The sequence below is a fragment of the Rutidosis leptorrhynchoides genome, chromosome 6 (assembly GCF_046630445.1).
Source record: "Rutidosis leptorrhynchoides isolate AG116_Rl617_1_P2 chromosome 6, CSIRO_AGI_Rlap_v1, whole genome shotgun sequence".
Classification (NCBI taxonomy): domain Eukaryota; kingdom Viridiplantae; phylum Streptophyta; class Magnoliopsida; order Asterales; family Asteraceae; genus Rutidosis; species Rutidosis leptorrhynchoides.
This window is the reverse complement of record NC_092338.1, coordinates 205292728-205364816: the sequence shown is the minus strand read 5'-3', so window position 1 is coordinate 205364816 and position 72089 is coordinate 205292728.

The following is a 72089-nucleotide window of genomic DNA, read 5'->3' as shown; positions in this document are numbered from 1 at the left end:
TATATATATATCGATTTATTTCTGTACATCTAACTGTGGATAATTAGTTGTAGGTTACTAACGAGGACAACTGACTTAATACACTCAAATCATTAAAACATAATAAAAATGGTTGTAATTATATTTTGATCATACTTTGATATATATGTACATATTTGTATAGGTTCCTGAATCGATCCGTGGCCAAGTCTTATTTCCGAGGAAGGAAATAACTGTGAAAGTGAGTTCTAGTCCCACTTTTAAAATCTAATATTTTTGGGATGAGAATACATGCAGGTTTTATAAATGATTTACAAAATAGACACAAGTACGTGAAACTACATTCTATGGTTGAATTATCGAAATCGAATATGCCCCCTTTTATTAAGTCTGGTAATCTAAGAATTAGGGAACAGACACCCTAATTGACGCGAATCCTAAAGATAGATCTATTGGGCCTAACAAACCCCATCCAAAGTACCGAATGCTTTAGTACTTCGAAATTTATATCATATCCGAAGGGTGTCCCGGAATGATGGGGATATTCTTATATATGCATCTTGTTAATGTCGGTTACCAGGTGTTCACCATATGAATGGATTTTATCTCTATGTATGGGATGTGTATTGAAATATGAAATCTTGTGGTCTATTGTTACGATTTGATATATATATATATATAGGTTAAACCTATAACTCACCAACATTTTTGTTGACGTTTAAAGCATGTTTATTCTCAGGTGAATACTAAGAGCTTTCGCTGTTGCATACTAAAATAAGGACAAGATTTGGAGTCCATGTTTGTATGATATTGTGTAAAAACTGCATTCAAGAAACATATGTCGATGTAATATATTTCTATTGTAAACCATTATGTAATGGTCGTGTGTAAACAGTATATTTTAGATTATCATTATTTGATAATCTACGTAATGTTTTTAAAATCTTTATTGATAAAATAAAGGTTATGGTTGTTTTAAAAAGGAATGCAGTCTTTGAAAAACGTCTCATATAGAGGTCAAAACCTCGCAAAGAAATCAATTAATATGGAACGTTTATAATCAATATGAACGGGACATTTCAGTTGGTATCCGAGCGTTGGTCTTAGAGAACCAGAAAATTTGCATTAGTGTGTCTTATCGAGTTTGTTAGGATGCATTAGTGAGTCTGGACTTCGACCGTATTTTCTTTAAAAATGATTGCTTAACATTTTTGTTGGAAACTATATATTATTAACATGTAAATATTATGTGATATATTAATCTCTTAACATGTTTGATATTGTGTGATAGATGTCTACCTCTAGCACAAATCCCATTGACTCACCTAATAATAGCGAAGAGTCGAATATATATTGGCAAGATTCACAAGTTTCCGAAGAACCGAAAGAAGAGGAAACGGAACCAGAAGAAGAGGAACCGGAAGAAGAGGAGCCAGAAGAGGAGGAACCGGAAGAAGAAGAGGTTCCGGAGGGGGGAATAGTAGGAACCACAGAAAACCGGTCAAATAAAAGTAAATCCTCAACCAATGGACCAAAGTTAATAATGGTCAATGGTGTTTCCGCTAAGGAAGCAAAATATTGGGAAAATTACCAATTTTTCGATGAATCGGATCCTGATGAGGATTCTGATGATGTTATAGAAATTACCCCGACCCAATTTAATGAGGCAAAAGAAAATAATAAGGGAAAAAGCATTAAAATAGAGAAATCTGATTCCGACCCCGATGAACTTTATATGTACCGTCACACCCGTATTTTCCATATCGTGACAATAACCCGGGAACCTCTAAACCACCAGGTTTTTCTAAACCAATGTGGAAAACGACGACTCGTATTAGAGGAACATCATATATCCCTAGAAGATTAAGAAAAAGAACCAAGTCCGAAGAAGAAGAAACCAGTGATTCAGATTAGAGGGGTGTGAGCATGTTGTATAATAAATGTATTGTAGTGTGCTTGTACTTTTATGTTCTATGTAAAAATTGCTTGTATTGTTTGTTATTACGAATCTAATCCTTGTCTATTTTACAGTATAAAAACAAAATGGACGTTAAGGGTAGACAACCGAATATTTTAGAAGACCTACCAGAGGATATGATTGAGGAAATCTTGTCTAGAGTCGGTCAGAATTCATCAGCACATTTAGTTATGGCAAAATTAACTTGTCAAACTTTTGAAAGACTTTCCAGAAATGCCTTAGTTTATAAAAGGCTTTCCTTTGATAGGTGGGGTATATCACATTGGGGAGACTTTAAGTTACGCCGTGTTTTTATTAAAGCGTTAAATGCGGGGAAGCCAAATGCAATTTTAAGCTACGGGTTAAGAACCTATTTTGACTCAACATATCCCAACATAGGATTTCGTGAATTAGAAAGAGCTTCTAACATGCAACAAAAAGAAGCATGTTATGCTTACGGGTTAGTGATGTTCGCTTCTTATCAAAGTGAGAAAAAGAGCATCGGATTGCAGCTTTTAAATAAAACTTTCCCACAAGTGACGGATTCAGTAGTTGGGGTGAGAAACAAGGTTTTTAGATTATTACGGGGCTGTTGGACATTACGAAACCCTCGTCCTTTTGACGACATTACAACATGCTGCCTAGCTAATGGTCATAACGGTTATTTTCCACAAGACCAAGGATGGGAAGTCGTCTTAGTAAAACCAGAATGCATGACTTGTTTCTGGACTTATGAATTACGTGTCTTTATTTCCTTTGTCGAACAACTTGCGTATTAACTAGATTCATCTTCAAAACTGTCCTGTATCGTAGTGTACTATATTTCATGTTATATGTAATATAGCGAAGTTGTAAGTTTGAAGAATATTTGTATGTGATATATTATTATAATCAGTTTTTCATATGGAATTGTAGTAGTTGAATTGTATATTAGCTACTAAGTATGAACTTAACGGGTAGGTAGTACCCGAATTTAAACTTATAAAACGCTAATATGAAGAAAAAACTTTTATAAATGAGTTCATATTATGCTACGAGATACTATTGACTACTCTTAATATTCTGTATGATTAAATTGTTTCAATTGACTATTTTGAAGGAAATGGCACCGACTACTCGACACACCTTGAATATGAGCGAAGAGGAATTTCGTGCCTTTCTTGCTTCAAACATAGCCGCAGTACAGGCCGTGCTACATACCAACAATAACTCTGAATCTAGCAATACAGCTAACGGCGCAAGAAATCGTGTAGGATGCTCCTACAAGGAATTCACTGCCTGCAAACCTTCAGAATTTGATGGGACCGAAGGACCAATCGGATTGAAACGGTGGACCGAGAAAGTTGAATCGGTGTTTGCCATAAGTAAGTGTGCTGAAGGAGACAAAGTGAAGTACGCTACGCATACCTTCACAGGTATTGCGTTAACATGGTGGAATACCTATCTAGAGCAAGTGGGACAAGATGCTGTTTACGCGTTACCGTGGTCAGCATTCAAGCACTTGATGAACGAGAAGTACCGTCCCAGAACTGTGGTCAATAAGCTCAAGTCAGAACTTAGAGGGTTATGAATACAGGGATTCGATATTACTTTGTACGAAAGACGATTCACAGAATTGTGCCTATTGTGTCCGAGAGCGTTCGAAGATGAAGAAGAGAAGATCAACGCGTTTGTGAAAGGGTTACCGGAGAGAATCCAAGAAGATATAAGTTCACACGAGCCTGCCTCCATACAAAAGGCATGTAGAATGGCTCACAAACTAGTGAACCAGATTGAGGGAAGAATTAAAGAACAGGCGGCCGAAGAGGCCAACTTGATGTTAGTCAAAAGAAAGTGGGAGGAAAACGGTGATAAGAGTCACCAAAACAACAACAACTATTGAAACAATCGCAACATTAATCGCAACTACAACGAACGGCACAACAACAACAACAACAACTACAACAATCATCCCAACAATAATAACAACCGCAACAACAACAACAATCAGAAGCAGCTATGCCAAAGGTGTGAAAAGTATCACTCGGGGTTCTGCACCAAATTTTGAAACAAGTGTAAAAGAAATGGTCATAGCACGGCGAAGTGTGAGGTCTACGGACCAGGGGTTAATAGAATGAAAGGAACAAATGGTGTCAGAACGAGTAATGGCGAAGCAAGTAGTGTCGGAGCAAGTTATGCCAATGTAGTTTGTTATAAATGTGGAAAACCGGGCCACATTATTAGAAATTGCCCGAACCAGGAGAATACGAATGGATTAGGCCGCGGAAGAGTTTTCAATATTAATGCGGTAGAGGCACAGGAAGACCCGGAGCTTGTTACGGGTACGTTTCTTATTGACAATAAATCTGCTTACGTTTTATTTGATTCGGGTGCGGATAGAAGCTATATGAGTAGAGATTTTTGTGCTAAATTAAGTTGTCCATTGACGCCGTTGGATAGTAAATTTTTACTCGAATTAGCAAACGGTAAATTAATTTCAGCAGATTATATATGCCGGAATCGAGAAATTAAACTGGGTAGCGAAATATTTAAGATTGATTTGATACAAGTACGTGAAACTACATTCTATGGTTGAATTATCGAAATCGAATATGCCCCCTTTTATTAAGTCTGGTAATCTAAGAATTAGGGAACAGACACCCTAATTAACGCGAATCCTAAAGATAGATCTATTGGGCCTAACAAACCCCATCCAAAGTACCGGATGCTTTAGTACTTCGAAATTTATATCATATCCGAAGGGTGTCCCGGAATGATGGGGATATTCTTATATATGCGTCTTGTTAATGTCGGTTACCAGGTGTTCACCATATGAATGATTTTTATCTCTATGTATGGGATGTGTATTGAAATATGAAATCTTGTGGTCTATTGTTACGATTTGATATATATAGTTTAAACCTATAACTCACCAACATTTTTGTTGACGTTTAAAGCATGTTTATTCTCAGGTGAATACTAAGAGCTTTCGCTGTTGCATAATAAAATAAGAACAGGATTTGGAGTCCATGTTTGTATGATATTGTGTAAAAACTGCATTCAAGAAACATATGTCGATGTAATATATTTCTATTGTAAACCATTATGTAATGGTCGTGTGTAAACAGTATATTTTAGATTATCATTATTTGATAATCTACGTAATGTTTTTAAAACCTTTATTGATAAAATAAAGGTTATGGTTGTTTTAAAAATGAATGCAGTCTTTGAAGAACGTCTCATATAGAGGTCAAAACCTCGGAACGAAATCAATTAATATGGAATGTTTATAATCAATATGAACGGGACATTTCATATATATATATACTTAACATGATATTATGATAAGTAAGTATCTCATTAGGTATTTTAACAATGAGTTATATACATAAAATTGAGTTTATTGAATTAAGAAACTCGAAACGATATATATAACGATTATCGTTATAACAACGTCTTACTAAATACATATGAATCATATTAAGATACTGATACACTATGTTTAATCATGATAAATGATAAGTAAACATGTCATTAAGTGTATTAACAATGAACTACATATATAAAAACAAGACTACTAACTTAATGATTTCGAAACGAGACATATATGTAACGATTATCGTTGTAACAACATTTAACTGTATATATATCATACTAAGATATATTAATATATCATAATATCTTGATAATGTAATAATTTAACATCTCTTTAGATATAATAAACAATGGGTTAACAACATTTAACAAGATCGTTAACCTAAAGGTTTCAAAACAACATTTACATGTAACGACTAACGATGACTTAACGACTCAGTTAGAATGTATAAACATGTAGTGTTTTAATATGTATTCATACACTTTTGAAAGACTTCAAGACACTTACCAAAATACTTCTACTTAACAAAAATGCTTACAATTACATCCTCGTTCAGTTTCATCAACAATTCTACTCGTATGCACCCGTATTCGTACTCGTACAATTGGTATATACACTCCAATGATCAGCTCTTAGCAGCCCATGTGAGTCATCTAACACATGTGGGAACTATCATTTGGCAACTAGCATGAAATATCTCTTAAAATTACAAAAATATTAGTAATCATTCATGACTTATTTACATGTAAACAAAATTACACATCCTTTATATTTAATCCATATACCAACAACCAAAAACACCTACAAACACTTTCATTCTTCAATTTTCTTCATCTAACTGATCTCTCTCAAGTTCTATCTTCAAGTTCTAAGTGTTCTTCATAAATTCTATAAGTTCTAGTTTCATAAAATCAAGAATACTTCCAAGTTTGCTAGCTTACTTCCAATCTTGTAAAGTGATCATCCAACCTCAAGAAATCTTTCTTATTTATAGTAAGATATCTTTCTAATACAAGGTAATACTCATATTCAAACTTTGGTTCAATTTCTATAACTATAACAATCTTATTTCGAGTGATGATCTTACTTGAACTTGTTTTCGTGTCATGATTCTACTTCAAGAACTTTCAAGCCATCCAAGGATCCTTTGAAGCTAGATCCATTTGTCTATTTTCTAGTAGGTTTATCTGTAGAAACCCGTCCAAATCCATCCGGACAAAGTCCATATCGATTATAAATGATTCACAACAGTTGATTACATCGCGAGGTACTTGACTTCTATATGATACATTTTACAAACATTGCATTCGTTTTTGAAAAGACAATCTTTCATTACATCAAAAGTTGACGGCGTGCATACCATTTTATATTATATCTAATTATAAATGACTTAATAATAATCTTGATGAACTCAACGACTCGAATGCAACGTCTTTTGAAATATGTCATGAATGACTCCAAGTAATATCTTTAAAATGAGCAATTGCACAGCGGAAGACTTCTTTCATACCTGAGAATAAACATGCTTTCAAGTGTCAACCAAAAGGTTGGTGAGTTCATTAGTTTAACATAAATAATCATTTTAAAATTTTAATAGACCACAAGATTTCATATTTCCATTTCTCGTAACATACGTCCCATGCATAGAGACAAAAATATCATTCATATGGATTGAACACCTGGTAATCGACATTCACAATATGCATATAAGAATATCCCCATCATTCCGGGATCCTCCTTCGAACATGATATAATTTCGAAGTACTAAAGCATCCGGTACTTTGGATGGGGCTTGTTGGGCCCGATAGATCTATCTTTAGAGTTCGCGTCAATTAGGGTTTCTGTTCCCTAATTCTTAGATTACCAGACTATATAAAAAGGGCATATTCGATTAGATAATCCAACCATAGAATGTAGTTTCGATCACTTGTGTCCATTTCGTAAAACATTTATAAAAGCAGCGCATGCATTCTCAGTCCCAAAAATATATATTGCGAAAGCATTTAAAAAGGGATTAATGAAACTCACCATAATGTATTTTGTAGTAAAAATACATATAACGACATTGAACAAAAGTAGGGTTGACCTCGGATTCATGAACCTATATCATTTGTATATTTATTAATACACATAATTGTAATCGAATAAATTTATATATATATAATAATTTGTTAGTTGTATCATTTTTCTATTAATGATATATATATATATATATTTATATATATATATATATGTCTAATATATTATTTTGTATATGAAAGTATTGATTTTGTTATGTTATATGTACTATATATATATATATATATATATATATATATATATATATATATATATATATATATATATATATATATATATATATATATATATATATATATATATATATATATATATATATATATATATATATATATATATATATATATCAGTTGTTTGGAAAGATAGTTATTATAATAATACTAAATATGATAATCATTATAATACTGATAATATTAATAATAATACTTATATTAATAATACAATGATTTCAATAATTATAATTATAAATATGATAATAATACTAATATTAGTGATCAACATATTAGATTGTATTATGATAGGAATAATGAAACTAATAATACTTAATGTTAATATTTAGTGATAACAATAATAATAATAATACTAATTATTCTAATAATCATATTTTAATGTTATTTATAATAACGGTGATTTTTACTAGTCATTTTGATACTAACTCTAATAATAATAAAAATTATAATTTTAATATATATAAAAAAAAATTATTATTATTATTATTTTTTTTAAATAATAGCAATAAGGGTAATAATAATAATAATAATAATAATAATAATAATAATAATAATAATAATAATAATAATAATAATAATAATAATAATAATAATAACAATCAATTTAAAAACATGAAAACTACCTCAAAAATTCAGGATAAAAAGAAGTGTCTCAGCAGGGTATTGAACCCGAGACCTCTCGAATAACTCAAACACCCTAAACCACTGAACTGTCTTCTGCTTTTTTGATGTATCATGGGTTTAATTTGTTTTATCCTTTATTTCAGTCCATCCGAAACAGATCACTAGATTTACGGCCCAACAGAAACACGGGAGCCCAACAACAGAATTTTGTGATACGGTCCAATCAAAAATCCAGACAGCCCAACCGTAAAATAAAAAATATGTACAGGCTGCCTATGCCTAGTTTCGAACAAGGGACCTCTCGATCAAACACAAGTACTCCAACCACCTGCTCTACTACACTCTTCTTTTATAGTAATCATTTTAATTACTTTTCTATATATATATATATATATATATATATATATATATATATATATATATATATATATATATATATATATATATATATATATATATATATATATATATATATATATATATATATATATATATATATATATATATATATATATCAGTTTCTTCATCTTCTCCATAAAATAATCTAACCCATAACTTATTCATCATAATCAAAACATAATATCATAACCATTTTATCATCACCCGATTCCATTAACACGGTTCATCATTCCCGATCATCTTCGCGATACATTATCATTATTATTCTCATCGGTTCATCCCTATTATCACGTCACATATTCATCATTGTTTTATACCGTTACCAACATCATTTAATTGTTATCAATTGTGGATGTTAGGTTGTTGTTACTAACACCATTTAGAAACTGAAGTATAGTAGTCCAATAACAGTAATCTCGCAGCCCAAAGTGTTCACTAATTGCATTATTATTACGGACACGTTATTATCATTATCACGTTACTCATATCCATCTAACCTTCTCTACATAAACGTGATATTATCAATATCAACCTAAACACATATCATTATCGTATCACTATGCATCGTCTTCTTAATCATCACTATCCATCTTTGCGTTTTTTTTTTTTAACATGTTACTGTATTATCTTAATTGTTATCATCAGTATTGTTCTAAAATAATAACAACACAGCAGCAGCTATTATATTCGAAAGGAAAGAAAGGAAAAAGAAAGAGAAGAAAGAAAAAAATAAATAAATAAATAACGATTTGCAAACTTACAGGCTATTTTAAATGGTTCTTAGTGATGATTTTGGTTTGGGATCGGTTGAAGTCGAACAACAAAACGATTAAAAACAGGTAGAGATTAATGGTAATGATTGAATGTTGGTGTTGTGTTGAACTTGAAAACAATTAAAGTGGAATGGGGGTGATGGTTTAATGGTGGTATTTTGGCTCGTTTGGTGATGACCGACGGTGGTGTTAGATGGCCGGAGACAGTGGTGGCCGGTGGTTCAAGGTGTCGGGAGTGGAAGAGTGTTGGTTCTCGTTTGAAGGTTGCTTACAACATATGTGTACCCATACAAACATACAAATGCAGTTAATATGATATATGATATAAATATTATAATATGTAAAGTAAAATCAATTGTATCACGAGGATACAGTAGTACAGCCTAGTACAGCCTGTCTTTTAAACCTATTCTACCGACACTTCTCACGGGGTGTGTCTATTGCTAAACAGTTACGGATAAAAGTGCTCCTAAAAATCCCAAATTTTTAGATTAAATATATTTAATTATTTCACTCATTATCTTATTGAAACCTGATTAAAAATGTTCGATAAATATTTATTTTCTGTTCCAATTAATATATACGGAGTACAAATATTTAAACTTAAAAGGGTAAAAATATTTTTATCAAACCTAAAATCTTCGTAATCAATTTACAGTTCAATTTATATTTTTAATCATTTTAAACACGTATTAGAACTATATGAACGCTGGCGAAATGTCAACCGAGTTGTACTGACGTTTACTATTTAAGCTCGAAATCCTTCATATTCCCTTTCTATATATAGACAGTTTTCAAATAGCAAAGTTAAGTACAAAAACAATTATATTATATATTTTTAAACAAATAGAATTTATATAACTTTATATATATACAAGTAATATTTATTTACATATTTATACATATATCTATATATTTATAGTTTCCATTAATCGCATTTTACTTTATTTATTTTACAATATAAATCCTAATAATCATACTATATAATATGTTAAATTATGTTTCAAATTTTAAATACCTATTTAAATATAAATATATGTTATCTATTTACAATTAATTGTTCGTGAATCGTCGAGAATAGTCTAAAGTCAAACGAATATATAAAACAGTTCGAAATGTTTGTGACTCAATATTACAGACTTTGCTTATCGTGTCGGAAACATATAAAGATTAAGTTTAAATTTGGTCAGAAATTCCCGGGTTATCACATTATCCACAAAACTTGAGGTAGTAATGATGTTCATAACATCATTCAATTCATACATATAAAGCTATCTTATTCGAAGGTTTAAACTTGAAATCACTAGAACATAGTTTAGTTAATTCTAAACTTGTTCGCAAATAAAAGTTAATCCTTATAACTTGACTTTTAAAATCAACTAAACACATTTCCTATATCTATATGATATGCTAACTTAATGATTTAAAACCTGGAAACACGAAAAACACCGTAAAACCGGACATACGCCGTCATAGTAACACCGCAGGCTGTTTTGGGTTTGATAATTAAAAACTATGATAAACTTTGATTTAAAAGTTGTTCTTCTGGGAAATTTATTTTTTTATGAACATGAAACTATATCCAAAAGTCATGGTTAAACTCAAAGTGGAAGTATGTTTTTCAAAATGGTCATCAAGACGTCGTTCTTTCGACTAAAATGACTACCTCTTACAAAAATGACTTGTAACTTATATTTCCGAATATAAACCTATACATTTTCTGTTTAGATTCATAAAATAGAGTTCAATATGAAACCATAGCAATTTGATTCACTCAAAACGGATTTAAAACGAAGAAGTTATGGGTAAAACAAGATTGGATATTTTTTGATTGTTGTAGCTACGGGAAATATTGTAACAATTCTATACAAATCATATCCTAGCTAACTTATATTGTATTATACATGTATTCTAATATATTATGTAATATTGGAATACCATAGACACGTATACAAATGTTTTGACATATCATATCGACCCATGTATATATATTATTTGGAACAACCATAGACACTCTATATGCAGTAATGTTGGAGTTAGCTATACAGGGTTGAGGTTGATTCCAAAAATGTATATACTTTGAGTTGTGATCTAGCCTGATATGTGTATACACTGGGTCATGGATTGATTAAAGATAATATATATCGATTTATTTCTGTACATCAAATTGTGGACAACTAGTTGTAGGTTACTAACGAGGACAACTGACTTAATAAACTTAAAACATTAAAACGTATTAAAAATGTTGTAAATATATTTTGAACATACTTTGATATATATGTACATATTTGTTATAGGTTCGTGAATCGACCAGTGGCCAAGTCTTACTGCCCGACGAAGTAAAAATCTGTGAAAGTGAGTTATAGTCCCACTTTTAAAAACTAATATTTTGGGATGAGAATACATGCATTTTATAAATATTTTACGAAATAGACACAAGTAAATGAAACTACATTATATGGGTGAATGATCGAAGCTGAATATGCCCCTTTTGCTTGGTAACCTAAGAATTAGTAAACCGATCTACTAATTGACGCGAATCCTAAAGATAGATCTATTGGGCCTAACGAACCTCATCCAAAGTACATGATGCTTTAGTACTTCGATGTTGTTTTTATCATGTCCGAAGGATTTCTCGAAATGATAGGGGATATTCTTATCTGCATCTTATTAATGTCGGTTACCAGGTGTTCACCATATGAATGATTTTTATCTCTATGTATGGGATGTATATTGAAATATGAAATTTTGTGGTCTATTATTATGATTTGATAATATATAGGTTAAACTTATAACTCACCAATATTTTTGTTGACGTTTTAAGCATGTTTATTCTCAGGTGATTATTAAGAGCTTCCGCTGTTGCATACTAAAATAAGGACAAGATTTGGAGTCCATACTTGTATGATATTATGTAAAAACTGCATTCAAGAAACTTATTTTTGATGTAATATATTCTTATTGTAAACCATTATGTAATGGTCGTGTGTAAATGGTATATTTTAGATTATCATTATTTGATAATCTACGTAATTCTTTTAAACCTTTATAGATAAAATAAAGGTTATGGTTGTTTTAAAAATGAATGCAGTCTTTGAAAAACGTCTCATATAGAGGTCAAAACCTCGCGACGAAATCAATTAATATGGAATGTTTATAATCAATATGAACAGGACATTTCAGTTGGTATCCGAGCGTTGGTCTTAGAGAACCAGAAAATTGCATTAGTGTGTCTTACCGAGTTTGTTAGGATGTATTAGTGAGTCTGGACTTCGACCGTGTTTTTCTTCAAAAACGATTGCTTAACTTTTTTTTGTTGGAAACTATATATTATTAACATGTAAATATTATGTGATATATTAATCTCTTAACGTGTTTGATATTGTGTGATAGATGTCTACCTCTAGTACAAATCTCATTGATTCACCTAATAATAATGAAGAGTCGAATATATTTTGGGAAGATTCACATATTCCCGAAGAGGAACTAGAAGAGGAGGAATTGGAAGAGGAGGAACCGGAAGAAGAGCAACCAGAAGAGGAGGAATCGGAAGAGGAGGAACCAGAAGAAGAGGTTCCGGAGGAAGAAATATTGATACCTATAGTAAATCGATTAAATAAAAGAAAATCCTCAACCAACGGACCAAAGTTAATGATGGTCAATGGTGTTTCCGCCGAAGAAGTAAAATATTGGGAAGATTATTAATTTTCCGATGAATCGGATCCCGATGAGGATTCCGACGATGTTATAGAAATTACCTCGACCCAATTTAATAAAGCGAAAGAAAATAATAAGGGAAAAGGTATAAAAATAGAAAAACCCGATTCCAACCCCGATGAACTTTATATGTATCGACAACATCCGTATTTCCTAAAATGTAACAATGACTCGGGAACCTCTAAACCACCAGGTTTCTCTAAACCATTGTGGAAAACGACGGCTCGTATTAGAGGAACACCATATATTCCTAGAAAATTAGGAAAATGAACCAAGTCCAAAGAAGAAGAAACCAGTGATTCAGATTAGAGGGTTGTAATCATGTTGTATATTATATGTATTGTAGTGTGCTTGTACTTTTATGTTCTATGAAAAAAATTGCTTGTATTGTTTGTTAATTATCTTTTACGAATCTAATCATTGTCTATTTTACAGTATAAAAAACAAAATGGACGTTATGGGTAGACAACCGAATATTTTAGAAGACCTACCAGAGGATATGATTGAGGAAATCTTGTCTAGAGTCGGTCAGAATTCATCAGCACATTTAGTTATGGAGAAATTAACTTGTCAAACATTTGAAAGACTTTCCAGAAATGCCTTAGTTTATAAAAGGCTTTCCTTTGATAGGTGGGGTATATCACATTGGGGAGACCGTAAGTTATGCCGTGTTTTCTTTAAAGCATTAAATGCGGGGAACCCAAATGCAATTTTACGCTACGGGTTAAGAACCTATTTTGACTCAACATATCCCAACATGGGATTTCGTGAATTAGAAAGAGCTTCTAACATGCAACATAAAGAAGCATGTTATGCTTACGGGTTAGTGATGTTCGCTTCTTAACAAAGTGAGAAAAAGAACATCGGACATCAGCTTTTAAATAAGACCTTCCCACAAGTGACGGATTCAGTAGTTGGGGTGAGAAACAAGGTTTTTAGATTGTTACGGGGCTGTTGGGCATTATGAAACCCTCATCCTTTTGACGACATTACAACATGCTGCCTAGCCAATGGTCATAACGGTTACCTTCCACAAAACCAAGGATGGGAAGTCGTCTTAGTAAAACCAGAATGCATGACTTGTTTCTGGACTTATGAATTACGTGTCTTTATTTCCTTTGCTGAACAACTTGCGTATTAACTAGGTTTATCTTCAAAACTGTCCTTTATCAAAGTGTACTATATTTCATATTATATGTAATATAGCGAAGTTGTAAGTTTGAAGAATATTTGTATGTGATATATTTTTATAATCAGTTTTTCATATGGAATTGTAGTAGTTGAATTGTATATTAGCTACTAAATATGAACTTAACGGGTAGGTAGTACCCGAATTTAAACTTATAAAATGCTAATATGAAGAAAAAGCTTTTATAAATGAGTTCATATTATGCTACGAAATACTATTGACTACTCTTAATATTCTGTATGATTAACTCGATTCAATTGGCTATTTTGAAGGAAATGGCACCAACTACTCGACACACTATGAATATGAGCGAAGAGGAATTTCGTACCTTTCTTGCTGCAAACATAGCCGCAGTACAGGCTGCGCTACATACCAACAATAACTCTGAATCTAGCAATGCAGCTAACGGCGCAAGAAATTGTGTAGGATGCTCCTACAAAGAATTCACTGCCTGCAAACCTTTGGAATTTGATGGAACCGAAGGACCAATTGGATTGAAACGGTGAACCGAGAAAGTCGAATCGGTGTTTGCCATAAGTATGTGTACTGAAGAGGACAAAGTTAAGTACGCTACGCATACCTTCACAGGTACTGCGTTAACGTGGTGGAACACCTATCTTGAACATGTAGGACAAAATGCTGCTTACGCACTACCGTGGTCGGGATTCAAGCAATTGATGAACGAGCAGTACCGTCCTAGAAATGAAGTCAATAAACTCAAGGCAGAACTTAGAGAGTTACGAACACAAGGGTTCGACGTTACCACATATGAACGACGATTCACAGAGTTGTGCCTATTGTGTCCGGGAGCATTCGAAGATGAAGAAGAGAAGATCGACGCGTTTGTAAAAGGGTTACTAGTAAGGATTCAAGAAGATGTGAGTTCACATGAGCCCGCTTCTATACATAAGGCAAGTGGAATGGCTCATAAACTCATAAATCAGATTGAGGGAAGAATTAAAGAGCAGGCGGCCGAAGAAGCCAACACGAAACAACTCAAGAGGAAGTGGGAGGAAAACGGTGACAAGAGTCACCAGTACAACAACAACAACAACAATTACAACCACGATCACAACAACTATCCCAACAACCGCAACAATAATCGCAACAATAACCGCAATCCTAACAATAACTACAACAAACATCCCAACAACAACAACAACTACAACAACTATAACAACCATTTCAACAACAATAACAATCACAACAACAACCTCAATAACAACAACGGCAACAAAAACCAAAAACAGCCATGTCATAGGTGTGAAGAAAATCATCAGGGGTTTTGCACGACATTTTGCAACAGGTGTAAAAGAAATGGTCATAGCGCGACAAAGTGTGAGATCTACGGACCAAAGTTTAACAGAACTAAAGGAACAAATAATGTCGGAACAAGTAATGCCGAAACGAATAGTGTTGGAGCAAGTAATACCAACCATGTTTGTTATAAATGTGGAAAACTGGGCCACATTATTAGAAATTGCCCGAATCAGGGGAATACTAATGGGCAGGGCCATGGAAGAGTTTTCAATATTAATGCAGCAGAAGCACAGGAAGACCCAGAGCTTGTTACGGGTACATTTCTTATTGACGATAAATCTGCTTATGTTTTATTTGATTCGGGTGCGGATAGAAGCTATATGAGTAGAGAATTTTGTGCGAAATTAAGTTGCCCATTGACGCCTTTGGATAATAAATTTTTACTCGAATTAGCAAATGGTAAATTAATTTCAGCAGATAATATATGTCGGGATAGAGAAATTAAACTGGGTGATGAAACGTTTAAGATTGATTTAATACCAGTCAAGTTAGGGAGTTTTGATGTAATAATTGGCATGGACTGGTTGAAGAAGGTGAGAGCAGAGGTCGTTTGTTACAAAAACGCGATTCGCATTATGCGTGAAAAAGGAAAACCTTTAATGGTGTACGGAGAAAAGAACAACGTGAAATTAAATCTTATTAGTAGTTTGAAGGCGCAAAAACTAATAAGAAAAGGTTGTTACATCATTCTAGCACACATTGAGGAAGTTAAACCTGAAGAAAAGAACATCAGTGATGTTCCCGTCGCAAAAGAATTTTCCGATGTATTTCCGAAAGAATTACCGGGATTACCCCCACATCGATCCGTTGAATTTCAAATAGACCTTGTACCAGGAGCTGCACCAATAGCTCGTGCTCCATACAGACTCGCACCCAGCGAAATGAAAGAATTACAAAGTCAGTTACAGGAACTTTTAGAGCGTGGTTTCATTCGACCAAGCACATCACCATGGAGAGCTCCTGTTTTGTTTGTCAATAAGAAAGATGGTACATTCAGGTTGTGTATCTACTATCGAGAGTTGAATAAACTTACCATCAAGAACCGCTACCCACTACCGAGAATCAATGACTTATTTGATCAACTACAAGGCTCGTCTATTTATTCGAAGATCGATTTACGTTCTGGATATCATCAAATGCGGGTGAAGGAGGATGATATTCCAAAGACTGCTTTTAGGACACGTTACGGTCATTACGAGTTTATGGTTATGCCGTTTGGATTGACTAACGCACCAGCTGTGTTCATGGACCTCATGAACAGAGTGTGTGGGCCATATCTAAGTTTGTCATTGTTTTCATCGATGACATACTTATTTACTCGAAGAATGATCAAGAGCACGAAGAACATTTGAGAAAAGTGCTAGAGTTGCTGAGAAAAGAAAAACTGTACGCTATGTTTTCAAAGTGTGCATTTTGGTTGGAAGAAGTTCAATTCCTCGGTCATATAGTGAACAAAGAAGGTATTCAGGTGGATCCAGCAAAGATTGAAACCGTTGAAAAGTGGGAAACCCCAAAAACTCCATAACACATACGCCAATTTTTAGGGCTAGCTGGTTATTACAGAAGATTCATCCAAGATTTTTCTAAAATAGCAAAACCTTTGACTGCGTTAACGTATAAAGGGAAGAAATTTGAATGGAAGGATGAACAAGAGAAAGCGTTTCAGTTATTGAAGAAAAAGTTAACTACGGCACCTATATTGTCATTACCTGAAGGGAATGATGATTTTGTGATATATTGTGACGCCTCAAAGTAAGGTCTCGGTTGTATATTAATGCAACGAACGAAAGTAATTGCTTATGCATCTAGACAATTGAAGATTCACAAAAAGAATTATACGACGCATGATTTGGAATTAGGCGCAGTTGTTTTTGCATTAAAGACTTGGAGGCACTACTTATATGGGGTCAAAAGTATTATATATACCGACCACAAAAGTCTTCAACACATATTTAATCAGAAACAACTGAATATGAGGCAGCGTAGGTGGATTGAATTGTTGAATGATTACAACTTTGAGATTCGTTACCACCCAGGGAAGGCAAATATGGTAGCCGACTCCTTGAGCAGAAAGGACAGAGAACCCATTCGTGTAAAATCTATGAATATAATGATTTACACTAACCTTACTACTCAAATAAAGGAGGCGCAACAAGGAGTTTTAAAAGAGAAAAACTTAAAGGATGAAATACCCAAAGGATCGGAGAAACATCTTAATATTCGGGAAGACGGAACCCGGTATAGGGCTGAAAGAATTTGGGTACCAAAAATTTGGAGATATGAGAGAAATGGTACTTAGAGAAGCTCATAAAACCAGATACTCAATACATCCTGGAACGGGGAAGATGTACAAGGATCTCAAGAAACATTTTTGGTGGCCAGGTATGAAAGCCGATGTTGCTAAATAAGTAGGAGAATGTTTGCGTGTTCTAAGGTCAAAGCTGAGCATCAGAAACCATCAGGTCTACTTCAACAACCCGAAATCTCGGAATGGAAATGGGAAAATATTACCATGGATTTAATCACTAAATTGCCAAGGACTGCAAGTGGTTTTGATACTATTTGGTTAATAGTTGATCGTCTCACCAAATCAGCACAAGATGACAAGATGGAGAAGTTAGCACGACTGTATTTGAAGGAAGTCGTCTCCAGACATGGAATACCAATCTCTATTATCTCTGATAGGGATGGCAGATTTATTTCAAGATTCTGGCAGACATTATAGCAAGCATTAGGAACTCGTCTAGACATGAGTACTGCCTATCATCCACAAACTGATGGGTAGAGCGAAAGGATGATACAAACGCTTGAAGACATGCTACGAGCATGTGTTATTGATTTCGGAAACAGTTGGGATCGACATCTACCGTTAGCAGAATTTTCCTACAACAACAGCTACCATTCAAGCATTGAGATGGCGCCATTTGAAGCACTTTATGGTAGAAAGTGCAGGTCTCTGATTTGTTGGAGTGAAGTGGGGGATAGACAGATTACGGGTCCGGAGATAATACAAGAAACTACCGAGAAGATCATCCAAATTCAACAACGGTTGAAGACCGCCCAAAGTCGACAAAAGAGCTACGCTGACATTAAAAGAAAAGATATAGAATTTGAAATTGGAGAGATGGTCATGCTTATAGTTTCACCTTGGAAAGGCGTTGTTCGATTTGGTAAACGAGGGAAATTAAATCCAAGGTATATTGGACCATTCAAGATTATTGATCGTGTCGGACCAGTAGCTTACCGACTTGAGTTACCTCAACAACTCGCGGCTATACATAACACTTTCCACGTCTCGAATTTGAAGAAATATTTTGCTAAAGAAGATCTCACTATTCCGTTAGACGAAATCCAAATCAACGAAAAACTTCAATTTATCGAAGAACCCGTCGAAATAATGGATCATGAGGTTAAAAGACTTAAGCAAAACAAAATATCAATTGTTAAAGTTCGATGGAATGCTCGTAGAGGACCCGAGTTCACCTGGGAACGAGAAGATCAGATGAAGAAGAAATACCCGCACTTATTTCCAGAAGATACGTCAACACCTCCAACAGCTTAAAATTTCGAGATGAAATTTATTTAACGGGTAGGCACTGTAGTGACCCGAACTTTTCCATGTTTATTTATATTAAATGAAATTATTATTTACATGATTAAGTGTTTCCAACATGTTAAGAAATCAAACTTGTTAAGACTTGATTAATTGAAATAGGTTTCATATAGACAATTGACCACCCAAGTTGACCGGTGATTCACGAACGTTAAAACTTGTAAAAACTATATGATGACATATATATGATTATATATATAGTTAACATGATATTATGATAAGTAATTATCTCATTAGGTATTTTAACAATGAGTTATATACATAAAATTGAGTTTATTGAATTAAGAAAGTCGAAACGATATATATAACGATTATCGTTATAACAACGTCTTACTAAATACATATGAATCATATTAAGATATTGATACACTATGTTTAATCATGATAAATGATAAGTAAACATGTCATTAAGTGTATTAACAATGAACTACATATGTAAAAACAAGACTACTAATTTAATGATTTCGAAACGAGACATATATGTAACGATTATCGTTGTAACAACATTTAACTGTATATATATCATACTATGATATATTAATATATCATAATATCATGATAATGTAATAATTTAACATCTCTTTAGATATAATAAACAATGGGTTAACAACATTTAACAAGATCGTTAACCTAAAGGTTTCAAAACAACATTTACATGTAAGGACTAACGATGACTTAACGACTCAGTTAAAATGTATATACATGCAGTGTTTTTATATGTAATCATACACTTTTGAAAGACTTCAAGTCACTTATCAAAATACTTCTACTTAACAAAAATGCTTACAATTACATCCTCGTTCAGTTTCATCAACAATTCTACTCGTATGCATCCGTATTCGTACTCGTACAATACACAGCTTTTAGATGTATGTATTATTGGTATATACACTCCAATGATCAGCTCTTAGCAGCCCATGTGAGTCACATAACATATGTGGGAACCATCATTTGGCAACTAGCATGAAATATCTCATAAAATTACAAAAATATTAGTAATCATTCATGACTTATTTACATGTAAACAAAATTACACATCCTTTATATCTAATCCATATACCAACGACCAAAAACACATACAAACACTTTCATTCTTCAATTTTCTTCATCTAATTGATCTCTCTCAAGTTCTATCTTCAAGTTCTAAGTGTTCTTCATAAATTCTATAAGTTCTAGTTTCATAAAATCAAGAATACTCCCAAGTTTGTTAGCTTACTTCCAATCTTGTAAATTGATCATCCAACCTCAAGAAATCTTTTTTATTTATAGTAAGATATCTTTCTAATACAAGGTAATACTCATATTCAAACTTTGGTTCAATTTCTATAACTATAACAATCTTATTTCGAGTGATGATCTTACTTGAACTTGTTTTCGTGTCATGATTCTGCTTCAAGAACTTTCAAGCCATCCAAGGATCCTTTGAAGATAGATCAATTTGTCTCTTTTCCAGTAGGTTTATCCACAAAACTTGAGGTAGTAATGATGTTCATAACATCATTCAATTCATACATATAAAGCTATCTTATTCGAAGGTTTAAACTTGAAATCACTGGAACATAGTTTAGTTAATTCTAAACTTGTTCGCAAACAAAAGTTAATCCTTCTAACTTGACTTTTAAAATCAACTAAACACATTTCCTATATCTATATAATATGATAACTTAATGATTTAAAACCTGGAAACTTGAAAAACACCGTAAAACCGGACATACGCCGTCATAGTAACACCGCGGGCTGTTTTGGGTTTGATAATTAAAAACTATGATAAACTTTGATTTAAAAGTTGTTCTTCTGGGAAAATGATTTTTTTATGAACATGAAACTATATCCAAAAGTCATGGTTAAACTCAAAGTGGAAGTATGTTTTTCAAAATGGTCATCAAGACGTCGTTCTTTCGACTGAAATGACTACCTCTTACAAAAACAACTTGTAACTTATATTTCTGACTATAAACCTATACTTTTTCTGTTTGGATTCAGAAAATAGAGTTCAATATGAAATCATAGCAATTTGATTCACTCAAAACGGATTTAAAACGAAGAAGTTATGGGTAAAACAAGATTGGATATTTTTTGATTGTTGTAGCTACGGGAAATATTGTAACAATTCTATATAAATCATATCCTAGCTAACTTATATTGTATTATACATGTATTCTAATATATTATATAATCTTGGGATACCATAGACACGTATGCAAATGTTTTGACATATCATATCGACCCATGTATATATATTATTTGGAACAATCATAGACACTCTATATGCAGTAATGTTGGAGTTAGCTATACAGGGTTGAGGTTGATTCCAAAAATATATATACTTTGAGTTGTGATCTAGCCTGAGACGTGTATACACTGGGTCTTGGATTGATTCAAGATAATATATATCGATTTATTTCTGTACATCTAATTGTGGACAACTAGTTGTAGGTTACTAACTAGGACAGCTGACTTAATAAACTTAAAACATTAAAACGTATTAAAAATGTTGTAAATATATTTTGAACATACTTTGATATATATGTACATATTTGTTATAGGTTCGTGAATCGACCAGTGGCCAAGTCTTACTTCCCAACGAAGTAAAAATCTGTGAAAGTGAGTTATAGTCCCACTTTTAAAAACTAATATTTTGGGATGAGAATACATGCAGTTTTATAAATGTTTTATGAAATAGATACAAGTAAATGAAACTATATTATATGGGTGAATGATCGAAGCCGAATATGCCCCTTTTGCTTGGTAACCTAAGAATTCGTAAACCGATCTACTAATTGATGCGAATCCTAAAGATAGATCTATTAGGCCTAACGAACCCCATCCAAAGTACCGGATGCTTTAGTACTTCGATGTTGTTTTTATCATGTCCGAAGGATTTCCCGGAATGATAGGGGATATTCTTATATGCATCTTGTTAATGTCGGTTACCAGGTGTTCACCATATGAATGATTTTTATCTCTATGTATGGGATGTATATTGAAATATGAAATCTTGTGGTCTATTATTATGATTTGATAATATATAAGTTAAACCTATAACTCACCAACATTTTTGTTAACGTTTTAAGCATGTTTATTCTCAGGTGATTATAAAGAGCTTCCGCTGTTGCATACTAAAATAAGGACAAGATTTAGAGTCCATACTTGTATGATATTATGTAAAAACTGCATTCAAGAAACTTATTTTTGATGTAATATATTCTTATTGTAAACCATTATGTAATGGTCGTGTGTAAACGGTATATTTTAGATTATCATTATTTGATAATCTACGTAATGCTTTTAAACCTTTATAGATAAAATAAAGGTTATGGTTGTTTTAAAAATGAATGCAGTCTTTGAAAAACGTCTCATATAGAGGTCAAAACCTCGCGACGAAATTAATTAATATGGAACATTTATAATCAATATGGACGGGACATTTCAGTATGTATGCGTATAAGTATTACATTCACTAAGCATTAGCTTAACCTCTCGTTGTTTACATTTTTAGGTTCGGAGGCGGACGTGGCAAGGGTATGCTCGGGATTAGATGATTTTCCCCTTTTGATGCTTGCTTGGATTACTTTTGGTATCAACTTAGGATTGGGTAGTTTATCCCCAAACATCATGCTCGTGGTTTTGTTTGGAACTTAAACTCATGTAGTCGAAAACTTGTATTTTTTACGAAAGTCGTAAAACGGCCGATGTGGGCCCGGTGTCGTAAATCTTGTTTTATTATTGAAACGTGTTAGTTTTACATATTATAAAATATTGTGAAAAGTATCTTGTCTAAAAGTGTCAGGAAGTGGGTGATCTTTAATCGAAAAATGACAAAACCGGACAGAACTGATCAGGCCTTGTGTGGGCCGCGCATAATGGGTGGTGCGTGCCGTGCACCTTATCTGCATATATATATATATATATATATATATATATATATATATATATATATATATATATATATATATATATATATATATATATATATATTCGCGTTTAAGGTTGGATAACGGGTTGGGTTGTTACAAAGTACATTAAGTTAAAGAGTGAAGCAGAAAAGTCTATGAACAAAGAACAAGAGAAAGCTTTGTACACTGAGACATGGGAAGATGAAGATTCATCATCTGATGAGGTGGAGGACAAGTGTCATATGGCTATAATTGAAAAGGATGGTGGTTCTAGCAAGTTTGAGGAAGATCTGAAAACTATTGAGAAGATGGATAAGGACACTACTTGTAATAAAGCTTCTGCCTATAAGATACAAAACTTTGTGAACTATCTTGATAATTAAAAAGTGAGAATGTTTCAGTACTTGCTGCTTGACTTTGAGTGGTGTTTAGATGATATTGATAGGTTAAGAACACAAATTTTTGATCTTAAAAATATCATCAAAGACAAAGATGCTGAAATTAGAGACTTAAAAAAATGTGAGGTTGAACTTGACACCTATAAAATGGCATACACAGAAGAAACTAAAAGATTAAATACTGAATTAGGAAGATCAATGAAAAGGTCAAAACACTATGAATCAATTTGTAAATCTTGGTGTGTATCTTCCAAAAAGAATTCTGATGCTGATGATCGCAGACGTGTATATAAAATAGCTTATATTTTACTAGGAAATACTATTAAATACGATACAATTTTACACAAGATATTTATTTATTTATAGAATGGATATACTTAAACCTTGCTACAACACTTATAGGCAGTGTACCTAATCATACAGTAGTGTAGTTTTTAGTAAGTCCGGTTCGTTCCACAGGAAAAAAAATCTTTAAAGTAAAGCTTAACGCTATATTAGTTTTATTTTATAAAAATACAAATATATAAATAAGTAATATTGTTATTATAAAAGGGGGGGTTTTTACCGTTTAATGACCGGTTTGTCGATTTTAAAACTTTAGTCGCAGTTAAAACCAAATGTAAAATATTAAATAAATAAAAGACTTAATTTAAAACATAAAGTAAATAACGATAATGAAATTGCGATAAATAAAAGTGAGATAAAATAAAATTGCGAAAATTAAAAAGTACGATAATTAAAAGCGCAATTAAATACAATAACAATAAATAAAAGTGCATTAATTAGAAGTGCAATTAAATATAAAATAAAGGAAATTAAATTTGAAATAAAAGAATTATGCTTATTTAAACTTCCGTAATCATGATGTTTGACGTGTTGATTTTATTTTTATGCCCATGGGTTAATTGTTCTTTGTCCTGGATTATTTAATATGTCCATACGGATTTGTCCATAATAGTCCATCAGTCATAAATATAAAAAGCGAAAGCCTTCGTCAAATTATTCTTATTCCCGAAGTCAAATATTCCAACTAATTGGGGATTCGAATTGTAATAAGGTTTTAATACTTTGTTTAATGAATACACCAGGTTATCGACTGCGTGTAAACCAAGGTTTTACTACTTTGTTAACAATTACACCAATTACCCTTGAATGTAATTCACCCCTGTTTCAACAAGTCTATTAACTATTAATCCAGTTCCGTGTCCGGTAAAATGAATAATTATTGGTATTTATAGATATCCCGCCCACCGTACCCAGTCAAGCGTATGTGGTTATATATAAATACGTCAAATTATAAGTTTGTATATTAAATTAACGAGGTATTGTTTAGTTAATATAAAACCCATTAATAGCCCATAGTCTAATTTCCACAAGTGTGGTTCTTTTATCCAAACCCGAATTATGGTACAAAGCCCAATTACCCAATTTTAGTAATTAGCCCAACATCATGATTACTTCGGATTAAATAAGCATAATAATAACTTAGCTACGAGACATTAATGAAAATAATATAAACATAACTTACAATGATTAAAAATAGCGTAGCGTTACACGGACAGAATTTCGACTTACACCCTTACAACATTTGCTAACATACCCTTATTATTAGGATTTAAAATTAAAATTAAAATTAAAATATAAATTATATATATATATATATATGTATATATATATATATATATATATATATATATATATATATATATATATATATATATATATATAATTACGTATATATTGAGAGAGAGATAGATTATATGATATTCAAAACGATCAAACTGCGTTGCCTTTTATAGGGATTTGAGTCCAGGGAAGCTCCGCGACTCGCGTAATTTTTGCACTGCAAACTCCGCAACTCGCGGAGTTCGTTTTTCCAGCTCACACTAATTTGGAACCTTTCTTGCCGACGATTTTTAAATATATTATAATATATATATTAATTTTAAGAATTAATTATATATTATATTATATTCATGTGCATAGTTGACTTGTAATTTTTAGTCCGTTGCGTCGAGCGTTGAGAGTTGGCTCAGGTCCCGGTTCCGGATTTTCGAACGTCCTTGCGTACAATTTAATATCTTGTACTTTGCGTTTTAAATCTTGTACTCTTGTAATTCTAAGACGTTTCTTATCAATAATTGGAACCTCTTTGATTGTATTTTGTGCTTTTGAGCTTTTTGGTCGTTTGCGTCTAAAATTCGTCGAATCTATCTTTTGTCTTCACCTTTTATTATTTAAACGAATATCACTTGTAAATAGAACAATTGCAACTAAAAGCTTGTCTTTCTTGAGAAATAATTCTATGAAATATATGTTCGTTTTTAGCATTATCAAATATTCCCACACTTGAGCGTTGCTTGTCCTCAAGCAATATAGTCTTGAAATACTAGAATCACTTCTTTATTCCTCACACTTTGTACATCAGTGATTTCTTTACGGCGGTATAAACAATGGTAGTAACGATATGGTTTACAGTCCCACATGACTATAAAACTTTAGATCCATTAAGAAATTAGATCTTTATGAAAACATTTGATCTTTTTGAAAATTCAATCTAGCTTTTACCCTAGATAAGTTTTCCGGAATAACCCTTCACCGGTATTTGCAAATTCTTTTTGTGGGTTTGGTGGGTTTCAGATTTTAAATTTTAGCTCAAAACTTGTGGTTTTGTGTCACCCACTTGCTAACCTTGTATTGAGAAAGCAACACATCCAGTTTACTTGTTCCGTATATTACCTTTCGGTAAACTACCATCCGGTTGTAAAGGAAAGCGTTGAACAAGCACTGTTTAAGGCAATGTCCCCTGACATGCTTTTAATTATGGTCTATAACATGTCGGACGCAATTACTATCCTTTGTAGGAGCAATAGTAAAGATCACCCTTATAATTTTTCGGTCTAGCACAAGGTCCTGTCTTTGACCATGCTATGCAACCACCGTTCTTACGGTTGACACCTGATTTGGTTCAGGTGACCTAATGAATTCCAGGTGAATTCCTAGGATTTTACGTTCAATGGTAATGACCGCATTGAAAATAGGTTTTCAGAAAACAAATCAGTTTGTAATTTTTGATCAAAATATTTTCTCGTTCAAGCTCGAGTTTAGATATCATTGAATTCCATGAGTTTGTAATTCTCAATCTTTAAGGTCAATCCCAAGGATTGAGTAATATCAGTCTTAAAAGCTGATTTTTGATCTTTAAGGAGATTATTCTTTCTGGGGATCTGATTCATTAGTCTTATCCAGCTAATTTGCACGGCTTTCTCCCCATTTTACAAGACAGATCCTCTCATGGTTAGGATAAGTCTGACCACTTGGCGACCCTGTTTGATGCTGAGGTCCGTGGATTTCCTGCTAATTTTAGTGATGACTTTTCTAGATTTTTCGTCAACCTACAGCTGGTCTGAACGACAACTTCATGACCTAAATCAAGAAGCGCGTGTCTTTTTCGGAAGACTTTACTTCCTTTAAATGATGGAATTGATTCATCGTGTAGATCCATCTTTCTTACAGTAAATCGGGTAATACTTTTTAGTTTAGTCCAAAGCAAAAGTATTTTCAGTTATTTGTTACAGAAATATGTGACATATGTTTAAAATAACTTAGTAAATTTTTCCACACTTGGCTTTTATTTTCCTTTTTATTGTCCTCTATTCCATTTTAAATGAATTCTAACATTTTGGTTTGTTTCTCAATTTATGTCATTTCCGAGGTAACAATAATTTTGGTGTTAAAACCTAGTTTTATCATTCATAAATATGTATAAACATGATTTTGAGTTCATTTAATTGAAAATTTTGAAAAATTTTACTAGAATTGGGTAGTCAGTATATAAGACTAGGGCTGTTCTTTATTATCAGAGAGCACTAGATTCTAATACAACTACTGCGTTACTAGTATTTCTAATGATAACCAAGTGTATAAAGTAAAAAAAATTAAAATCCGAAAGAATTTAACCCCTTCCCACACTTAAGATCTTGCAATGCCCTCATTTGCAAGAAATCAGTAACAATTTAAATTATTGAGGGTGATTAGCGTAGAAAATTGATTAAATTTTACTAAAGTTTCCAAACATATTGGCGTTTGTTTGCTGAATGATAAATGGTGCACATCATTTGTTCATTCCGTCTTGTTGTTATATCACATTTATTTTGCATCTTGTCGTCAAAATTAGTTGCTTTTACTGAACTTAATGCCAGTCTTTGAAAATGCGTTGTTTTACCCTGTTGAGTACATAAGATAAACTGCAAACATATATACATATTTTTGAAGTTTGGTATATTACCCCACATTCAAAAATTATTAAAATCTAATAATAAAAGTTAGAAAATTATAAAAACTATTACAATATCAACATAAGTGCTAAATGTAGTAACATTACAAAAATAAAATAAATAAAACTAAATAAACTAGGGTTGTTACTGATACCAGTAGGGGTTCCATGCATAACTATATGTGTTATAAAATGCTTCAGCTGGGTTATAAGTAGGATACGGTGGTTGAATCTTTATAGACCAGGGAGGAAATACGGGCGATGGAGTAGGAATATAGTTTCTACTTACATGTTGGCAATGAGCTATGATTTGATTTTGATGAACTTGCCAATCTTCAAATGCTCGATGTCTAGCATTTTCATACTCTTGTGAAGCTATAAACCTTTGCATTTCGGTCATTTCATTTCCCCCTCCCACATTACCTGGCTGTTGATTTCTCTCAACCTGTGGATGTCTTCCATTATATCTTACTGCGGCGTTATTTCACCTTTTCAAAACCTTTGCACCATGATATACATTTAAACCAATTGTATCGCGGGGTTCTGGTTCTTCGATTAATAATCCCCCCGACTTATATCCACACCGAGATATTCAGCAATCAAAGTAATAAATATACCACCTCCTATTATACTGTGCGGTCTCATGCCCCTAACCATAGCTGATAAATAATAACCCACACAATAAGGTATACTTACAGCGCTTTGTGGGTCTCGAATACACATGTGGTAAAACAAATCCTGTTCATTTACCTTTTCCTTATTCTTACCTCGTTGTGTAATCGAATTGGCTAAAAACCTATGAATTACTCTTAACTCTGCTCTATCTATATCCAAATAAGAGTAATTTCCCCCTTTAAATCGGTGATGGCTAGTCATTTGACTCCATACACCATGCGTATCAAAATTTTCATCAATTTTTCTACCATTTAATATCAACCCTCGACAATCGGCAGATGCTAGCTCCTCAGGCGTATATATACGTAAGGCCTGAGCCATGTCTAGTAGAGACATGTGGCGCATCGAACCTCCTAACAAAAATCTAATAAAAGATCGATCGGTTAAACTAGCTACCCGATCATTTATTTCTATACTACACAATAATTCTTCACACCATACTTTATATACAGGTCTACGCATGTTCAATAATCGTACCCAATCGTTAAAAGTAGAATTACCATACCTCTGTGTAAGTAATTCCCTAATTGGCTCGGCCAGTTCTACAGCTTCTAACGGTGCCCATTCTATTACCCTAGGTACTTCAACAGCTTTAGAATGAAGAGAATGCAAGGCCCTTTGGTATTTTGGATAATCTATCCAATGTCTGTCTATTCTCAAGTTTGGGTGCAAATTTTCCACGTGCATATCTGAAAATATCATAACTGGGTGAGGTATATCTTGTTTGTAATAGCTATCAACATCCTGTTGTTCCGCATTCTCAGGAGGAGCATTGCGAGCTTGGGATGAAAATTCACCCCTTTCAGTCTGAAAAAAACACATCAAACACAATTTTTGTGCATCCAAATATGCATTAGTGTCAGCAAAATCATCAATCAAAATAATTACAATGACATGTCCAATTTATATCAAACTTATGCTCATTTTATATTTTTATCAAATTTACACTATTTCAAATAAGCATATACGAAAATGTTTGCCAAGTTCATAAGCATTCAACTCAAATAACATGTCAAAATAATCATTACTAGCAATTAAACAAGTTTCAAATAGCATTATCTCTCAAAAATCAAGTTCATGAATTTTAGACTTGAAAAATTCCACTTTAATTCTCAAAAATCATGTTTAGGCTCAAAGTTTGGATCATTTAACTACCTAAACATGTTACACTACTTAATTTAGCAATAATTCATGACAAAAATCGGCCATAACCTGTTTATATCAAAAGCCCCAAATTTGCTCAAGAACACAAACCCTAGATTATTCAAAATTTGAAGTTTAAGGCTTCTAATCATGTTAAATAGCATCACTCTAGGTTATACAAGCATAATACATAAGCAATTTAAGCATAATTACACTAAAAAGCATCAAAATCGAATTGGGTATAAAATTGCTCAAGAACACTAATTTTCGGATTAAATGGTGTTTAGGTGTAGAAATTTACCGTTTTTCTTAAGTAATTCCTTGATAGCATTCTTCTCAACATGATTTTGTAAAAGATTTGATGAAAAACGGCTAAAAATTTTGAATTTGAGATGTGTTTGTGTGTGTATTTTCGGGGTTTTTTTCGCAGTTTGGAGTGTGGTTGTGGGTGCAACTGATCTGTTCTGGCCGTTTTATTTTTTTTTCTGTATTTTGCATCCTCCGTGACTTGCAGTGTTTGCTTCTTTCAAACTCCGCGAGTCGCGGCCTTTTTTTTATAATAAAAACCTTAACTTATAAAACAATTAATTAAAATAAATTTTAAATTTTGTTTTCCTTTGTTTTAGGACGAGGTCGTTTCGGGACGATGTCCTAGTCCGTCCCTCGGCAAAATTTTAAAATTTGTCTTTTTTCAAGCGATTGTTTTAAAAGCTTAGATTTTTTGAGTTTTTTTAATGTTTTTGGCATACTTTAATTCAATAAGATTAAAAATAATGATAATAAAAGTTCTCGTCCCTCCCTCGAGTAAAGCAATTTCGGTTCAACGACCTAGTCTTCAACTCACGACGAATTTTAAAAATCATATTTTTAACTTAGCAAAATAAAGTAAATTTTTGTTTTTAAATTCACACCAAACTTAAATTTAAAATGCATAAAATTAAAAATTCACACCAAACTTAATTTATATTTTTGTTTTTATACATACAAACCTATATTAAATATTCAAATATTTACAATTTTAAATAAGTTTACAATATTAAATTAATATTTATATATTAATTTTAAAAACATGGTAAAAATAAAATTAAAAATCTTTTTGGCTTTTATCCCACTTTATTCAATCAAATATTATCAAAAATATACGCCCCTCTTTTCGGTAAAGTAATTTCGGTTCCATGACCTAATTTAACTCATGACGAATTTTTGAAGTATTTTATGTTGATTGATTAAAGATATTTATACCTTAAGAATAAACGTTAAATTTCGCAGTGATGTAATAAATTTTTGAATGATATCAATAATTTCGATCGCCAAACCTAATTTCATCGAATACCAATGTAATACTTTATAGCGAACAAATTAGCGTTTATTATCAAAAGGTTAAAAATGAAAATAAAAAATAAAAACTGTACAGACTTACCTGTGAGATAGTATTCTTAGTGATATGATCTATCCCACTCATAAGATAGTCGGTTTAATTGGTTTCCATGGATACATAGGTGTAACCTCGAGCATTCAGTGTTTTTTCTTCTAAACATATGAACGGTCCGTCTCTGCATAAGTAACAAATTCGGTGTTTGAATAGGTTTGATTATTTGAACATTTACCTCCATGTGACCATTTTCCGCATCTGTGACATCTTTCAAGGTGTCGTGCTCTTCTTTTTGCTGCGGATTTTGATTTTTCTTTACCAAACTGTAACTTATTATCTTCGCATCTGGATTCTTTTTTTACTCCGTCCAATTTTTCTCTGATTACTGATACTATTTCACTCGGAAGTGTGTCATTATTACGTTTAGTGATCAAAGCGTGTAGCATTAGACCATGGTTTAGTTCAAGGGAAGTCTTCATTTCGTAAAACCTAAAAAAAATAAAAATTCAGAATGGGGGGAGAAGACTAGTTCTTTAGGATCTGCTAGGGAAAGACCATTCGGGTTCCATTTTCGAGAACTACACGAAAACAAAAAATCTAATTCTAACAGAAATACATAAACCTCCCTACACTTAGTTGAAATTGTGATTAACATTATTTTCAATTGAATCATCAACAACTTGTATATCTTTGACTTTTACTTCAATCCATTTGTTGATTTCCTCCGTAACTTTCACAAATTCAACTAACATCGCCTTTTCTTTTGACGATAAATTGGATATTAATCGGTTACATAACTTAAAGTTTCCTTTAATCTTAGCATCGTGAATCCGTTTATAAAGTTTCTTCGTTGAACTGTTAAGAATGTGTGATGACCCGGAAATTTCTGACCAAATTTAAACTTAATCTTTGTATGATTAACATTTTCGACACGATAAGCAAAGTCTGTAAAACTGAATCTCAAAATTTTTGAACTACTTTTATATATTTAAATACCTTTCGGTTGTTTTCGACGATTCGCGAACAATTATATGTAAATAGATACATATATACTATAACTTGAAAAGGTAACAATGTATTAATTATTTGATACCGTACATTAAACTTATTGGTTTAAATATCTATTTGAATATATATGATAAGTTGAAATATTTATTAATAAAATTTATTTATAAATAACTTCCAATGTGTATTTAAAAAAACTGATTTATATATATTAAAAAGATATATACATATATATAATTTCAAGTTATTTAGTAAACGATAGTAACATTTCAAATTGCTACAGTACCCAAAATGCTACAGTGTTTTTGAAAATCACTATTTGCTACAGTGAAATTGACTTTGCTACAGTGAATTGCTACAGTAAAAATTGACTTTGCTACAGTACTTTGCTACAGTGGTATATTTTATGGTTGATTTAAGACTATATTTTGACAAAGGTACGATTCACGAAACGTAAAGTACAAGTTTTCTCAGCGTACGAAAGGGCGTTCGAAAAACCGGAACCGGGACATAAGTCGAGTGACAACGTACGACTTATCGGAACAAAAATTACAAGTCAACTATGCACGTGAATTTAATATAATATATAATTAATTAATTTAAATTATATATATTATATTTATATTTATTTTATATTATGTCGACAAGCTAGGAGCCAAAACAATGTGAGCTGTCCCTGGTCCTCATGCGAGTCGCATGGCCAGAAGGCCATTTCCATGCGAGTCGCATGACTCCAGATTTCAGGCCACATCTATAAATTTCAGTGTTTTCGCTCGATTTAAATCACACACATACACAAATATATATATACTCCGTAATATTATTTATTATTTATTATTATTATTATTATTATTATTATTATTATTATTATTATTATTAATAAGATTATTATTAATCTTATTATTTTTTTTTTTATTATTATTAGTGTTATTATTTTTGCGATACAAAAATAATAATGTACAAAAAAATATTACTACGGAGTGATGTCCAAGTAATTTTCAAAACGAGTTTCCGAGCGAGCTAGAGCTAAGGAAAATATGGGTTATTGCCAAGGAAATTATGGGTAATGTTCGGGGGTATTTTTGTGAATCAAACCTCGTGTTTATCATCTCCGATGCGTCTACGTGCTTTCCTGCAATATTGTATATCAATATTAAACTGTGAGTTTCATTGATCCCTTTTTATACATATTTTTGGACTGAGAATACATGCGCTGTTTTATGAAATGAATACAAACACTAAAACTGATTTTGCGTTAGTTTCATTTTCTCCCCTTTTACTCTTTACATTTTTGGGGCTGAGAATACATGCAAATGCTTTATTAACCGATATACAATATTTATATGCGTGAGTTTCATTTGCTCCCTTTTTAAATGCTTTTGCAATATATATTTTTGGGCTGAGAATACATGCACTTTATTTTAAACAATGGACACAAATACATACTAAATTCTATACTGAGTTTGAACCGAAAATCCCTTAGCTTTGGTAACTAGTAACTGCCGGTTATAAGAACTGGTGGGCGCGAGTAGTAGTATATGGATCCATAAGGCTTGATATCCCCGTCCGAGCTAGAGCACTAGCCTTTTAACGGACGTATGCTATTTGAGAAGCGTACACGTTGGTTTGCGTGTATTATTAAGATGATTATACAAAGGGTACAAATTATATATACGTTAAAGTTTAGTTACCAGGGTGCTCAATTTCGTAGAATATTTTGATAAACGTTTCTGGATGAAACAACTGAAATCTTGTGATCCACTTTTATATAATCTACTGATAAACATTTCTGGATGAAACAACTAAAATCTTGTGATCCACTTTTATATACAGATTATACGAAACACTAAAACTATGAACTCACCAACCTTTGTGTTGACACTTGTTAGCATGTTTATTCTCAGGTTTCCTAGAAGTCTTCCGCTGTTTGCTTATAGGATATACAAGCTATGTGCATGGAGTCTTACATGGCATATTTTTCAAGAAAACGTTGCATTCACCAATTCATCACCATGTACCTTATTTTGACTGCATTGTCAACGAAAGCACTATTGTAAACTATTATATACGGTGATTGTCTATATGTAAAAATCATCAGATGTCGAAAACCTTTGATTTAAATATACATTTATGGTGTGCCTTTTCAAAAGAATGCAATGTTTACAAAACGTATCATATAGAGGTCAAATACCTCGCAATGAAATCAATGAATGACGTGTTCGTCCATATGGATTTGGAGCGATCGTCACAGTTGGTATCAGAGCGTTGGTCTTAGCGAACCAGAATTTAAATGGTTATAATTTAACTGGTTATTGTTAGGATACATTAGTGAGTCTGGACTTCGACCATGTCTGCAGGATAAAAGTTGTTGCTTATAATTTTTTTTGTTAGAAATTACCTGCTTATCATTCCTTGTGTGGAAAATTACCTGCTTATCATTTGTAGTCTAGACACACCTTATTGCATGGATTGCATGACTAGTGTATAGACAAAATGAATATCTTAGCGTATCTGTTACTGTTACCTTTACTTGACAGTTTCCGAAAGTTTCTCCATAATTTACGGATCCTTTGTACTATATAAAGGTATTCTATGTAATTAAAATATCATCCGATATCCGAAAATCATTTCACATCGAAAATTATTTATCTAACCGTGTAAGATGAATTCTGCAAGTAATTCGAGTTCTTCGGATTCCGATATGAATTTCCACCTGAGTTCCGAAAGCAGTGTAACCGGAATGAATCAACCAATCAGTCATCACCAATTCTGGATGAATTGGGGATGGGTTCGTAATCAACTTAATCAATGGAGACAAGAGGAAGGCAATCCTTTCCACCAACCAAATTCACCTCTTAGTGAGGAACCTGAGGCACTTACCGGCGAACCCGTTCGAAACACTATCTTTACCCTCATTTCCAGGATATTTCGCAACGATTATATGATAACTAGAATTTTAAACTTTATTCAGCCTCTCGTACCAACCGCCAATCATCCCGGAATAATAGAAGAAGTTAACGAGCTTCGCGCTCGAGTTGTGGCTTTGGAGAATATGATGCACAATTTGCAGGCATCACAGGCAGCACCGGTAGCACCACCAGAACCAGCAGCACAACCAACAACGGTACCAGTACCGACAACAACAACATCCGCAACGTAAACCTTAACCTCACAATCTGTCCCACGAGTATCAACCTCATACGCACCGTAGACACCGAAGAATACTAATAACCATAAACGATGAAGTATTAATTCATAACTTCATTGGAGAAATATCCTGCGACGATTATGTAATCTTTAATATAGAAGAGATTATTCGTTTCTAGTTCCAACCAAAAATCAAATGAGTTTAATAACTCATTAAATCTATATTACATCTGAAGGAAATATACATACATATATTTTCATAAAGATTGTAATTGAAAATCCTTTTGTACAAACTGTTAATGATGAGAATATTTTAACGGGTAGGTAATACCCTAGAGATATATAAATTCACAATTAACATGTTACATTTTTCGATTCTGATTCAACCAATCATCAACTACTTTCATAACGAGAAACATTCTTTCATAGAAATCAAAACAACCATACTCATTCAAAATCAATTACATATTCTGATTTTAACATATCAGAATCCAAGTCGAGATATACCCGATATCATCACTTTTAGATCCCTACATCTTTCAAAGCTATACTTTGATTTCAAAACTGTGCTAGAACATCATATGTATATTAACGATTACAATATGTATTCAAACCGTCCGAAATTTCTGAAAAACACTTCAAACAATGAACCATCGAGATGATGATCCAACCACATGTTACTCACAGTTATGCACCTGAAAAACTCTCGAAACCAAAGTCACAGTTTAACACGTAATCGTGTCAGACCATTTGACATTTATTAGCAAAAATAACTTTTCAAACCCTTTTCAACATAGACAGTTTTGTCACAGCTCCAACAAATCAACTTCAATTATTCATTCGAATAAGCCTTATTATAACTTTGATATATAAGTTCGCAATTAATATGTTACACTATACATTCTTCAATTCTGATTCAGCAATCATTAACTATACTGCTCAAACCTATAGATATACGTATCTGTTCATCGCAGAATAACCATTTTCATTCAATTTCATATTCTGATTTCGATAGATCAGAATCCAAGTCAAGATTAAACGAAAAACATCACTCTTAGATTCCTACATCTTTCAAAACCATGCTTCGAAAACCATGCTTTGAATTTAGAACAGTACTAGAACATCATATGATTACATTTTGCGTTCAAACCCATCGAAATTCTTGGAAACACTTCAACTAGTGAACAAACGAGAAGACAAACCAACTACACGATATCTACGAGAAGAAAGATTTGTACTTATAATCATACATCTGGAAAGCTCTCGAAACCTAAGTAAAACTTTAACACGTATCTGTGATAAATCCTTCGGCATTATTATTACTGAAAATAATCTTACAATTCCTTTTCAAGTATCCAGTTTTGTCACAACTTCAGCAAGTCAACTTCATTTGGATAAGCCTTAATTAAACCTTGACATATAGGATTACCCTTTCTATTGTTGTTACCGGGGAACCTTTTATGTTCCACCATATTAGCAGTAAATGTACCAGCGACTCCGTCACTCTGCTATTTGAAACTCTCCGGAAATCACTATATATACATTGAAACCCTATCATGTACTCATCCATATTGATAATGCTAAAAACGAACATATATTTCATAGCATTATTCCTCAAGAAAGACAAGATTTTAGTTGGTATTGTTCGATTTACAAGCGATATTCGTTTAAAATTTTAAAAAGAGAAGATAAAAGGCAGATTCGACAAATTGAAGACAAAAAGGTCCAAAGAGCTAAAAAGTACAAGATACAATTAAAAAGGTTCAAAATATTGATGAGGAACGTCTCAAAATGACAAGAGTACAAGTTACAAGACGCAAAGTACACGATATAAAATAATACGCGAAGACGTCCGAAAATCCGGAACCGGGACCTGAGCCTAGAAGAAACGCCCGACGCAACGGACCAAAAATATCTAGTCTACTATGCACAAGAATATAATATAATATATATATAATTATATATAATTATATATTATATTATATATTATTATTATATTACGTCGGCAAGAAGAAAACAAACCAATTTGGCTGGATCCAGGGTGGCCATGCGACTCGCATGGCCAGAGGCACAAATCCATGCGAGTCGCATGGAGTAAAAATACTGGTCAGGTCCTATATAAAGCCAGTTTTCTGCCGAGTTTTAATCATCTTTTTCTTCCTCTTCATACGTAAAACTTATATATATATATATATAATTTATATTTTAATTTTAATTTTAATTCTAATAATAAGGGTATGTTAGCGAATGTTGTAAGGGTGTAAGTCGAAATTCTGTCCGTGTAACGCTACGCTATTTTTAATCATTGTAAGTTATGTTCAACCTTTTTACATTAATGTCTCGTAGCTAAGTTATTATTATGCTTATTTAAAACGAAGTAATCATGATGTTGGGCTAATTACTAAAATTGGGTAATTGGGCTTTGTACCATAATTGGGGTTTGGACAAAAGAACGACACTTGTGGAAATTAGACTATGGGCTATTAATGGGCTTTATATTTGTTTAACTAAATGAAAGTTTGTTAATGTTAATATAAAGATTTACAATTGGGCGTCCCTATAAATTACCATATACACTCGATCGGACACGATGGGCGGGGTATTTATATGTACGAATAATCGTTCATTTAACCGGACACGAGAATGGATTAATAGCCACTAGAATAATTAAAACAGGGGTGAAATTACATTCAAGGGTAATTGGTGTAATTGTTAACAAAGTAGTAAAACCTTGGTTTACACGCAGTCGATAACCTGGTGTATTCATTAAACAAAGTATTAAAACCTTGTTACAATTCGAATCCCCAATTAGTTGGAATATTTAACTTCGGGTATAATAATAATTTGACGAGGACACTTGCAATTTATATTTATGACTGATGGACTGTTATGGACAAAAACCAGACGGACATATTAAATAATCCAGGACAAAGGACAATTAACCCATGGGCATAAAACTAAAATCAACACGTCAAACATCATGATTACGGAAGTTTAAATAAGCATAATTCTTTTATTTCATATTTAATTTCCTTTATTTTATATTTAATTGCACTTCTAATTATCGCACTTTTATTTATTGTTATTTTATTTAATCGCACTTTTAATTATCGTACTTTTTAATTATCGCAAGTTTATTTTATCGCACTTTTATTATTCGCAATTTCATTATCGTTATTTACTTTACGCTTTAATTTAAGTCTTGTATTTATTTTATATTTTACATTAGGTTTTAACTGCGACTAAAAGTTTTAAAATCGACAAACCGGTCATTAAACGGTAAAAACCCCCCTTTATAATAATAATATTACCTATATATATATTTGTATTTTTATATAGCGTTGAGCTTTGTTTAAAGATTTCCCTGTGGAACGAACCGGACTTACTAAAAACTACACTACTGTACGATTAGGTACACTGCCTATAAGTGTTGTAGCAAGGTTTAAGTATATCCATTCTATAAATAAATAAATATCTTGTGTAAAATTGTATCGTATTTAATAGTGTTTTCTGCTAAAATTAATAACTATTTTATATACACCTCGCATGACATCAAGTATTTTTGGCGCCGCTGCCGGGGAACACCGAAGCGAAACGTCAAAATAAAAAAAGAAAAAAAAAATATTTTAAGTATATTTTTAAGTTTTTCTTTTATTTTTACAAAATTATAAAGTATTTTAAGTTTATTTTTAAGTTTTTATTTTAATTATATATATATATTTTATTTAAATTTAAAACAGAAAATAAAATATTAAATATTACGTGACCTGTCAAATTGAACCTGTCAATTGAACCAGTCCAGTTCAGTCATGCGACTCGCATGACCCACCGGCTTATTTCATGCGACTCGCATGAGGGGTCTGACAAGGCCACATCCGAACCCTAAAAACGCATTTATTACGGATATTAATTTATTATTATTAATTAAACCCTAAAACTATTATTATTATTATAATTAAGTTTTTAATTTATTTAGTTATTTTTACTTTTGTTTAGTTTTATTATTTATTTACTTAATACTATAATATAAAAAAAATATAAAAATAATATTTTTATAAAATCTAATATTTTTATAACTTTTTATAACTTTTATATTTTGTCCCTTTTTAATCGTTGTAGCGTAATATTTGTATTTTTAACTCATATTTAATTTTAAACTTAGTTTTTGCTATAGTCATTTTTACTCCTAGATTTTTAGGCTTTGCCGTAGAATTCCTTAAGTGCTTTTTCTTTAGACTAAGATTTAGGTGCTTTAGAATTTTGCGACGCCTTTTTAAGTTTTAGTTTCTTTTTAAGTTATTTCCATTTGGGATTTAGTTTTTCCTGTAAGCTTTAATATTTTTAGACACCTTTTACTATGTACCAATTATCATTCCAATTAGTAATTTCAATTTGCGATTATAATTTTAAGTTAGTTGTAGTAATAAGGTTAGGTTAGTTAAGTATTTTTTAAGTTTCTTTTATTTTTCCGTCACCTTTTATTTTTCAACCATTTTTTTCTTTTTCAACCTTTTTCGACGAACTCTTTTTCTCTCTTATTTCTCGCCATTCTAGTTTTTAGGACTTAGAATTTTTTCTACTTCTTATCTAAATTTCTTAAAATAACGAAAATTTATTTTAAGTAGTTAAATTAATAGACATCAAAATTTTCTGGTTCGTAGTAATAGTTGGATTTGTACGTGGACCGGGTTATTGGAGCCAAACAGTCCTCAATTATATTGAGACCAAACGAATCCTGCCCCTCTGCTGCATCTTTTGGCTATTCGAAACGTGGGCAAAATCAGAAAAGTCTATTGATTGGATAACTTATTATAATTTTTCTTTCCTTTTTAAAAACTAATAGGATATTCAGTGAATGCACCGAGCAAGACGTTCATCACCTTTTGTACGTTCACCACCTGTAACTAGATCAAGACATCGTTTAACAAATATAACCGCCGTTGATTTTTCTTTAGAATCATCATCCAGTCGACCAAGTACTTCAGTTCAAATTTCCGATAATCCATTTTTTGAACCCAACCTCACAATTGAGAATCCGGAAAATATTCAGGAACGGTTCGTAGATCCTGAACCATTAAACTTTCCTCCGGAACCAACAATCATTCAAACAGAGATTGTTGAGGAACGAACCATTAAATCAGAATCATCTAGTGATACCGAGTCAACAAATTCAATTATGGAGAATCTGGAACCTTTAAGTATGGAAGACCGAATGAGAGCTAAACGCACTGGCCAAGGTCACGCAATTACTCATCCAGACATTAATGCGCCAGATTATGAAATCAAAGGACAAATTCTACACATGGTGACTAATCAATGCCAATTTAGTGGTGCGCCGAAGGAAGATCCAAATGAACATCTACGTACCTTTAATAGGATCTGCACACTATTTAAAATACGAGAAGTGGAGGATGAACAGATATATCTCATGTTATTTCCCTGGACTTTAAAGGGAGAAGCCAAAGATTGGTTGGAATCGTTACCTGAAGGGGCGATTGATACATGGGACGTTTTAATTGACAAATTTCTTAAACAATTCTTTCCTGCATCTAAAGCCGTAAGACTTCAAGCAGAAATTGTTACATTCACACAAAAACCAAATGAAACTCTATATGAGGCGTGGACAAGATATGGAAAGTTATTAAGAGGATGTCCGCAACATGGTTTAGACACCTGTCAAATAGTACAAATATTTTACCGAGGATGCGACATCACTACAAGAAAAGACATAGATATAGCAGCTGGTGGTTCTATTATGAAGAAAACCGAAACTGATGCTTACAAAATTATTGATAATACTGCTTCCCACTCGCATGAGTGGCACCAAGAAAAAGATATCATTAGATCATCTAAAGCAGCTAGAGCCGATTCTAGCCATGACTTAGATTCCATTTCCGCAAAGATAGATGCTTTCGAGAGACGAATGGAAAAGATGACTAAAGATATTCATGCTATACGAATTAGTTGTGAGCAGTGTGGAGGACCACATTTGACAAAAGATTGTCTCAGTATTGAATTAACAATGGAACAAAGAGAGAATATTTCATACATAAACCAAAGGCCTGGAAATAATTATCAGAATAATTATCAACCGCCAAGACCGATTTACAATCAAAACCAGAATTATAACCGAAATATTCCATACAACAACCAACAAGGTCCTAGCAATCAACAAGTATCCAACAATACTTACAATCAGCAAAGACCGAATTTTCAAAACAAACCACCGCAACAAACCGATGATAAAAAGCCGAATTTAGAAGATATGATGACGAAGCTAGTTGAAACTCAAACGCAGTTTTTCACATCTCAGAAACAAACCAATGAACAAAATGCTCAAGCATTTAGAAATCAACAAGCTTCTATTCAAAATCTGGAACAAGAAGTGAGTAACCTAGCAAGGTTAATAGGTGAAAGAAAACCGGGAAGTCTACCTAGCAATACAAATGCTAACCCCCGGAATGAAACAGCTAAAGCTATTACCACAAGAAGTGGTACAACACTTAAACCACCTGAAATACCTGTAACTTCTGATGAAACTATTCCTACTCCACAAGAACCACAACCTGATCAAGATAAGGAAAAAGAACCGGTAGTTGAAAAGGTTAATAAAGATAACACAGTTAAGGATAAACCTTATGTTAAACCATACCAACCACCACTTCCTTACCCGAGTAAAATGAAGAAAGAGAAACTTGAAGCCGAGCAATCCAAATTCTTGGATATGTTTAAACAGATAAATGTAAATCTTCCTTTCATTGATGTGATTTCAGGAATGCCAAGGTATGCTAAATTCTTGAAAGATCTAATCACGAATAGAAAGAAAATGGAAGAACTCTCGGCTGTTACTATGAATGCTAATTGTTCAGCAGTACTGTTGAATAAGATACCAGAAAAACTATCTGATCCAGGAAGTTTAACAATTCCATGTTTTCTGGGTAGTCTTAGTTCAATAGAAGCATTGGCAGACTTAGGTGCTAGTATAAATCTAATGCCGTATTCACTATACGCTAAACTAGACCTTGGAGAATTGAAACCAACCAGAATAAGCATACAACTAGCCGATAGATCAATAAAATATCCTAGAGGGATAATGGAGAACATGCTAGTTAAAGTTGGTACTTTAGTATTTCCAGTAGATTTTGTTGTTTTGGACATGGAAGAAGATTCTCAAGTTCCTCTCATATTAGGAAGACCATTCTTAAACACGGCTAAAGCAATGATAGACGTGTTCGGTAAGAAACTGACCCTAAGTATAGAGGATGAGAGTGTTACCTTTTCAGTGGATAGAGCCATGCAACAACCACAATCTGCAGATGATACATATTATTATATTCAAACTATAGATGCACATGCAGAATTATTAGAAGAATTTCCAGAATTACAAGGAACAGGAGAATGTTCTTTAGGAGAAGGTAATGAACCAATTGATGAAGCTGAAATGTTAGCTACACTTATAGCTAATGGATATGAACCAACAACAGAAGAAATTCAAATACTAAAAGAAGAAGACAGATATCGATATAAATCATCGATAGAAGAACCTCCGAAATTAGAGTTAAAGCCACTTCCAAACCATTTGGAATACGCTTATTTACATGGTGAATCTGAATTACCTGTAATAATATCGTCTTCTCTTACTGAAAATGAAAAATCACAACTCATTTCTGTGTTGAAAGCTCATAAACCAGCCATTGCATGGAAGATTCATGATATTAAAGGAATAAGTCCTTCGTATTGCACACATAAAATCCTTATGGAAGAAGGTCATAAAACGTATGTGCAACGCTGAAATGTCCCGTTCTTATTGATTAAAAACGTTCCATATTAATTGATTTCGTTGCGAGGTTTTGACCTCTATATGAGACGTTTTTCAAAGACTGCATTCATTTTTAAAACAAACCATAACCTTTATTTCATAAATAAAGGTTTAAAAAGCTTTACGTAGATTATCAAATAATGATAATCTAAGATATCCTGTTTACACACGACCATTACATAATGGTTTACAATACAAATATGTTACATCGAAATCAGTTTCTTGAATGCAGTTTTTACACAATATCATACAAACATGGACTCCAAATCTTGTCCTTATTTTAGTATGCAATAGCAGAAGCTCTTAATATTCACCTGAGAATAAACATGCTTTAAACGTCAACAAAAATGTTGGTGAGTTATAGGTTTAACCTATATATATCAAATTGTAACAATAGACCACAAGATTTCATATTTCAATACACATCCCATACATAGAGATAAAAAATCATTCATATGGTGAACACCTGGTAACCGACAATAACAAGATGCATATATAAGAATATCCCCATCATTCCGGGACACCCTTCGGATATGATATAAATTTCGAAGTACTAAAGCATCCGGTACTTTGGATGGGGTTTGTTAGGCCCAATAGATCTATCTTTAGGATTCGCGTCAATTAGGGTGTCTGTTCCCTAATTCTTAGATTACCAGACTTAATAAAAAGGGGCATATTCGATTTCGATAATTCAACCATAGAATGTAGTTTCACGTACTTGTGTCTATTTTGTAAATCATTTATAAAACCTGCATGTATTCTCATCCCAAAAATATTAGATTTTAAAAGTGGGACTATAACTCACTTTCACAGATTTTTACTTCGTCGGGAAGTAAGACTTGGCCACTGGTTGATTCACGAACCTATAACAATATATACATATATATCAAAGTATGTTCAAAATATATTTACAACACTTTTAATATATTTTGATGTTTTAAGTTTATTAAGTCAGCTGTCCTCGTTAGTAACCTACAACTAGTTGTCCACAGTTAGATGTACAGAAATAAATCGATAAATATTATCTTGAATCAATCCACGACCCAGTGTATACGTATCTCAGTATTGATCACAACTCAAACTATATATATTTTGGAATCAACCTCAACCCTGTATAGCTAACTCCAACATTCACATATAGAGTGTCTATGGTTGTTCCGAAATATATATAGATGTGTCGACATGATAGGTCGAAACATTGTATACGTGTCTATGGTATCTCAAGATTACATAATATATAATACAAGTTGATTAAGTTATGGTTGGAATAGATTTGTTACCAATTTTCACGTAGCTAAAATGAGAAAAATTATCCAATCTTGTTTTACCCATAACTTCTTCATTTTAAATCCGTTTTGAGTGAATCAAATTGCTATGGTTTCATATTGAACTCTATTTTATGAATCTAAACCAAAAAAGTATAGGTTTCTAGTCGGAAAAATAAGTTACAAGTCGTTTTTGTAAAGGTAGTCATTTCAGTCGAAAGAACGACGTCTAGATGACCATTTTAGAAAACATACTTCCACTTTGAGTTTAACCATAATTTTTGGATATAGTTTCATGTTCATAATAAAAATCATTTTCTCAGAATAACAACTTTTAAATCAAAGTTTATCATAGTTTTTAATTAACTAACCCAAAACAGCCCGCGGTGTTACTACGACGGCGTAAATCCGGTTTTACGGTGTTTTTCGTGTTTCCAGGTTTTAAATCATTAAGTTAGCATATCATATAGATATAGAACATGTGTTTAGTTGATTTTAAAAGTCAAGTTAGAAGGATTAACTTTTGTTTGCGAACAAGTTTAGAATTAACTAAACTATGTTCTAGTGATTACAAGTTTAAACCTTCGAATAAGATAGCTTTATATGTATGAATCGAATGATGTTATGAACATCATTACTACCTTAAGTTCCTTGGATGAACCTACTGGAAAAGAGAAAAATGGATCTAGCTTCAATGGATCCTTGGATGGCTCAAAGTTCTTGAAGCAAAATCATGACACGAAAACAAGTTCAAGTAAGATCATCACTTGAAATAAGATTGTTATAGTTATAGAAATTGAACCAAAGTTTGAATATGATTATTACCTTGTATTAGAATGATAACCTACTGTAAGAAACAAAGATTTCTTGAGGTTGGATGATCACCTTACAAGATTGGAAGTGAGCTAGCAAACTTGAAAGTATTCTTGATTTTATGAAACTAGAACTTTTGGAATTTATGAAGAACACTTAGAACTTGAAGATAGAACTTGAGAGAGTTCAATTAGATGAAGAAAATTGAAGAATGAAAGTGTTTGTAGGTGTTTTTGGTCGTTGGTGTATGGATTAGATATAAAGGATATGTAATTTTGTTTTCATGTAAATAAGTCATGAATGATTACTCATATTTTTGTAATCTTATGAGATATTTCATGCTAGTTGCCAAATGATGGTTCCCACATGTGTTAGGTGACTCACATGGGCTGCTAAGAGCTGATCATTGGAGTGTATATACCAATAGTACATACATCTAAAAGCTGTGTATTGTACGAGTACGAATACGGGTGCATACGAGTAGAATTGTTGATGAAACTGAACGAGAATGTAATTGTAAGCATTTTTGTTAAGTAGAAGTATTTTGATAAGTGTATTGAAGTCTTTCAAAAGTGTATAAATACATATTAAAACACTACATGTATATACATTTTAACTGAGTCGTTAAGTCATCGTTAGTCGTTACATGTAAGTGTTGTTTTGAAACCTTTAGGTTAACGATCTTGTTAAATGTTGTTAACCCAATGTTTATAATATCAAAAGAGATTTTAAATTATTATATTATCATGATATTATGATGTACGAATATCTCTTAATATGATATATATACATTAAATGTCGTTACAACGATAAACGTTACATATATGTCTCGTTTCAAAATCATTAAGTTAGTAGTCTTGTTTTTACATATGTAGTTCATTGTTAATATAATTAATGATATGTTTACTTATCATAATATCATGTTAACTATATATATAACCATATATATGTCATCATATAGTTTTTTTTACAAGTTTTAACGTTCGTGAATCACCGGTCAACTTGGGTGGTCAATTGTCTATATGAAACCCATTTCAATTAATCAAGTCTTACCAAGTTTGATTGCTTAACATGTTGGAAACATTTAATCATGTAAATATCAATCTCAATTAATATATATAAACATGGAAAAGTTCGGGTCACTACAGTACCTACCCGTTAAATAAATTTCGTCCCGAAATTTTAAGTTGTTGAAGGTGTTGACGAATCTTCTGGAAATAGATGCGGGTATTTCTTCTTCATCTGATCTTCACGCTCCCAGGTGAACTCGGGTCCTCTACGAGCATTCCATCGAACCTTAACAATTGGTATCTTGTTTTGCTTAAGTCTTTTAACCTCACGATCCATTATTTCGACGGGTTCTTCGATGAATTGAAGTTTTTCGTTGATTTGGATTTCATCTAACGGAATAGTGGGATCTTCTTTAGCAAAACATTTCTTTAAATTCGAGACGTGGAAAGTGTTATGTACAGCCGCGAGTTGTTGAGGTAACTCTAGTCGGTAAGCTACTGGGCCGACACGATCAATAATCTTGAATGGTCCAATATACCTTGGATTTAATTTCCCTCGTTTACCAAATCGAACAACGCCTTTCCAAGGTGCAACTTTAAGCATGACCATCTCTCCAATTTCAAATTCTATATCTTTTCTTTTAATGTCAGCGTAGCTCTTTTGTCGACTTTGGGCGGTTTTCAACCGTTGTTGAATTTGGATGATCTTCTCGGTAGTTTCTTGTATAATCTCCGGACCCGTAATCTGTCTATCCCCCACTTCACTCCAACAAATCGGAGACCTGAACTTTCTACCATAAAGTGCTTCAAACGGCGCCATCTCAATGCTTGAATGGTAGCTGTTGTTGTAGGAAAATTCTGCTAACGGTAGATGTCGATCCCAACTGTTTCCGAAATCAATAACACATGCTCGTAGCATGTCTTCAAGCGTTTGTATCGTCCTTTCGCTCTGCCCATCAGTTTGTGGATGATAGGCAGTACTCATGTCTAGACGAGTTCCTAATGCTTGCTGTAATGTCTGCCAGAATCTTGAAATAAATCTGCCATCCCTATCAGAGATAATAGAGATTGGTATTCCATGTCTGGAGACGACTTCCTTCAAATACAGTCGTGCTAACTTCTCCATCTTGTCATCTTCTCTTATTGGCAGGAAGTGTGCTGATTTGGTGAGACGATCAACTATTACCCAAATAGTATCAAAACCACTTGCAGTCCTTGGCAATTTAGTGATGAAATCCATGGTAATGTTTTCCCATTTCCATTCCGGGATTTCGGGTTGTTGAAGTAGACCTGATGGTTTCTGATGCTCAGCTTTGACCTTAGAACACGTCAAACATTCTCCTACGTATTTAGCAACATCGGCTTTCATACCCGGCCACCAAAAATGTTTCTTGAGATCCTTGTACATCTTCCCCGTTCCAGGATGTATTGAGTATCTGGTTTTATGAGCTTCTCTAAGTACCATTTCTCTCATATCTCCAAATTTTGGTACCCAAATCCTTTCAGCCCTATACCGGGTTCCGTCTTCCCGAATATTAAGATGCTTCTCCGATCCTTTGGGTATTTCATCCTTTAAGTTTCCCTCTTTTAAAACTCTTTGTTGCGCCTCCTTTATTTGAGTAGTAATGTTATTATGAATCATTATATTCATAGATTTTACTCGAATGGGTTCTCTATCCTTCCTGCTCAAGGCATCGGCTACCACATTTGCCTTCCCCGGGTGGTAACGAATCTCAAAATCGTAATCATTCAATAATTCAATCCACCTACGCTGCCTCATATTCAGTTGTTTCTGATTAAATATGTGTTGAAGACTTTTGTGGTCGGTATATATAATACTTTTGACCCCATATAAGTAGTGCCTCCAAGTCTTTAATGCAAAAACAACCGCGCCTAATTCCAAATCATGCGTCGTATAATTTTGTTCGTGAATCTTCAATTGTCTAGATGCATAAGCAATCACCTTCGTTCGTTGCATTAATACACAACCGAGACCTTGCTTTGATGCGTCACAATAAATCACAAAATCATCATTCCCTTCAGGCAATGACAATATAGGTGCCGTAGTTAGCTTTTTCTTCAATAACTGAAACGCTTTCTCTTGTTCATCATTCCATTCAAATTTCTTCCCTTTATGCGTTAATGCAGTCAAGGGTTTTGCTATTCTGGAAAAGTCTTGGATGAACCTTCTGTAGTAACCAGCTAGTCCTAAAAACTGGCGTATGTGTTTCGGAGTTTTCGGGGTTTCCCACTTTTCAACAGTTTCTATCTTTGCCGGATCCACCTTAATACCTTCTTTGTTCACTATGTGACCGAGGAATTGAACTTCTTCCAACCAAAATGCACACTTTGAAAACTTAGCGTACAATCCTTCTTTCCTCAATACTTCTAACACCTTTCTCAAATGTTCACCGTGTTCTTGGTCATTCTTTGAGTAAATAAGTATGTCATCAATGAAAACAATGACAAACTTGTCAAGGTATGGTCCACACACTCGGTTCATAAGGTCCATGAACACAGCTGGTGCATTAGTTAAACCAAACGGCATGACCATAAACTCGTAATGACCGTAACGTGTTCTGAAAGCAGTCTTTGGAATATCATCTTCTTTCACCCGCATTTGATGATACCCGGAACGTAAGTCAATCTTTGAATAAACAGACGAGCCTTGTAGTTGATCAAATAAGTCGTCGATTCTCGGTAGTGGGTAGCGGTTCTTGATGGTAAGTTTGTTCAACTCTCGGTAGTCGATACACAACCTGAATGTACCATCTTTCTTCTTGACAAACAAAACAGGAGCTCCCCACGGTGATGTGCTTGGTCGAATGAAACCACGCTCTAAAAGTTCTTGTAATTGGCTTTGCAGTTCTTTCATCTCGCTGGGTGCGAGTCTGTAAGGAGCACGAGCTATTGGTGCAGCTCCTGGTACAAGATCTATTTGAAATTCAACGGATCGATGTGGGGGTAATCCTGGTAATTCTTTCGGAAATACATCGGGAAATTCTTTTGCAATGGGAACATCATTGATGCTCTTTTCTTCAGTTTGTACTTTCTCGACGTGTGCTAGAACAGCATAGCAACCTTTTCTTATTAGTTTTTGTGCCTTCAAATTACTAATAAGATGTAGCTTCGTGTTGCCCTTTTCTCCGTACACCATTAAGGGTTTTCCTTTTTCTCGTATAATGCGAATTGCATTTTTGTAACAAACGATCTCGGCTTTCACTTCTTTCAACCAGTCCATACCGATTATCACATCAAAACTCCCTAACTCTACTGGTATCAAATCAATCTTAAATGTTTCGCTAACCAGTTTAATTTCTCGATTCCGACATATATTATCTGCTGAAATTAATTTACCATTTGCTAATTCGAGTAAAAATTTACTATCCAAAGGCGTCAATGGACAACTTAATTTAGCACAAAAATCTCTACTCATATAGCTTCTATCCGCACCCGAATCAAATAAAACGTAAGCAGATTTATTGTCAATAAGAAACGTACCCGTAACAAGCTCCGGGTCTTCCTGTGCCTCTACCGCATTAATATTGAAAACTCTTCCACGGCCTTGTCCATTCGTGTTCTCCTGGTTCGGGCAATTTCTAATAATGTGGCCTGGTTTTCCACATTTATAACAAACTACATTGGCATAACTTGCTCCGACACTACTTGCTCCGCCATTACTCGTTCCGACACCATTTGTTCCTTTCGTTCTATTAACCCCTGGTCCGTAGACCTCACACTTCGCCGCGCTATGACCATTTCTTTTACACTTGTTGCAAAATTTGGTGCAGAACCCCGAGTGATTCTTTTCACACCTTTGGCATAGCTGCTTCTGATTGTTGTTGTTGTTGCGGTTATTATTGTTGTTGGGATGATTGTTGTAGTTGCTGTTGTTGTTGTTGTTGTTGTTGTTGGGCCGTTTGTTGTAGTTGCGATTGATGTTGCGATTGTTGGGATAATTGTTGCGATTATTGTTGTAATTGCTGTTGTTGTTGTATTGGTGATTCTTATCACCGTTTTCCTCCCACTTTCTTTTGACTTGCTTCACATTGGCCTCTTCAGCAGTCTGTTCTTTAATTCTTTCTTCAATCTGGTTCACTAGTTTGTGAGCCATTCTACATGCCTGTTGTATGGAGGCGGGCTCGTGTGAACTTATATCTTCTTGAATTCTTTCCGGTAATCCTTTCACAAACACGTCGATCTTCTCTTCCTCATCTTCGAATGCTCCCGGACACAATAGGCACAATTCTGTGAATCGTCTTTCGTACGTGGTAATATCAAATCCTTGGGTTCGTAACCCTCTAAGTTCTGTCTTGAGCTTATTGACCTCGGTTCTGGGACGGTACTTCTCGTTCATCAAGTGCTTGAATGCTGACCACAGTAGTGCGTACGCATCGTCTTGTCCCACTTGCTCTAGATAGGTATTCCACCATGTTAACGCAGAACCTGTGAAGGTATGCGTAGCGTACTTCACTTTGTCCTCTTCAGTACACTTACTTATGGCAAAAACCGATTCAACCTTCTCGGTCCACCGTTTCAATCCGATCGGTCCTTCGGTTCCATCAAATTCCAAAGGTTTGCAGGCAGTGAATTCTTTGTAGGTGCATCCTACACGATTTTCTGTACTGCTAGATCCAAGGTTATTGTTGGTATGTAGCGCAGCCTGTACTGCGGCTATGTTTGAAGCTAGAAAAGTACGGAATTCCTCTTCATTCATATTCACGGTGTGTCGAGTAGTCGGTGCCATTTCCTTCAAAATAGTTAAATGGAACAAGTTAATCATACAGAATATTAAGAGTAGTTAATAGTATTTCGTAGCATAATATGAACTCATTTATAAAAGCTTTTTCTTCATATTAGCGTTTTATAAGTTTAAATTCGGGTAGTACTTACCCGTTAAGTTCATACTTAGTAGCTAATATACAATTCAACTACTACAATTCTATATGAAAAACTGATTATAATAATATTTCGCGTTCAAACTTTTATACAATATTTTACAAACTTACAATACCGCTTATTTTACATAAAGCATGAAATATAGCACACAATAACTTTGATACAAGATAGTTGTGAAGACAATTCTAGCTAGTACACAAGTCGTTCAGCAAAGGCAATAAAGACACGTAATTCATACGTCCAGAAACAAGTCATGCATTCTGGTTTTACTAGGACTACTTCCCATCCTTGGTCTTGTGCAACATAACCGTTATGGCCGTTGATAAGACATCGTGTTGTAACGTCATCAAAGGGACGAGGGTTACGTAATGTCCAACAGTCCCGTAATAATCTAAAAACCTCATTTCTTACCCCAATTACCGACTCCGTCACTTGTGGAAACGTTTTGTTTAATAGTTGTAGCCCGATGTTCTTGTTCTCACTTTGGTGAGAAGCGAACATTACTAATCCGTAAGCATAACATGCTTCTTTATGTTGCATGTTAGCCGCTTTTTCTAAATCACGAAGTCCAATATTCGGATATATTGAGTCAAAATAATTTCTTAACCCGTTGCGTAAAATAGCATTTGGGTTCCCCGCAATATATGCGTCAAAGTAAACACATCGTAACTTATGGGTTTCCCAATGTGATATCCCCCATCTTTCAAACGAAAGTCTCTTATAAACCAAGACATTCTTGGAACGTTCTTCGAATGTCTTACAAACTGATCTCGCCTTAAATAGTTGTGCCGAGGAATTCTGGCCGACTCTAGACAAGATTTCATCAATCATGTCTCCGGGTAGGTCTCTTAAGATATTGGGTTGTCTATCCATTTTGTGTTTTTAAACTGTAAAATAGACAAGAGTTAGATTCATAAAAAAATACTTATTAATACAAGCAATTTTTACATATATCATAAAGCATAAGAACACTATATTACATATATTACACCACACGAATACAACTATCTTATTCCGACTCGCTCGTTTCTTCTTCTTCGGTTTTGGTTCGTTTTGCCAAGTTTCTAGGGATATATGATGTTCCCCTAATACGAGCCGTCGTTGTCCACATTGGTTTAGAAAAACCTGGTGGTTTAGAGGTTCCCGGGTCATTGTTACAACTTAAGGACTTCGGGCGTTGACGATACATATAAAGTTCATCGGGGTTGGAATTAGATTTCTCTATTTTTATGCCCTTTACCTTATTATTTTCTTTTGCCTTTTTAAATTCAGTTGGGGTAATTTCTATAATATCATCGGAATTCTCGTCGGAATCCGATTCATCGGAGAATTGGTAATCCTCCCAATATTTTGCTTCCTTGGCGGAAACACCATTGACCATAATTAACCTTGGTCGGTTGGTTGAGGATTTTCTTTTACTTAACCGTTTTATTATTTCCCCCACCGGTTCTATTTCTTCATCCGGTTCCGATTCTTCTTCCGGTTCCGATTCTTCTTCCGGTTCCGACTCTTCTTCCGGTTCCTCTTCGGGAACTTGTGAATCAGTCCACGAATCATTCCAATTTACATTTGACTCTTCATTATTATTAGGTGAGTCAATGGGACTTGTTCTAGAGGTAGACATCTATCACATAATATCAAACGCGTTAAGAGATTAATATATCACATAATATTCACATGTTAAAAATATATAGTTTCCAACAAAATTTGTTAAGCAATCATTTTTCAAGTAAACACGGTCGAAGTCCAGACTCACTAATGCATCCTAACAAACTCGATAAGACACACTAATGCAAAATTCTGGTTCTCTAAGACCAACGCTCGGATACCAACTGAAATGTCCCGTTCTTATTGATTAAAAACGTTCCATATTAATTGATTTCGTTGCGAGGTTTTGACCTCTATATGAGACGTTTTTCAAAGACTGCATTCATTTTTAAAACAAACCATAACCTTTATTTCATAAATAAAGGTTTAAAAAGCTTTACGTAGATTATCAAATAATGATAATCTAAGATATCCTGTTTACACACGACCATTACATAATGGTTTACAATACAAATATGTTACATCGAAATCAGTTTCTTAAATGCAGTTTTTACACAATATCATACAAACATGGACTCCAAATCTTGTCCTTATTTTAGTATGCAACAGCGGAAGCTCTTAATATTCACCTGAGAATAAACATGCTTTAAACGTCAACAAAAATGTTGGTGAGTTATAGGTTTAACCTATATATATCAAATTGTAACAATAGACCACAAGATTTCATATTTCAATACACATCCCATACATAGAGATAAAAAATCATTCATATGGTGAACACCTGGTAACCGACAATAACAAGATGCATATATAAGAATATCCCCATCATTCCGGGACACCCTTCGGATATGATATAAATTTCGAAGTACTAAAGCATCCGGTACTTTGGATGGGGTTTGTTAGGCCCAATAGATCTATCTTTAGGATTCGCGTCAATTAGGGTGTCTGTTCCCTAATTCTTAGATTACCAGACTTAATAAAAAGGGGCATATTCGATTTCGATAATTCAACCATAGAATGTAGTTTCACGTACTTGTGTCTATTTTGTAAATCATTTATAAAACCTGCATGTATTCTCATCCCAAAAATATTAGATTTTAAAAGTGGGACTATAACTCACTTTCACAGATTTTTACTTCGTCGGGAAGTAAGACTTGGCCACTGGTTGATTCACGAACCTATAACAATATATACATATATATCAAAGTATGTTCAAAATATATTTACAACACTTTTAATATATTTTGATGTTTTAAGTTTATTAAGTCAGCTGTCCTCGTTAGTAACCTACAACTAGTTGTCCACAGTTAGATGTACAGAAATAAATCGATAAATATTATCTTGAATCAATCCACGACCCAGTGTATACGTATCTCAGTATTGATCACAACTCAAACTATATATATTTTGGAATCAACCTCAACCCTGTATAGCTAACTCCAACATTCACATATAGAGTGTCTATGGTTGTTCCGAAATATATATAGATGTGTCGACATGATAGGTCGAAACATTGTATACGTGTCTATGGTATCTCAAGATTACATAATATATAATACAAGTTGATTAAGTTATGGTTGGAATAGATTTGTTACCAATTTTCACGTAGCTAAAATGAGAAAAATTATCCAATCTTGTTTTACCCATAACTTCTTCATTTTAAATCCGTTTTGAGTGAATCAAATTGCTATGGTTTCATATTGAACTCTATTTTATGAATCTAAACCAAAAAAGTATAGGTTTCTAGTCGGAAAAATAAGTTACAAGTCGTTTTTGTAAAGGTAGTCATTTCAGTCGAAAGAACGACGTCTAGATGACCATTTTAGAAAACATACTTCCACTTTGAGTTTAACCATAATTTTTGGATATAGTTTCATGTTCATAATAAAAATCATTTTCTCAGAATAACAACTTTTAAATCAAAGTTTATCATAGTTTTTAATTAACTAACCCAAAACAGCCCGCGGTGTTACTACGACGGCGTAAATCCGGTTTTACGGTGTTTTTCGTGTTTCCAGGTTTTAAATCATTAAGTTAGCATATCATATAGATATAGAACATGTGTTTAGTTGATTTTAAAAGTCAAGTTAGAAGGATTAACTTTTGTTTGCGAACAAGTTTAGAATTAACTAAACTATGTTCTAGTGATTACAAGTTTAAACCTTCGAATAAGATAGCTTTATATGTATGAATCGAATGATGTTATGAACATCATTACTACCTTAAGTTCCTTGGATGAACCTACTGGAAAAGAGAAAAATGGATCTAGCTTCAATGGATCCTTGGATGGCTCAAAGTTCTTGAAGCAAAATCATGACACGAAAACAAGTTCAAGTAAGATCATCACTTGAAATAAGATTGTTATAGTTATAGAAATTGAACCAAAGTTTGAATATGATTATTACCTTGTATTAGAATGATAACCTACTGTAAGAAACAAAGATTTCTTGAGGTTGGATGATCACCTTACAAGATTGGAAGTGAGCTAGCAAACTTGAAAGTATTCTTGATTTTATGAAACTAGAACTTTTGGAATTTATGAAGAACACTTAGAACTTGAAGATAGAACTTGAGAGAGTTCAATTAGATGAAGAAAATTGAAGAATGAAAGTGTTTGTAGGTGTTTTTGGTCGTTGGTGTATGGATTAGATATAAAGGATATGTAATTTTGTTTTCATGTAAATAAGTCATGAATGATTACTCATATTTTTGTAATCTTATGAGATATTTCATGCTAGTTGCCAAATGATGGTTCCCACATGTGTTAGGTGACTCACATGGGCTGCTAAGAGCTGATCATTGGAGTGTATATACCAATAGTACATACATCTAAAAGCTGTGTATTGTACGAGTACGAATACGGGTGCATACGAGTAGAATTGTTGATGAAACTGAACGAGAATGTAATTGTAAGCATTTTTGTTAAGTAGAAGTATTTTGATAAGTGTATTGAAGTCTTTCAAAAGTGTATAAATACATATTAAAACACTACATGTATATACATTTTAACTGAGTCGTTAAGTCATCGTTAGTCGTTACATGTAAGTGTTGTTTTGAAACCTTTAGGTTAACGATCTTGTTAAATGTTGTTAACCCAATGTTTATAATATCAAAAGAGATTTTAAATTATTATATTATCATGATATTATGATGTACGAATATCTCTTAATATGATATATATACATTAAATGTCGTTACAACGATAAACGTTACATATATGTCTCGTTTCAAAATCATTAAGTTAGTAGTCTTGTTTTTACATATGTAGTTCATTGTTAATATAATTAATGATATGTTTACTTATCATAATATCATGTTAACTATATATATAACCATATATATGTCATCATATAGTTTTTTTTACAAGTTTTAACGTTCGTGAATCACCGGTCAACTTGGGTGGTCAATTGTCTATATGAAACCCATTTCAATTAATCAAGTCTTACCAAGTTTGATTGCTTAACATGTTGGAAACATTTAATCATGTAAATATCAATCTCAATTAATATATATAAACATGGAAAAGTTCGGGTCACTACAAACGCCAACGAAGATTAAATCCTAATATGCAAGATGTTGTTAAGAAAGAGATTATTAAACTGCTAGATGCAGGTTTGATATATCCAATTTCTGATAGTCCATGGGTAAGCCCAGTTCAATGCGTGCCTAAGAAGGGTGGCATGACTGTCATTACAAATGAGAAAAATGAGCTTATTCCTACTAGGACTGTAACAGGATGGCGTGTATGTATTGATTATAGAAAATTAAATGACGCCACCAGAAAAGATCACTTTCCCTTACCTTTCATAGATCAAATGTTGGAAAGATTAGCCGGAAATAGTTACTATTGTTTTCTAGATGGATTTTCCGGATATTTTCAAATTCCAATAGCACCCGAGGACCAAGAGAAAACCACATTCACGTGCCCTTATGGTACTTTTGCTTACAAACGCATGCCATTTGGACTTTGTAACGCCCCTGCAACCTTTCAAAGGTGCATGATGGCGATTTTTCATGACATGATAGAAGAATGCATGGAAGTATTCATGGATGACTTTTCAGTCTTCGGTGATACATTTAAATCATGTCTAGTTAATCTGGAACGAATGCTAATTAGATGCGAAAAATCAAATCTAGTACTTAATTGGGAGAAATGCCATTTCATGGTTAAAGAAGGCATCGTTCTTGGACATAAAATTTCAAAAGAAGGAATTGAAGTGGATAGAGCTAAAGTAGATGTAATTGCTAAACTTCCACATCCCACCAATGTTAGAGGAGTTAGGAGTTTTCTAGGGCATGCCGGTTTTTACCGATGTTTCATAAAAGATTTTTCTAAAATTGCCACTCCTATGAATAAACTCCTAGAAAAGGATGCTCCATTCATCTTTTCAGATGAGTGTATCAAATCTTTTAATATTCTTAAAGAAAAACTCACTAATGCGCCGATCATGATAACACCAAATTGGAATCTACCATTTGAACTAATGTGCGATGCAAGTGATTTTGCAATGGGAGCCGTTTTAGGACAAAGGATTGAAAAACGATTTCAACCTATATATTATGCTAGTAAGACATTACAAGGAGCACAAACGAACTATACAACTACTGAAAAAGAACTCCTTGCTATTGTCTTTGCTTTTGACAAATTTCGATCATATCTCGTTCTAGCAAAAACGGTGGTCTATACCGACCATTCTGCTCTTAGATACCTATTTTCAAAAGAAGATGCTAAACCAAGATTAATCCGTTGGATCTTACTCTTACAAGAGTTTGATATTGAAATCCGAGATAAAAGAGGAGCAGAAAATCTCGCCGCTGATCATCTTTCTCGTCTTGAAAATCCCGAATTAGAAGTTCTAAATGAATCGGCCATACAAGACAACTTTCCTGATGAATATCTATTGAAGATAGATTATACAGAAATCCCATGGTTTGCAGACTATGCAAACTACTTAGTTTGTGGATTCCTTGAAAAAGGATTATCATACCAAAGACGAAAGAAATTCTTCAGTGATATAAAACACTATTTCTGGGAAGATCCACATCTGTTTAAAAGTTGTCCCGATGGAATAATACGCCGATGTGTATTCGGAGATGAAGCTAGTAAAATTTTAAACCATTGTCACACAGGACCAACAGGAGGGCATTATGGGCCTCAACTAACAGCAAGAAAAGTTTATGAAGCTGGATTCTATTGGCCTACAATTTACAAAGACGCACACCTTCTTTGCAAATCCTGTGATGCATGTCAAAGGGCCGGAAAAATAAGTCAACGTGATGAAATGCCACAAAATGTGATCCAAGTATGTGAAGTATTTGACATTTGGGGTATTGACTTTATGGGTCCATTTCCAAAATCTCATAATAATCTATATATACTCGTAGCCATTGATTATGTATCTAAATGGGCGGAAGCACAACCTCTCCCAACTAACGATGCACGAGTTGTAGTCAACTTTTTAAAACGTCTTTTTGCAAGGTTTGGAACACCGAAAGCTTTAATAAGTGACCGGGGTACTCATTTCTGTAATAATCAACTTGAGAAAGTTCTTAAAAGATATGGAGTAACTCATAAAATCTCCACCGCATATCATCCACAAACAAGTGGACAAGTTGAAAATACCAACCGAGCTTTAAAACGTATTCTAGAGAAAACCGTAGGATCAAATCCGAAGGAATGGTCCATTAAATTGGAGGATGCACTCTGGGCTTTTAGAACAGCCTACAAAACTCCAATTGGAACCACACCTTTTAGACTTGTTTATGGAAAAGCATGTCATCTTCCAGTAGAAATTGAACACAAAGCATTTTGGGCTTTGAAGACATGTAATCTTGATTTACATGAAGCCGGACGTCTACGATTAAGTCAACTAAATGAATTAGAAGAATTAAGACATGAAGCATACGAAAATTCGTTAATCTATAAAGAAAGAACGAAGAAATGGCATGATAAAAGAATCAGAAGTTCAAAAGAATTTAAAGAAGGAGACAGAGTTCTTCTTTTCAATTCACGATTCAAGCTATTTCCTGGAAAATTGAAATCAAGATGGTCTGGACCATTCATAGTCAAAAGAGTTTTCCCATACGGAACGATAGAATTAATAAATTCAAATGGGATTGAATTTAAAGTTAATGGTCACAGAGTTAAACATTACATACATGGTCCGATGGAAGTCGACAACGAAGTTAATCACAATTTCGACACCACAGCTAACTAAGTGTGGGGAGAATCAAGTCTTTAAAGGATAATATGTATTTCTGTTAGAGTTAGATTGTCTGTTTTCGTGTAGTTCTCGAAAATGGAACACGTATGGTCTTTCCCTAGCAGACCCTAAAGAACTAGTCTTCTCCCCCCATTCTGAATTTTTATTTTTTTTAGGTTTTTACGAAATGAAGACTGCCTGTGAACTAAACCATGGTCTAATGCTACACGCTTTGATCACTAAAAGAAATAATGATATACTACCGAGTGAATTAGTATCAGTAATCAGAGAAAGAATGGACGGAGTTAGAAAAGGATCCAGATGCGAAGATAATAAGTTACAATTTGGTAAAGGAAAATCAAAATCCGCAGCGAAAAGAAGAGCACGACACCTAGAAAGATGTCACAAATGCGGAAAATGGTCACATGGAGGTAAATGTTCAAATAATCAAACCTATTCAAATACCGAATTTGTTACTTTATGCAGAGACGGACCGTTCATATGTTTAGAAGAAAAGACAATGAATGCTCGAGGTTACGCCTATGCAGCCATGGAAAACCAATTAAACCGACTATCTTATGAATATAATAGATCATATAACTAAGAAATCTATTTCACAGGTATGTCTGTACAGTTTTTGTTTTTATTTTTATTTTTAACCTTTTGATAATAAACGCTAATTTGTTCGCTAAAAAGTATTAAATTGGTATTCATCCTCCTATAAGTTCAAACCTTTATCACGGTGCAAGGGTATTATTGATGAGACGTGGTCGGGTACATCGATACGAGGGACCTCAGCGACAGGTAGAAAGAGGTTCGGATGACGAGATGGAGGAGGCGAACAACATTATAGGAGTTGTTCGAGAGACTGCTCTTGATTTAGGCGTTCGTATGGAGGATGAATACATGACGAACTATGATAGGCATATGCAGTACGAGGCATGGCAACGTCGGAATGACTACGAGCATTCCCGGCAACGAGAGCATGGCCGATGGGATTATCATCAGCGCCAAATTATAAGCCAGTTGCAGCCTGGCGAGATGTATTATCCGACCCGACCCGCATACTATCCCGCACATCAGCCAGAAATGAGACCACCCTATGATTCATATGATTATGACGCAGCATACCAGTTCACCTATAATCAGCCATGGAACCCGGACGCGAACATGAATTGGGATCCATATCCTAATTTTCCTCCTAACCCACCTCCTGATCAGTAGAGATAAGTTGGTAATTTATAATTTTTATTTTTATTTTAAACACTTAACATTTTAATTACATTTATGTAATGTTTGATATTTCTATTATTATTGTGTACTAATATTTTTCTTATAATTTGAAAGTGGGATGCCAAAGTTCCATTTCAAATTGCATGTATGATTATATTTGTATTGTATGTATTTTATGTTATGTACACAACAGGGTAAAAACAACGCATTTTCAAAGACTGGCATTAAGTTCAGCAAAAGCAAGTAATTTTGACGACAATGATGCAAAATATATGTGAAATAACAACAAGACGGAATGAACAAATGACGTGCACCATTTATCATTCAGCAAACAAACGCCAATATATTTGGAAACTTTGGTAAAAATTTAATCATTTTCACACAAATCACCCTCAATAATTTAAATTGTTACTGATTTCTTGCAAATGAGGGCATTGCAAGATCTTAAGTGTGGGAAGGGGTTAAATTCTTTCGGATTTTAACATTTTTTACTTTATACACTTGGTTACCATTAAAAATACTAGTAAAGCAGTAGTTGTATTAGAATCTAGTGCTCTCTGATAAGAAAGAACAGCCCTAGTCTTATATACTGACTACCCAATTCTAGTAAAATTTTTCAAAATTTTCAATTAAATGAATTCAAAATCATGTTTATACATATTTATGAACGATAAAACTAGGTTTTAACACCGAAATTATTGTTACCTCAGAAAGGACATAAATTGAGAAACAAACTAAAATGTTAAAATTCATTTAAAATGGAATAGAGGACGATAAAAAGGAAAATAAAAGCCAAGTGTGGGAAAATTTACCGAATTATTTTAAACATATATCTGTAACAAATAACTGAAAATACTTTTGCTTTGGACTAAACTAAACTGTTTTACCCAATGAAAGAAAAGAAGAGATGGATCTACACGATGAATCAATTCCATCATTAAAAGGAAGTAAAGTCTTCCGAAAAAGACACGCGCTTCTTGATTTAGGTCATGAAGTTGTCGTTCAGACCAGCTGTAGGTTGACGAAAAATCTAGAAAAGTCATCACTAAAATCAGCAGGAAATCCACGGACCTCAGCATTAAACAGGGTCGCCAAGTGGTCAGATTTATCCTAACCATGAGAAGGATTTATCTCGTACAATGGGGAGGCACCATGCAAATTAGCTGGATAAGACTAATGAATCAGATCCCTAGAAAGGATAATCTCCTTAAAAATTAAAAATCAGCTTTTAAGCCTGATATTACTCAATCCTTGAGATTGACCTTAAAGATTGAGAATTCAAACTCATGGAATTCAATGATATCTAAACTCGAGCTTGAACGAGAAAATATTTTGATCAAAAATACAAACCGATTTGTTTTCTGAAAACCCATTTTCAATACGTTCATTACCATTGAACGTAAAATCCTAGGAATTCACCTGGAATTCATTAGGTCACCTGAACTAAATCGGGTGTCAACCGTAAGAACGGTGGTTGCATAGTGGTCAAAGACAGGACCTTGTGCCAGACCGAAAAATTATAAGGGTGAGCTTTACTATTGCTCCTACCAAGGATAGTAATTGCGTCCGACACGTTATAGACCATAATTAAAAGCATGTCACGGGACATTGCCTTAACAGTTGCTTGTTCAACGCTTTCCTTTACAACCGGACGGTAGTTTACCGAAAGGTAATATACGGGACAAGTAAACTGGACGTGTTGCTTTCCAAATACAAGGTTAGCAAGTGGGTAACACAAAACCGCAAGTTTTGAGCTAAAATTTTCAAATCTGAAACCCACCAAACCCACAAAAATATTTTGCAAACACCGGTAAAGGGTTATTCCGGAAAACTTATCTAGGGTAAAAACTAGATTTCAAAAGATCAAATGTTTTCATAAAGATCCAATTTCCTTAATGGATCTAAATTTTTATAGTCATGTGGGACTGTAAACCACATCGTTACTACCATTGTTCATACCGCCGTATAGAAATCACTGATGTACAAAGTGTGAAGAATAAAGAAGTGATTCTAGTATTTCAAGACAATATTGCTTGAGGACAAGCAACGCTCAAGTGTGGGAATATTTGATAATGCTAAAAACGAACATATATTTCATAGCATTATTCCTCAAGAAAGACAAGATTTTAGTTGGTATTGTTCGATTTACAAGCGATATTCGTTTAAAATTTTAAAAAGAGAAGATAAAAGGCAGATTCGACAAATTGAAGACAAAAAGGTCCAAAGAGCTAAAAAGTACAAGATACAATTAAAAAGGTTCAAAATATTGATGAGGAACGTCTCAAAATGACAAGAGTACAAGTTACAAGACGCAAAGTACACGATATAAAATAATACGCGAAGACGTCCGAAAATCCGGAACCGGGACCTGAGCCTAGAAGAAACGCCCGACGCAACGGACCAAAAATATCTAGTCTACTATGCACAAGAATATAATATAATGTATATATATAATTATATATAATTATATATTATATTATATATTATTATTATATTACGTCGGCAAGAAGAAAACAAACCAATTTGGCTGGATCCAGGGTGGCCATGCGACTCGCATGGCCAGAGGCACAAATCCATGCGAGTCGCATGGAGTAAAAATACTGGTCAGGTCCTATATAAAGCCAGTTTTCTGCCGAGTTTTAATCATCTTTTTCTTCCTCTTCATACGTAAAACTTATATATATATATATAATTTATATTTTAATTTTAATTTTAATTCTAATAATAAGGGTATGTTAGCGAATGTTGTAAGGGTGTAAGTCGAAATTCTGTCCGTGTAACGCTACGCTATTTTTAATCATTGTAAGTTATGTTCAACCTTTTTACATTAATGTCTCGTAGCTAAGTTATTATTATGCTTATTTAAAACGAAGTAATCATGATGTTGGGCTAATTACTAAAATTAGGTAATTGGGCTTTGTACCATAATTGGGGTTTGGACAAAAGAACGACACTTGTGGAAATTAGACTATGGGCTATTAATGGGCTTTATATTTGTTTAACTAAATGAAAGTTTGTTAATGTTAATATAAAGATTTACAATTGGGCGTCCCTATAAATTACCATATACACTCGATCGGACACGATGGGCGGGGTATTTATATGTACGAATAATCGTTCATTTAACCGGACACGAGAATGGATTAATAGCCACTAGAATAATTAAAACAGGGGTGAAATTACATTCAAGGGTAATTGGTGTAATTGTTAACAAAGTAGTAAAACCTTGGTTTACACGCAGTCGATAACCTGGTGTATTCATTAAACAAAGTATTAAAACCTTGTTACAATTCGAATCCCCAATTAGTTGGAATATTTAACTTCGGGTATAATAATAATTTGACGAGGACACTTGCAATTTATATTTATGACTGATGGACTGTTATGGACAAAAACCAGACGGACATATTAAATAATCCAGGACAAAGGACAATTAACCCATGGGCATAAAACTAAAATCAACACGTCAAACATCATGATTACGGAAGTTTAAATAAGCATAATTCTTTTATTTCATATTTAATTTCCTTTATTTTATATTTAATTGCACTTCTAATTATCGCACTTTTATTTATTGTTATTTTATTTAATCGCACTTTTAATTATCGTACTTTTTAATTATCGCAAGTTTATTTTATCGCACTTTTATTATTCGCAATTTCATTATCGTTATTTACTTTACGCTTTAATCTAAGTCTTGTATTTATTTTATATTTTACATTAGGTTTTAACTGCGACTAAAAGTTTTAAAATCGACAAACCGGTCATTAAACGGTAAAAAACCCCCTTTATAATAATAATATTACCTATATATATATTTGTATTTTTATATAGCGTTGAGCTTTGTTTAAAGATTTCCCTGTGGAACGAACCGGACTTACTAAAAACTACACTACTGTACGATTAGGTACACTGCCTATAAGTGTTGTAGCAAGGTTTAAGTATATCCATTCTATAAATAAATAAATATCTTGTGTAAAATTGTATCGTATTTAATAGTGTTTTCTGCTAAAATTAATAACTATTTTATATACACCTCGCATGACATCACATATCTTGTAACAATAGTTGCCATTCCAACTATCGGGAATTTGCAATCAGTATTTTGAAATCTTGCAGCACGTCTACGCCAACAGTTATATGTGTACATATAACGTCTACCTCCTCGAATTACATACTTCGAATGTGAAGTTTTTGAAAAACACCCCAAACTATGAAACTAGTTCTCTGAAATTGGAACAATGCTGATGAAGCAGCAAAAACTGTAAACGACCTTAACAGTCAAAAGTTTGATGATAAAGAATAGTATGGTGGTAAAGCAGAGAAAAAGAGAAGGTTTGGAATTGAAAAACGGATTGAGCAGACCATGAAGGAGGCTGTGGACAAATCACAAAGACTAAATCTACCTTCAAAGAATCCAAATGATTCAGAGTCTGCTGAAATCATTAAAGAATACCTTGCTCCTTACACTAAAACCTTTGCGGACAATATTCTTCATCATCATCTTATCTTAAATATTCTAAGATATCATCGTATCTCCCATTATAAATATCCTCCATATTTCTGAAGATATTTTTTTAAACCATTCTTATCTGAAATCATTACCTCTTCGCGCTATCTGTGTTACATCATAAAAGAAACTATTTTAATTTCTAAAATCTAAAAAAAAAATTCGAAAAAAATGGATGTTTTGAAGTAATGTTGGGAACTGAAGCATGAGTTAGTATAATATAATGACACTTGATCAACGTGATTATATTACAGTAAGTCATGTTGAGTTTCTAATGGAACGTGACAAAGGTTCACAGATCACACCCTCATCATAAACCATGTTACATAACTCTTTCATTCTATATAATTTCTAAATATATCAAGAAAATATATTTCTTGATGATTCGGTCTTTTCCGGATATTCTGGTAATTTGACAAGTCAGATTGTGCCATTACCGTTTCTTTCGTAGAACATTAATTATGTTTATTCTGAAATTCATACCTACGAATTCTGGACCATTATTCGCTTGACTTAAGGTCGGGAAGAGAAAACGAAAGCTTGAAGCTCCGAAATATAATGGAGAATATAAAGCCCGATAACAACCCCGAAATTACAAACCGTGTATATCAATGCGTATAGCAACATAAAGACACTGGAGAATGAAAAATACTATAACCCCAAGGTAATAGTAGAAGAAAATAACTTCCTCTGGTGGTAGATGAAAAAGAAGAATGAAGGATACGATAGCCAGGAAAATATCAAGAATCAGAACTGGATTAAGCATTTTCACAATCTGTTGGGATGTATGAAATAATAAAGAAGATTATAGGAGTGTTGAAAATAAATGAAACGGAAGAGGTCAATTTATAGCAAAATATCGGACGCAGCAATAGAGGCAGGTTACGCATTTAATCAAAGAAAATCCTAATTTCTGCAAATTCCGAAAAATCAAATCTTATTAAAATTATGAAGATTTTCTATTCCTTAAAATCCGGAAATCAATCGTTACTACATCAAGAGATAAGACGCATCTCTATTCTCCATTTCACTTGATTACGATAACTTCTCTCATACCTTCGAGTAATTGGATTATTTTATCCATATTATTCAAACATAGATAAAACTCTATTATCAACTCATATTCGTCATTAAAACATTTTTATTGTTAGCCATGACGACCTCACTCAAATTTCGGGACGAAATTTCTTTAACGGGCAGGTACTGTGATGACCCGGAAATTTCTGACCAAATTTAAACTTAATCGTTGTATGATTAACATTTTTGACACGATAAGCAAAGTCTGTAAAACTGAATCTCAAAATTTTTGAACTACTTTTATATATTTAAATACCTTTCGGTTGTTTTTGACGATTCGCGAACAATTATATGTAAATAGATACATATATACTATAACTTGAAAAGGTAACAATGTATTAATTATTTGATACCGTACATTAAACTTATTGGTTTAAATATCTATTTGAATATATATGATAAGTTGAAATATTTATTAATAAAATTTATTTATAAATAACTTCCAATGTGTATTTAAAAAAACTGATTTATATATATTAAAAAGATATATACATATATATAATTTCAAGTTATTTAGTAAACGATAGTAACATTTCAAATTGCTACAGTACCCAAAATGCTACAGTGTTTTTGAAAATCACTATTTTCTACAGTGAAATTGACTTTGCTACAGTGAATTGCTACAGTAAAAATTGACTTTGCTACAGTACTTTGCTACAGTGGTATATTTTATGGATGATTTAAGACTATATTTTGACAAAGGTACGATTCACGAAACGTAAAGTACAAGTTTTCTCAGCGTACGAAAGGGCGTTCGAAAAACCGGAACCGGGACATAAGTCGAGTGACAACGTACGACTTATCGGAACAAAAATTACAAGTCAACTATGCACGTGAATTTAATATAATATATAATTAATTAATTTAAATTATATATATTATATTTATATTTATTTTATATTATGTCAACAAGCTAGGAGCCAAAACAATGTGAGCTGTCCCTGGTCCTCATGCGAGTCGCATGGCCAGAAGGCCATTTCCATGCGAGTCGCATGACTCCAGATTTCAGGCCACATCTATAAATTTCAGTGTTTTCGCTCGATTTAAATCACACACATACACAAATATATATATACTCCGTAATATTATTTATTATTTATTATTATTATTATTATTATTATTATTATTATTATTATTATTATTATTATTATTATTATTATTATTATTATTATTATTATTATTATTATTAATAAGATTATTATTAATCTTATTATTTTTTTTTTTATTATTATTAGTGTTATTATTTTTGCGATACAAAAATAATAATGTACAAAAAAATATTACTACGGAGTGATGTCCAAGTAATTTTCAAAACGAGTTTCCGAGCGAGCTAGAGCTAAGGAAAATATGGGTTATTGCCAAGGAAATTATGGGTAATGTTCGGGGGTATTTTTGTGAATCAAACCTCGTGTTTATCATCTCCGATGCGTCTACGTGCTTTCCTGCAATATTGTATATCAATATTAAACTGTGAGTTTCATTGATCCCTTTTTATACATATTTTTGGACTGAGAATACATGCGCTGTTTTATGAAATGAATACAAACACTAAAACTGATTTTGCGTTAGTTTCATTTTCTCCCCTTTTACTCTTTACATTTTTGGGGCTGAGAATACATGCAAATGCTTTATTAACCGATATACAATATTTATATGCGTGAGTTTCATTTGCTCCCTTTTTAAATGCTTTTGCAATATATATTTTTGGGCTGAGAATACATGCACTTTATTTTAAACAATGGACACAAGTACATACTAAATTCTATACTGAGTTTGAACCGAAAATCCCTTAGCTTTGGTAACTAGTAACTGCCGGTTATAAGAACTGGTGGGCGCGAGTAGTAGTATATGGATCCATAAGGCTTGATATCCCCGTCCGAGCTAGAGCACTAGCCTTTTAACGGACGTATGCTATTTGAGAAGCGTACACGTTGGTTTGCGTGTATTATTAAGATGATTATACAAAGGGTACAAATTATATATACGTTAAAGTTTAGTTACCAGGGTGCTCAATTTCGTAGAATATTTTGATAAACGTTTCTGGATGAAACAACTGAAATCTTGTGATCCACTTTTATATAATCTATTGATAAACATTTCTGGATGAAACAACTAAAATCTTGTGATCCACTTTTATATACAGATTATACGAAACACTAAAACTATGAACTCACCAACCTTTGTGTTGACACTTGTTAGCATGTTTATTCTCAGGTTTCCTAGAAGTCTTCCGCTGTTTGCTTATAGGATATACAAGCTATGTGCATGGAGTCTTACATGGCATATTTTTCAAGAAAACGTTGCATTCACCAATTCATCACCATGTACCTTATTTTGACTGCATTGTCAACGAAAGCACTATTGTAAACTATTATATACGGTGATTGTCTATATGTAAAAATCATCAGATGTCGAAAACCTTTGATTTAAATATACATTTATGGTGTGCCTTTTCAAAAGAATGCAATGTTTACAAAACGTATCATATAGAGGTCAAATACCTCGCAATGAAATCAATGAATGACGTGTTCGTCCATATGGATTTGGAGCGATCGTCACAGTTGGGGTTCATCTAATTTCGTATCATCAACGGCATTCTTTGTGATTGGATCATCATTAAGTGTTTCTTCATCTTCCCCACACTTATGCGTTTTTATTGGTCTAACAGTTTTGGTTGGTGGAGATCTAAACTTTCGGTTCACAAAGGTGATCGATGTATCACCATCCCTAAGTGTCATTCTACCTTCTCTTACATCAATGAATGCCTCGGTGGTTGCTAAAAATGGGCGACCTAGAATTAGAGAAATATCAAGGTTTTCCTCCATATTAATCACTATGAAGTTTGCAACAAATGTCAAACTTCCCACGTTAACAAGTAAATTATTTGCTATTCCAACCGGGTGTTTAATGTAACAACCCGACTTTTTCCGTTAAAAACTTAACAACTGTTTGTTAAATTCAACGTTTTTCAAAGCTAAATTTTTTTTTTTTTTAAAAATATATATATATATATATATATTATTACATAAGTTTTATAGGTATTAAATAAAACACTACAATTAGTGTAACCAGAAAAAAAATAATAAATAAATAAAATAATAATAAAATAAAATAATTTTTTTTCCAGAGAACGAAACGAAAGAGTACTTAATATAAATATTATATTTTACAATAATTGAGTTCTAAAATCATTTTAGTTAATTAGTATACTCTTAAATTAAACTCGGGGGATTATTTTAAACACTTATATTTTCAATAAAAGACATATATTATTTAGTTTAAAAATATATTAAATAAGTATTTATGAAAAACACCAACTAGGTACGATGTCTAGGATTTAAAAGGTTTCGAACAATATATATGTAAATGTATTTTATAAATATAAAAATTTACCAATTATTGAATCATATTAAAATAAAATACATTGGGTTTTAGATATCGGATAAAAATTTAATTATAACCCGTGATTACATAGTAATACCCGTGTTTAATTATTATACCCGTGACTACACATTATTACGTCCGTGATATCAATAATTGAGATAGATTTATCACCCGTGACTCTTTATCTCATCTATATTATTAAACCTAATTCATTTCATCTAACACACATGTACATAGACTCTCTCCTTAAAATACCCATTACTATTTATCATCATCATCGATCTTCTTTCCTTATAAACACCTTCAAGAAATCACTTGATCATAAAATCGTTTACATATTCGGACTCCTCTCGAAGAGCTCTACTCAGCCATACCAACAATTTCTTGATTTGTGTAAGTTTTAAAAACTCTAATTTTCTAGTTTTCATATTTTTGTTACATATTAGGGTAGATATAGTGTCTAGTGCTCAAGTCCTTGTATGTATGCATGATATTGTTCGTTAATTTGATCATTTGTTGACTTGTTGATGAATCACGAATTTGAATGGTATGCTACTGATATGAACATGATATTTTCAGTTTATGAAATACTTATAAATGAAATCCTTGTGAAAAACTATTAATTTTAGGCTCAAGAATCACTTGATTTCGTTTAGAATTGCTTCCGGTATGATTAATTGAAGTTTAACATGATATTACATGAAATCCGAATTGTTTTGCCATGTTTCTGGAATTTTGACTTTGTTATCTGTAAATATAAGTATGTAGATGGATTACTATCGAAAAACTACTAATTTTAGGCTCAAGAATCAATTGATTTCGTTATCGTATGCTCCCGATATGTTAAATTGAAGTTTTCATGTGATCTTGCTATGAATCCGAATTTTCTGAGATGAATGCTTTATGATTGAGTTTGTGAACTGATGTTAGATGTATAGATAATTGAAAAACACCCAAGATAGACTTAAGATTCATGTTAATCGGATATGTATAGCCCTCGTTATGGTTAATTAAAGGTTTGTGATTTTGATGCTTAAAAATTTATTTCGGTTTAAAAATTCGTAATTGAAACTGTGAATCTGGGAAAGTATGCTATATATTCAGGTCCGGAGAGGTATATAGTTGTATTGCTTGCAACAAAAAAAAACATTTGGTTTTCATTTAGATATTGTCCAATTCCGATAAAAGAGTCAAAATCTATGGCCAAATCAAAGTTAGAATTTTATATTATTTAAAACCGGACAGAACAGTTTCATTGGGATGCGTGCAACCTGATCTCAGAATTCTGGGTTCACGGTTGTGTGCGTATCGAAAAATTAATAAGTTTAGACTCCAGAAACGCGTCATTTGGATACTTTTTGGATTTGATATGATTTTTCAAAGTTTATACATGAGTACCGAAACGATTCAGCATTAAAGGCTGGTACGTTTTTAGTCACTGCGAGCTTTCTGTTTAGGGTTAGAGGTTGTGCTTCGGATATGTTATAGTCGACTAAATTTCGGAGATTTTGGCGCGTATTTCAAGTCAAATGGACTTGTACTTATTTTTATAAAAATTCTGGAAGTTGACTACATTATTTAAGCTAAATAATATGTGCAATTGACTTTGTTTGACCAAATGGGTTTAATGGGTCAAAATGGGTAACGGTCAGTGTAGAAAAGTCCCAAACGTCAATTTAAGTAAGTTTAAAGGTTGAGGTGTTTAAAAAATAAGTTGTGGCATGTTTTGGTCAAAATGGGTGTTTATGACCCATTTGGGTCATACGAGCCTACTTTGACCCATATGCAAAATTTTGAGAACCAAAGGTATGTAACACATCCCGTATATTGATTTAAGTATGTTTGCAAGTTTTGGTGCTTTAAAAATGAGTTTGGGTCAAATTTGGTTTAAAGAAAGTTTTATGACTTATTCGGGTCAAACGTGCATAAATTGACCCATATGCATAATTTTGGAAAACGAAAGTCACCAACACATCTAAAATGTCATTTTTGAGCTGTGATAAAAATTTGGTTAAGTCAGGTCAGCCGGATTCAAATTTGGATCGTCAACCGAAAATTTTAGTATTTTAACAAAATTGTCAAAATGACTCTCGGACCTACTTTGAGGACTCGCAAGTTGAAATCAGTTAAGTTTAGATAAAAACTATTATTTGGTATTGAAAGTATTTGCGACAAGCTTTAAAATGATATATTATTTGTATAATTTTGTTGAGTTTAAACAGGTATAAAACAAGCGAGAAAATGGGCAATCGTTGCTGATTTTGAACACTTAACAAAAATTTTATCAGCATTTTATGTTTCAGGAGACTGTTTTCGCGAGGTCATAACTTTAAAACCGTAACTCCATTTTTGTCAAATAAACTGTCTATAGAAAGGTGGGATGACATACTTTCCAATGGTCATGACCTAAGGTATTATATCAAATTTGGTGGGACCCGAAATCAGCTGCAAAATACTAAAAAATACATATATGTAAATAATATAAATTTTTTTAAGTAAAAGTGAATAACTTAAGTTTGACCTATGTTTGACTACTTGATCAACTTGTGTAATTTTATGCGGTTGTTGACTTGTGTTAATCATGTTGACTGTGTTTGACTTGCGTTTGACTTACATTTGACTTACTTTGACTTACTTTGACTTGCGTTGACTTTTGTTGACTTTTGCTAAATTTTGATAAATTTATGAGTCGGACTTGAGCAATAGGACTATACGAACCCTATGACCTGACCTAGCTTGTTAGACATTTATTAACCAACATATATTCTTTAGGATGAGGTCTACGGTTACTTGCATTTCGAGTATTGGTTACATCTACGTGAATTGTTTATTGGGCTACAAGGTGAGTTTCATTTGCTCCCTTTTTAATTGCTTTTGCAATATATATTTTTGGGCTGAGGATACGTGCGCTGCTTTTATAAATGTTTACAAAATAGACACAAGTACTCAAAAATATATTCTACGTTGAGTTGTACCACTGACATACTTTCCTGTAGCTTGGTAACTACTATTTACATGGGTATTGTAAACGCGAATCCTGTTGATAGATCTATCGGGCCTGACAACCCCAACCGGACTGGACGACCAGTATTCAACGGTTGCACAGTACTTCGTTTCGATAACTACACTTGGTACGGTGTAGTGAGATTTCATAATAAAGGGAATATGTGACGTTGATTAA